Source organism: Castor canadensis, chromosome 6 (assembly GCF_047511655.1).
Source record: "Castor canadensis chromosome 6, mCasCan1.hap1v2, whole genome shotgun sequence".
Classification (NCBI taxonomy): Eukaryota; Metazoa; Chordata; class Mammalia; order Rodentia; family Castoridae; genus Castor; species Castor canadensis.
Genome location: NC_133391.1, coordinates 80445115 through 80512405, shown reverse-complemented (window position 1 = coordinate 80512405; position 67291 = coordinate 80445115). Strand labels below are relative to the sequence as shown.

General features: G+C 41.6%; 1 protein-coding gene and 2 non-coding genes across 3 annotated transcripts; all 3 read right to left on the bottom strand.

Moving 5' to 3' along the window:
- Nucleotides 1-9422: 9422 nt before the first annotated feature.
- Hspa9 (heat shock protein family A (Hsp70) member 9) lies at nt 9423-28835 on the bottom strand. The gene is made up of 17 exons (XM_020156097.2): nt 28637-28835; nt 27003-27061; nt 26696-26783; nt 25004-25185; nt 23734-23858; nt 23059-23132; nt 22864-22970; nt 22095-22257; nt 21355-21447; nt 15859-16068; nt 14487-14714; nt 13537-13641; nt 12837-12954; nt 12194-12288; nt 11713-11805; nt 11397-11537; nt 9423-11065 (listed from the first exon to the last, which is right to left on the bottom strand). Exons 1-17 carry the CDS (start codon nt 28715-28717, stop codon nt 10988-10990), a joined length of 2040 nt encoding a protein of 679 aa, XP_020011686.1. The 5' UTR covers nt 28718-28835; the 3' UTR covers nt 9423-10987.
- On the bottom strand, nt 13956-14020 carry LOC141424481 (small nucleolar RNA SNORD63). The gene has a single exon (XR_012449394.1). It is a non-coding gene; the product is annotated as a small nucleolar RNA SNORD63 (small nucleolar RNA).
- Nucleotides 15403-15477, bottom strand: LOC141424479 (small nucleolar RNA SNORD63). Its single transcript, XR_012449393.1, has one exon. It is a non-coding gene; the product is annotated as a small nucleolar RNA SNORD63 (small nucleolar RNA).
- Nucleotides 28836-67291: the final 38456 nt, after the last annotated feature.

The following is a 67291-nucleotide window of genomic DNA, read 5'->3' as shown; positions in this document are numbered from 1 at the left end:
TAGGCTTTGCTGTTCATCCTCCTTGAATAGACTGCGTGTCTGAAGCTGTGCGACGTAAAGCCTTGGCGTTCGGCCCCAACGCGCGCGTTGAATTGTGCTTGAGATGCCTCAAAGAGACGTCCCGCGCGGAGCGGCTTCATTGCTGACGAAGCTCTGGGCCTGTGTGCGTCACGGCTCCGTGGACGAGTATTCAGAATCCCCGCTAGTGGATCGGAGTTAGTAGCCTTCCAAGGCTGATCCTGATCCTTCACCTGCAGGGGCCCAGGAGAATTTTCTATCGCTGCAGTGCGCGTATGGGTTCACTTTGAACCTTCTGGACTTGAAGGAAGTAGGGGCTGCCTGAGGTTGGAGACCTGCGGTTGTCTGACAATGTGTACTTTGGTCTGAATTGTTGAGGGGGCGGGGGCGTATTTAAGCAAAATGGGCAGCCGCATACATTAGAACTTTTTAGTTGTTTTTGGCCTGCCTTACCTCACTTAGTTGGGTTCAATTATTGACCGTGTGCCAGGTCCCGTGGGTACAGGTGTGAACCAAATACGTAACGTGCCCACCCTAATGGAGCTTATAATGTAATTGGGTTTATAAGCATTTGTCATTTTTATGCCTTTATATGTTAAAAACAATTGCAGAAATATTTATTTTACAATGTTTTGACAGTGTATGATAGAGGACCCATTTCTGAAATGAGGCCTGAAGGATGAGTAGTTTTGTCAGTAAGGGAGTATAATACATTTAAGGAACTACAAAAATTCCGTGTACTGGAGCAGAGCAGAAATGAGGAGAGGTCATGTAGGGCCTTGTAAACCAGGCTTGCCTTTTAAGAACCCCTGCTTGGTTGCAAAAGGCAAAAGTGGAAGCCTAGAGACCATTTTGGCCGCTTCGCTATCATGTGCAAGATGATTGTATCTTAAAGAAGAGGGTGGTGACAGTGCTGCCAGAAGTGGATGGATAATGGTACTGAGTATATGAGGAGTGGCTGGTGGAGTGACTCAAATGATAAGAGTGCCTGCCTAGCAAGTGTGAGGCCCTGAGTTCAAACCCCAGTACCACTAAAAAAAAAAAAAAAAAAAAAAAGTATATGAGGATTACAATGGATAGGACTGGATGACGGTTTGGATGTGGACGCAACACTGCCTTGCGGAGTTGTGACAGTTACTGAAGTGGGAAAGATGAGGAACAAGTTTTGGGATAGTTAAGAATTTCATCTCGGCTCTGTTAAACTTGAGGTACTTGGGGTATAGCTCAGTGGTAGAATGATTGTTTAGCATGTGCAAAGACCCTGGGTCCAAACCCCAGCACTGCAAAACAACAAAACGCCTATTGGTAAGTTTGAGATTGCATAGTGATGTCAATCATAATTGCCTTTCTTTGGGCTTTGAATACGTTTTGCATGTTTTTTCAACTTTGCCTACACTTTGGAGTTGAGAGTATCATACCCATTTCATCCATGAGAAAACTAAGGCAAATAAAGGGGAAAAGGTCTTGCTCAGTTTATGGATTCCTGACTCCATGTTTAGTGCTCAGTGCGTTCTATTATACAGCAGCCCCATAACTATGTCTCCATAGGATGAAAACAGACTTTCCCCGTTTTAAAAATTAGTGTGTAGTAATGTTACAAACATATTTCACTGATATTTATGTACATGCCAGTCAGATTTCTATGGAGCAAGTCTTCTCTTCCCCAGGAAATGAATTTTCAAGTTGGAATCTCTCTAGACGCTATTTTGTCATTTTCAGCATGTGTTCACTTATTATATAATGTATTGCTATGTGCCTATCATTCACTGAGTGTGTGTGTGTGATTTTTTTCTTTTTTAGCATTACTGGAATTTGAACTCAGGGCCTCAGGCTTGCTAAGCACTTGAGCCACACACCCAGCCCAAGGTCTTCTTAGTCCTAATAAACACTACTTACTGACCTATTAGTAGTCTGTGTCCCAAGTTTTCCTCTTATTTCTCCCCCATACCCCACTCCCTACTTTCTGTATTGGATTGCCTGTTCTACCTTTCCCCTTCATCGTTGTGTTCATATTTATATTGTTGCTTCAGGTCTATGCTTTGAAGGCTTTCCAGGCTTTCTAGACCAACTCATGGCTTGCTTTTGTGGGTTTGCTGTTCATTGACCTTTGATTTTTTCTTTTTTTTTTTGATGGAACTGGGGCTTGAACGCAGGACTTTCTGCTTGCTAGGTAGGCACTCTACCACTTGAGCCATGCCCTCTGCAACCTTTAAATTTTTGAAAATTGTTTCTTAGAATATTACACATCCAGGCAATTTAACTGGAACCTAAAAATCTCATTTACCTAGCTGCTGCAAATTCACCATCTCTTCATTAAGAGTTGGACCAGTGCATTAAAGGCAAAGGTAGTGATTTCTAACAGAAAGGATTTGGGAGGAATGGAGCAGAGGCACTAGTTCCTTCAGGTAGACAAAGGCTTATTTATTTGGCTGTACTGGGGTTTGAACTCAGGACCTCAAGTTTGCTATGCAGGTACCCTCCCACTTGAGCCATACCCACAGCCCTTTTGGCTGTAGTTAGTTTTCCAATAGGGTCTTGTGTTTTTGCCTGGAGCTGGCCTAAGACCACAATCCACCTACCTATGGCCTCCCTACTGTGTAGCTGGGATAACAGATGCATACCACCATGCCCAGCTTGTTGGTTGAGATGGGGATCTCACAAATTTTTTGCCTGAGCTGGTCTTGAACTGTAATCTTCCCTGTAACTGAGGCAGGCATGAGTCATCACACCTGACAAAGCCTTTTTAAATGGAACCATGACCATTCAGTGTTGAGGAGGAAACTTCTGTGACAGAAGAGTAATGCAGTATTTTCAAACTGCTGTAGTGTGATAATATATAGCCTTTCTAGCCACTGATTCTTTGAAAAATGAAGGAATTGTTATTGATGCTCTCAGAACTTCCTCCCCAGACATTAGATAATAAATACTGGGATACAGATGGTATTCCTAGCTAATGAGAGGGGACAGGGATAAAGGAAAGGGGTGAAACATTTTGAAGTTGAAAGCACAAATTGCTTGAGAACATAATGTTAGCTACAGAATGAAATAATTGGCTTCTAAAGAAAGTAAAGGTCAGTTTAAGATGAGGAAAGTAGGGAAGGATGATATGGAAAGATTTGTTAAGGACTGTAATTTGATTCTTCTAAAAATTAGTAGGGTTGTTAGAGAACAGATTTCTACTAGCCAGCCTTAGGATCGAACCCTGATTCTACTTGTCCAATTCATTGGACAAGTCATTTCTAAAATCTTCCAGAATCTGTTTTCTATAAAATGGGATACTGTTTTAAAGGATAATAGTTTGATTAATGTACAGTAAGCAACTAGTACTTTTTTTTTTGGTGGTACTGGGTATGAATTCAGGGCCTTGTATTTGCTAGGCAGGCACTCTGCCACTTGTCATAATTCCAGCCTTTTAGTAAATATATGTCACTCACAAATGTGTCACTCGTAAATGTTAGAGTTTACCCCTTTACATTTTTGCAGTGATGGAGATTAATCCAAGGGCTTGTTCATGCTAAGCACACAACTGACCACTGAGCTATATCCCCAGAACCCTTAATTTTTTAGCTTCTCTAATTTCTTTCTTCCTCCACTTTTTTCTATACTTGTCCATTGAAAAATTGTGGTATTACTCTATCATTTTCCAGCAGAAAATAAAGTTGAGACTAATAAATCCAAATATAATTCCTTGGGAACTGTTTCTCCTGGTGGACAGAAGCAGTCAGTAAAATGGGGCTGTGGGTTCTTTTCTCCTGCTGAAGTGGCTGATGTATTAATAGCTGCTAGAAACTTGGAGCTTTTCAGAACTGGAGTTTAAAATACTGGGTATTTATACACCCTAACTGTAGTATAAGGTGTAGTTAACTTGGTTTCTCCCAGGTTCCTGGGACAGCTCCTAAACTCTTGGAATTTCCTGACAAGAGTGCCTTGTTATTCGTAACGAGTCTCTTCGGTTTGCCCGAGTTTATGTTAATGAGATTGGGAGTTTAGGATGGAGGCCCTGAGATGCCTCTGGATTAGAGGATTGGAACTTTTGGCCTATCCAGTGACTGGGAGGAGGGCAAATGCTAGAGATTAAGATATACTGAATACTGTAAAAAACAAAAGCCTCTTGAACAACATGATTTGATGGGCTGGCATTCATGTGCAAGGAGGGTAGAGTACCCCACCTCTACAGGAAAAGATGCTCCAGTGCTTAGTATCCCCCTGGACCTTGCTCCGTTGTACCTCTTCACTTGGCTGTTCATCTGTATCTTTTCTAATATCCTTTATAATGAATAGGTAGACATAAGTAAAGGATTTTCCTGAATTCTTTGTGCTACCCTGACAAATTATCAAATGCAAGGAAGGGAGGCTATCGGTTCTGATTACAATCAGTCAAACACAGGTTACAACCTTGAACTTGGAATATGTAAGTGCAGGAAGTCTTATGAGACTGAGCCCCTAACTTGAGATCTGATGCTAACTCCAGGTAGATAGTGTCAGGACTGAATGATAGAACACTTACCTGGTGTTCAGAGTTGGAGAATTGCCTGGTTTGGAAAAACCCCACATATCTGAACACGAAGTGTTCTGTGTTGAGTGTAGAGAAGTAGGATTAGTTTTTCTTCATTAACTATATTATGATAAATGACTTTCTCCTAGGTGTTTTAGTAGTAATATATATGCTTTCCTTGCCCTGATCAGACTTCCATATAAGATAGGGTTGGGGATACACTTCAGTGATCAAATAGTTGCCTAGAATAGGCAAGACTGGTTTTGACACATCCTCCCTCCCACACCCTCCTGTACTGTTTAAAAACACAATGGAAGGATCAAGGATGGTGATACACATCTGTAGTCCCACAAAGGTGGAGGATCACTTAAGCCTGAGTTTGAGACTAGCCTGGGCAACACAGACCCTGTCTGAAAAACAATTAAGAAAAAAAAAAAAAGGCAGGGGGAGAAGAGAGCCATAGGGAGGAGAAATGACCCAAACATTGTATGCACTCATGAAAACAAACAAAAAACAGAACTCCATTAGAATACCTCCAAGGCACTTACAACTTCATGAAGTACATGGAAATTGATAAAAGGAGTTATCTAGTCTACCCTCAAGTTCCTTGCTGTTCAGCAGTTTCTTCTCTAGAAGACCAAACATCTTTATGTGAACTAGTAATCTTGTTAGATTAAGTAGATATTGGGAGCAGGATGCCAGTGGCTTATGCCTATAATCCTAGCAACTACTTCTTTTGGGTTGGGGTGAGAATTATTGGGCTTGAACTCAGGGCCTCACACTTGTTAAGCAGGCACTCTGCTACTTGAGCCACTCCTCCTGCCCGCCAATCTTAGCTACTTGAAAAGCTGAGACTGAGGCTTGAGGCCAGCCGAAGCAAATAATTGAAAGATCCCATCTCTAAAATAGCCAGAGCAAAATGGACTGGAGGTATGTTTCAAGCAGTAGATTGTCTGCTTTGCAAGCATGAACCCCTTTGTTCAAAGCTCTGTAACACCAAAACAAAAAAAAATTTAAGGCCTACAGACAACTAAAACTTCCTCATTCTTTCAGTAGATAAATAAAAGACTTGAGAATCTTGTTCTAGGGAGAGCTCACTAGCTGGGGTAGGTCTATCCATACGTAAGAATATTTAGCCCGGGCAGTCTGTGGCATGATCTTTAATCATTTGGGAAGGCAAGTACTTAATGCTCCCCACGGTGCCTTAACTCAATAAAGATACTTAATAGCTTAGTTCAGTTCCACATTTTGTGGTACTGGGATTTGATTTGAGCCTTGTACCTGCTAGGCAGGTATCCTACTAAAGCCACACCTCCAGCCCTGTACCATCTGTAAGACCTTGCTTTTATCTTAACTCTTCCTTCTATGGAAGCTGTACTATAAATGTTAAGTCACCTCTACAGTTAGTTTTATAATGAACAAATGTGGAACAAAGAAATGGAACAATCTAGCCTGTATTTCTAGCTACTCAGGAGGCAGAGATTAGGAGGACTGTGTTTCAAAGCCAGCCCAGGCAAATAGTTCATGAAACCCTAGTGGAGTGGCTCAAGGTATTGGCCCTGAGTTCAAGCTCTGGTATCGCAGAAAATAAATGAAATGATCTGATATGTTCTCCTTGAGAACTGATGTGTTGATAAGGACACAACAGCTATGTAGGATTCCTAATACTTATTACAAGATTATTGGATGACCCCAAACTAAGAACAAATGTAAAACGAGCGTCTATGCTCTTCAAAAATGTCAATGTTATGAAAAGACAAAGGCAAAGGAACTGTCCTTAGATAAAAGGAGATATAACCAAGTTCCATGTTGAACTCAAGAGCCTTTGGTTTGATTCTAAATGAAAAATTACTGGATAACTAGGGAAAATTCATTATGTATCACTTGGTAATTATACCAGTGCTAAACTTCATGATTTTGGTTATTTCTGGGAAGAATGTTCTTTCCTATGATGTATGCTGAAATATTTAGGGTAAAGTTATTGTTCTGAAGGCATGTGTAATTGTGTGCATACTTATGAATGTATAAGGTGGCAAAATGTTAATTGGTGAATTTGTGAGATTTATATGTTGTATTTTTTTTTTTGAGACAGGGTCTTGATACATAGGCCAGTTTAGCCTAGAACTCCCTAGGTAGACTAGGCTGAGCCTTGTGAGCTCTGTGATTATAGGCATGCCCCACAATCACAACTTTTATATAGTTTTTCTAATTATGTCTGAAAATGTCAAAAAGTGGAGGGGGGGGAATAATCCACTTGGGCAAGCAGCATAAATGTTTTTAAGATCAGAGGATGTCTGCAATGAAACTATACTCCAATTCTTTATACCTTCCTGGGAAGTATAAAGGATAGTACTATGGTTTGAATTCTCCCTCCAAAAAGCATGTGTTGGAAACAATCCCCAATTCAGATCTTGGGAAGTAGGGCCTAATGGGAAGTGTTAAGTTATAAGGGCTTCACCTTCATCAATCTGTTACTGCCAACTATAAAAGTGCTTGAGGCTTCAAGTTCAATCTCTTGCTCTTTTGCCCACTCTTTTCCCTTCTGCCTAGAGTGATGCCACAAGAGGGCTCTTGCTAGATGTCAGCATCTCAATTCTTGCACTTCCTGGTCTCCAGAGTTGTGAACCAGTAAGTAGTTTACTATATATTAGTCTGCAGTTCAGCAGTGCAAAACAAACTGAAATGGGATTACTATTTATTCTGTTCATCCCAGTTCTTTTTTGTTGCCCAGGGAAACCTCAGGCCAGATTCTTGACTGGTCAGTTTCTCCTTGAATTCTCACTAACTTATCACGTAGAGTGATATGTACCTTTAATCTTAGCCACCTGAAAGACTGAGGTAGGAGAATCACTTGAGCCCATGAGTTCTAGAGCAGGGGCAACATAGTAAGACTGTCCAAAAACAGTAACAACCACCCCAAAACCAACTGGAGGTATAATGCTTGCCTAACATGCATGAGGTAATGTCCTGGGGTCTGATCTTTACCTCAGCACCACAAACCAAAACACTTTCTAGGTTTGATGTAAGTGGACTCTACTACTCTGACAGAAAAGGGTATAATTTATATATCACCTAAAAAGTAATTGTCTGGTGTCACAGTTTATACCTGTAATCCCAGCACTGGAAAGCTGAAGCAGAATTGTGTTCAAGGCCAGCTTGGGCTAAATGGAGACCTTGCCTCAAAACAAAACAAAAAACCCCCCAAGGGCCTTGCTATCTAAATTGCAGGATTCAAGTCACCCAGATTCTTTGAGTTTGTCTTTACCTACCAGGCATTATTCTAGGTGCTGGGAAATAGCAATGAATAAACTTTCTGGTCTCATGGAGCTTACACTAGAGTGGGGAAAACAATAAATGGTTATAAATGCCAAGACAGAGTAGGATAAGAATATGAATTGATAGGGACTTCAAAAAGTTCCTGTTTTTATTTTAACAACATTTCATAACCTATTAAGAAGTGAAGAGTGAGCCAAATAGAAATCTCAAGAACACTTTTCCACCAAGGGCAAAAGTCAAAGATAAAATTAAGAGAAAAAAGTGGTCAGCCAGATTATGTGGAGCCCATAGGCCTTGGGAACATCTTTGAGCACAGAAGTGACATAATCTGAGAGTTAAGTGGGAAGACCAGTTAAAACTTGGAAAATTCCAAGTGGTAACTATTAAGTTACCACTAAAGTATGAGTAGACATGTAATATGTTATGTACTTTGTTAAGATTTGTTGACCAGCATTATTTACTTTAGAACTGTAAAGACCAATGAAAAAAAGAATGAAGAGAAAAATTAGGAGTTACTTTTGGGATCTAATCAAGACCATAAAAGGGAGACTTTAGAGCAAAACAGCATGCCTTGCCCCAGTGCGTGGGCACCATCCAAGTAAGGGCCCAAATAGAAAAGGCAGGTTGGAATGCTTTGCTTGATTCAGCTAAGGCATGATCTTTTAACCTTGGACTAAGACTCACACCATTAATGTTCCTGGGTCTCCAACTTGGAGACAGGAGATTGTGGGATTTATCAGTTTCTCCAATTGTGAGCTAATTCCTTGTGGGAAATCCCAGTCTAGGTATATGTCCTACATCTCTAGGGAATCTTAATTAAACTATCAACGCTATTTGCATTATCAGTTTTAATAGGTAGGTAATGCAATGCATTGTATTCATTCCTACCTACAAGGTAGTTTGACAGTAGTCATAGGTACATACTCCCAAGCAGCAATTCTCCCTCCTTCCTAATGAAACCCAAATTTTGCTCAGAGTATGTTTGGTTCCTTTCCCTGATCCCAAGGATGATCCATGAGTAATACATTCAGGGTGGGGTACTTTTGTAAATCCTGGGAGGCACAGGAGAGGCACTCAAAGGCATCTTCTAATACCAGAAAATAATCCTTCATAATTAAGAATCACTGCATATCCTCACATAAGGTTCCCATTAAGAATTCATGTGGCTGAAAATATGGGTCTAGAATTTTTTTACATGAATTGTAAGATTTTTTTTTTTCACTAAAGATAGGGTCTTGCTATTGTAGCCCACGCTGGCCTCAAACTTGTGATCCTTCTGCCTTACTTTGAGTGCTGGGAATTACAAACACACACCAGCAACTTTTGACAATGTTGGGGTTTGAACTCAAGTTCTTGTGCTTGCTAGACAGGTGTTCCACCTCTTGAACCTACACCTCTAGCTCTTGTTTTGTTATTTTTGAGGGTGTCACTTTATGCCCTGGCCAGCCTCGACCTCAGTTCTATTTACCCATGTAGCTGGATGACAAACACCACTACACCCACCTTTTATTAGTTGAGATGCTCAGGCTGACCTCAAACTGCGATCCCCCGTTCTTCACCTTCCTCATAGCTGGGGTTACTGCCACTGTACTTTCCAGGGATGTAATTAAATCACTTCCTTCACATCAGAGTATTAACTTGATTCTCAAAAGAGAAGTTCATTTTGAAATAGCAACAACATAAAGGAGATACATCAGATAATTTAAGTCCATCCAAACTATCCATGAAACATGAAGAGAACTCTGCTGGCAGGCTTGGGAAATAATTCTGATCACCCTTCTGGTGAAGCTGTCAGCCTGTGATAAAAGCGTTTTACAGCCTGGCCTGTTGGCCCACACCTGTAATCCCAGCCTAGGAGGCTAAAGCCAGCCTGGGCTATATAGTGAAATCCTGTCTCCAAAAAAAAAAAAAAAAAATCCACATCACAAAATTTGGGACAACCCAATACACTGAGGATGGAAAAGTACACAGGGAAAGAACTGTGTTCCTGTTATTTTTCAGTCACTGAAATGTTGGCTTCTTTTTTTTTTTTTTGTGGTACTGGGGTTTGCACTCAAGGCTTTCCACTTGCAAAGTAGGTGCTCTAGTACTTGAGCTACACATCCTGTCCATTTTGCTCTGATTACTTTGGAGATGGATCTTGTGAATTATTTGCCTGGGCTGGTTTTGAACCACCCAATTTCAGTCTCAAAGTAGCTAGGATTATAAGCATGACCCACTGGTGCCCTGCTAGATATGAGTTTCTTCTTAAAGCCATTTCTGACTGGATTTTTTTTTTTTTTTTTGCTAGTTAAAGCTGAAAGCATCCTGAAAATACAGACCTAGTTTTCAGGTAGAAATCTAAAAAAACCTAACATAGGTTTGCCTATGCTGATGTTTATTACTATTTTATGTCAGTCCTTCCAAATCTTAAATGTTTCTATTTTTAGCCAGTTATAAAATCCTGTTTATTTCCCCTCTTGAAAATATAGAAAGTATGGTCCTAAAGCTACCAATCATAAAGAGATCAAAATGCTTTTCATATTTAATTAAAAAAAAAATCCATGATGGATTAAAATAATGATCAAGGATGTAGGTGCGAGACACAGTCCAAGAAAATAGCTAGAAAACTATGCCTTAGAAACATTTAGGACTTCATCACTACCTTATTTTAATAGCTATACCTAACATAAATAGCTAGCTTAATTTTCCATTGACAGCTTCTGCAACCACAAACATGGCACAGTTGGCTGGCCTGCCTTGTGAGGTCTCAGTTGAAGGACATTTGCATGCAAGCTGTTCATTATAGAGAATCTTGGAGAACTAGAAGGAATTTTTCATCTCCAGTCTCATTCCAGATCCACGGCAGACTACCTTCAGTGCATGTGAAATGACTTTACCCCTTAAAAATATGGCCACTTCACCACAAACCAAAGGTACATTTTTATAATGACCAATAAATCCTTCCCCCACCCCTTATATGCCGCTGAAAAATGACAAGCTAGGGACAGAATGTTGTGAACTTTCTACTGTTGGATTCATCGCCCATTATGTGATCATTAGCTAATTGTCACTAAGATTACACATTAAGGAAATTATATATAGAATACTGCAAAAACACAGTAAAAAGGTTGAAGTTTGCCCATTCTGCTCAGAAGTCCCTTTACTCCCAAGCTTCATAGTATGCTGTCCTTTCTGCTCCAAAATATACTCCAGCTATTACTGTTTTTCCTCCTTTTGATCTTCCTTTTGTTCCCCAGTGCTAGAACTTCCAGAACCTTCTCGCTCAGATGCCATCTGTTAAGAAAAAATTTGAATACTAGTCAGTTTTTCTGTTGAGCACCTGATCTGGTGCTTCTATTCCACCCCCTCCATTGTATGTTTTTTTTGTGACTCCTTCCCTTTGATACTACCCCCATCCCAAAAGTAGAATTCTTATTCGATTCCATAATAACTGCAGGAAGCCACAGTGACAGTAATTAAAAGCAGGTACAACTGAAGTCAGGATAAAGTTAGTTAGGACCAAAATATCCTTCAGTTCCTGTGCATCTCCCCCCACCTTCCTCAATGCTAAAGATTGAACCCAGGGTCCTGGCCACTAAGTTACATCCCCAGCCCTTCCTTGTACCTTCTTATATGCCATTTCGAACAGCTTCAATGATGCTTGCTGAAGGGAGGATGCTGCCTGCCTAATGTTTTCTCCTGTTTCATTCTCTTTTCGAGCCAGGAGCTCCCTCATTTTGGAAATCTCTTCTTTTAACTTGTTGCACTTAAAAAAAAAGGAAAAACAAAAATCTTATCGTTTCCAAGTACTCTCGCTGTACCATTACATAGAGTGGTAATATTTAGGAGTTTTTACTGAGATCTATAGAAAAAAGAACTTCAATGCCATTGTGATATTATTGTGAGTTATTTTAAAATAACTCACCTCAAAAATAACTCACCTCATCAGCAGGCAATTGGTCTTTGAATTCTTCCATCTTGGTTTCTGTGTCATGAATAATTCCTTCAGCCATATTAACTGCTTCAACTTGTTCCTTAGAGAAATTACAAGTTTTGAATAACACAGTTAAGTACTTGCTACATACAGTTAAGAGTAAAAATAGAGCTAAGGAGGAGAAATTACTATGCTCTGAGGGAGTCCAGGATGCCCTTGAAAGAGATCTGAACTGGATGCTGTAACATGGGAATTTTGACAGGAAGAGTAATGGACAAAAACATTCCAAGCCAGGTACCCCAGCTAATTCCAAAGCTAGGACAGAAAATCACTAGAGCCCAGGAGTTTGAAGCCAGCTTGGACAATAAAGCAAGCCCCTGTGTCAAATTAAAAAGGGGGAAAGAATGACAGATTTGTGGGAAAAAGGAAAAATAAGAAGTACAGTATCAATGACATTTCCAACCTCCACAAAAGGCAAAAGCAATCACCTTCTTTCGCCGGTCTTCCTCAGCATACTTCTCTGCATTTTTAACCATATTTTCAATATCATCTTTGCTTAACCCACCAGAAGACTGGATTACAACTGTAGTTAATAAGAGGGGATGGGAGAGAGGCATCTCATTAGTTTTTTTCCTCTATGGCATTAAGAAACACTATTGCTTAGGGACATGGCTCAAATGGCAGAACGCCTATCAAGTGCAAGGCTGAGTTCAAATCCCAAGTACCACCAAAGGAAACATTACTCCTCCTAGCACCAATACTGACCATGCAAACCATAAATTTCCTATTGTCTTATAATAAGCAAAAAGAAACCAAGGATCTGAAATAGGTGAAACTTCACCAATCTATATAGGGTTAGTTTTTGCCTGTTTGCCTCCCTTCCCCATAAACGTTACACTTGTAAAACAAACTGAATAACTGAAAAAAGGCAATGACTTTTATTACCCTCCCACTATGGGAGAGAAAAGATAGGCACATAAGAGGGTCTATTTCCTAACAAAGGTTCCCCAACCCCATGGTGCTAGGGATCAAAGCCCTAGCATCATGCATGCTAGGTAAGAATTCTACACCACTGAGCTATAAACCCCAGCCTCTTGCCTCACTTTTATGGTCTGACAAATGAAGACTTACTCTGCTGTTCACGTCCTGTGCCCTTATCTTTGGCAGAAACATGTACAATCCCATTAGCATCAATGTCAAATGTAACTTCAATCTGAGGGACTCCACGAGGAGCTGGAGGAATTCCAATCTAAAATAAATGAATAGCCAGAGTAAGCTGGCCTCTCAGAGAGCAGTCCACTATCATTTCCAAATCTGTATTTTCTTGTGAACGAATGAACTTGCATCCTGGGAAGAAGTACTTAAGGTACAAAAACACAAGTTTATAAGGGAGGGTAGTAGTTTCATTAACTAAGGGTTGTTACTTCATTGCTGCCTGAAATTAACAGGGCATACATCAGTGAAGGTTAGCTATAACAAGTGACCATAATGGCTATATGTAACTGGGGATAGCAAATGAGAGGAAACCTTACTAAAGTTCACACCACCAGGAACCAATAAGCAATGTTAATTGAAAGCCAGTAACTACCAAATGTCTCTTAAATGAACAAGCAAGTAAAGTAAGGAATTTCTGAGTTAGCACTGGTCTTGAACATTTCCCTGGCTTTTATATTTATAAACTTCTTGATGAAGTTCCAAGACATAAGCAAGGCTTTCAGGTAAAACTGAAACAATGGGTTGCAAAATTTATCTGCACAAATACTGGTTAGAATACTGTCTAACTTTACAGTGAAGTTACTGAGGAGTACAACATTCAGATCATAGTACCTACCAAAGTAAACTGTCCAAGAAGTTTGTTGTCTCCAGCCATCTCTCTCTCACCCTGACATACTTTAATCTCTACTTGAGTTTGTCCATCAGCAGCAGTAGAAAACACCTAGTAAGGAAGAAAATTTGGGTTAGCAATCTTGATTAAACTACTCCCCTTACACAGAAGAAAAGGCAAACCAGACAAATACACATTCCAACACTGGATGGATTCTAATGTACACTACACTCAGAACAAAGGCTTATGTCTTTATAGGGAACAGGAGTAGGATTAGCATAGCAAAAGAGCAAACAACAGTTATTGTTTCAACTAAGCAAATGCATTGTACAAAGATGCAGCATTAGCACAAAAAGGAATCAAGGAGCTAAAATGTTGGAAATTTGCATATCGGGGCAAACAAAGATTAGAGACAGGTGATTTCATGTGCTCAGCCACAGGAAGTCACCACATACTTCAGAATGATGTGTTGACAAATATATCACCACATAAATGCAACAATAGCTGCAGTTTTTTGAAAAACTCAAGATAGGAAATATGATTCTCCAGCCTCAGTCTCTGGAGTGCTGGGATTACAGGCCGTGCACCATCCCAGCCTGCTACAGAAATAATTCTTCACCTAAGACCAAGCCATCCCTGTATAGCCCTGCTTGGTACCTCAGTCCCAATCATTCACCCAGAAATTGAGCACTCTCACAGCTCCAAGTCAGGCTTACTCTCTTGCCTTTGAGAACAGAAGACTGACTCTTTAAAAGATGAAGACTATTAATGTCTGTTAGCTGACATTTAAGAACTTTTCCAGGAACAAAAAAACAGAAAGGCTCTCACCACCAAGTCAACTAGTCTGGGTTACAAAATAGAAAGGTTTTAAAGAAAAAGTTCACAAAGTGGTTCTAATTACATCACTCACAGAACCTAATACTTCAGTGAGGAGGCACAAGAAGAATGGTTCTTACCTGGCTCTTCTTGGTTGGAATAGTGGTATTCCTGTTAATAAGTTTGGTAAAGACACCTCCCAGAGTCTCAATACCCAGAGACAGGGGAGTGACATCCAGTAGCAGCACATCTGTAACATCACCAGCCAATACACCTCCCTGAATGGCAGCTCCAATGGCCACAGCCTCATCAGGATTAACAGCTTTACTTGGGGCTCTGCCAAATAGTTCTTGCACAGTCTGCTGAACCTAGTATGAAGAAGAACCTGTTACTCAATATCCAGAATAACTGCCCCAGCGGAGAAGACAGAGAACACATCCTAAGATGCCAGATGTCAAGACAGATCGATTCAGATATAAGAATGTTTACTCAACTTAATCTTATTTATGTTTTGGTAACACAATTTAATCAGAGCATCTCATTGGCCATTCAAATCTGGGAAGAGGACTGGAGGTGCGAATCAAACGACAGAGCACCTGCTTTGCAAGCCCTGAGTCTCACCATAAACAAATAAATAAATCTGGGAAGAATTTGCTTAAAATTTTTATCTGTTTTCTCAAATATTAACTATATCATCTGAAACGGTATAAGGGTCCTTATTAATTGTGTAGACCATGCCCTGTTTTACATTATCACTTGTGCAACAATTTAAAGAAAGCAGCAACAATAACTCAACACTGTTACTAAAATGGGGGTACATTTTTACATTGTTTATTAGTACTAACAAAAAGTGCTATTGGAATAGCAGCTTGGAAAGTTTGTTATCGTTAATTGTGTCCTGATTTGTAGCTTTCCCACCCATGTTTATTCTGGGCTCATTTTCCTAAGCCCGTGTGTTTCAACAACAAAACAAAAAAACTAAGAAAAAACAAGATCATTACTTAAGCCCAAAATTCTGTTCAAACTACCAAGGAAAAACTGCACCTTCAATAAGTCTGTGCTCAGTCATTAGTTTTCTACACATCTGTGTTTTCAGAATGATGTGTTGATGAATAAAATGCATCACTGCACAAATCTTTGAAGAGGTGCAAAAAGTAGTCCCAAGTACTTAATGGTTAATGAACAAAAGACCCTCTAGGGGTGGTTGGCACTAAGTTTTTACATTTGATCTCAAACTGTTCCATTCCTAAAAATTTTTACAAGACTGAATTTAGGATCCTCCCTGCTACTCCAAAGACATTCTACTCCTCCTAAATTCTTTCTTATACCTTTTAAATGAATAAAAAAGCTAAAAATTCTTTAGTGAGGCTAGCTCATCTACCTTTCAAGTCACTGTGGCAGAACAGCCCACATAGTTATTTATGTTTACAACATAAACCACTTTTCCCAAGAATATATTGTGTATATGTGGCCCTCTCTTTTCTCCATGACAAGAATACCATGTTTCCATACCTTGGGCATCCTAGTCATGCCACCAACAAGAATCACTTCTCCTATATCACTCTTGCTGACTTCTGCATCTTGCATAGCTTTCTGGCATGGAGCAATAGTCCTCTTAATAAGATCAGTGACAATCCCCTCAAACTGAGCCCGGGTTAGCTTCATATTCAAATGCTTGGGTCCAGAAGCATCCATTGTAAGATATGGCAAGTTGATGTCAGTCTGCAAAGGCAATTTTTAATTGTGTCAGTGGGAAGACAAATTGGTAGTTTCTTTAACACTTCAATTAAAATACGACCATGCCCTAGGACAAGACTTGCCAAGTCCCAGGTAGAGTGAGACTCACTTTAAATAGCCACCAAAGTCAGTGATGCAATCTCTCATCTTCCCAGAGATAAACAATATAGAATCTATTTTAATAAGCTCTATAGATATTAACAGTGAAGAATGGAGGTGACAGGAAAAATTCCTACGAGAGGGAAAGAACTGTTCTGCCAACAGACATATATTAAGAATTCCACTACACGTTTTCTTTCAACAAGTTTTAAAAATTAACCCATATGCACAAAGATGCTAAAGGCATGTTTCTAACCAAATAATCTGGTTATCAACCCTGGCTTTCTAAGTTTAAGAAATGTTTCTATAAGCACTTCAAGGACCTGCAACATCAGCCAGAATGATGGGACGCAACAGAGGCAGGCCAGAGCCACTGCCGTAGCCATGACCCATGGTAACCAGCGTGAGCTCACCTGCCAGAAGAATATGAAAAAGCAAAGCAACTTGGTTAAGGGAAAGTGCCAAGATGATGGGCTTTCTGCTGCCACCCGCAAGCAGAGGGAATCGGAGATCATGCAGCAGAAGCAGAAAAAGGCAAACAAGAACCCAAGTAGCTTTGTGGCTTCATGTCCAACCCTCTTTCCCTTTGCCTGAGTGCCTGGAGCCAGTCCCACCATGCTCGTTTCCTCCTGTAGTGCTCAACAGGTCCCAGCACTGATGGCGTTCCCTTTGCCCTGAGTCTGCAGCGGGTCTCTCTTGTGCTTCCTTCCCCTCAGATAGCCTCTCTCCCCTTGGGCCACTCCTGGGAGTGAAGTGGTTACCCCTTCCCAGTGTTTTTTATTCCTGTGGGGCATACCCCAAAGTATTAAAGTAGCCTTGTAATAAAAAAAAAAAAGAGAGAAAAAAAGAAGTACAAGGACTGACTTATACTGCCATTACATCCATGGAGAGCAGCTAACAGTCTCACTATAAAACATTCAATTTGGGATTTAATAGATTCCAAATCCTAAGAAGGCATGGAATCATATAAGAATATTTAAACTAACAAAATTCATCACAAAATTTGCTAAGAATAGTGTCTCAGGAGTAGACTCCTTCCCAGGAACAGAATTAGCTTAAATCTCCATCAAAGAAAAGGCAGATAAGATTTACAGACCAATTTAATGAGCTAATGAGTCCTGAAACACTTTTCCTCAGGAGAAAGTACCCTAACTATTTAAACACTGAATAATGAGGATTTTACACACCATCTGCAGAAGTGGTATTAGTTAATAATACTGTTGATGCTGTGTGCTGGTGGCTTACATCCTAGCACCTCTGGAGGCAGAAATCAAGAGGACTGCAATCTGAAGCCAGACCAGGCAAATACTTCATGAGACCCTATTTCAAAAATATCCAACACACACAAAAAAGGGCTGGCAGAGTGGCTCAAGTGGTAGAGTGCTTACCTAGCAAGCATGAGGCTCTGAGTTCAAACCCCAGTACCACCAAAAAAGAAAGAAAAAAAAAAAAACCAAAAAACTGTTGACAGTTTTCTTTGCAAATTGCTAATAAAACAGATTTAAGAAATACAATTATCTACACCAATGCTATCCCTGTAGAACTTTGTGACAATAAATGTTCTTGATATAAGCTGTTCAATTTGTCAACCACTTGCCACACCTGTCTTATGAGCACCTAAATAAGATTAGTGTAATGAGAACAGAATTCACATACCCACATGTGAACACTATTAGCACAGTTCTATACAGTTAGGGGCAATCTGGAAAAACTCCAGATGACCAACTCTCAACAGCCAGTCCACCACAAAGTTCCATCCTGCTTACTCTCCATCTCTCTCAAATCTAACCACTAACTCCCACACTCTAGCCCAAAGTCCTTCCTCTCACCACCCAGTGTCCAGCCTCCCCATGTCTTCCCTTAACCAATCAGGCTGCCCTCTGCCACAGGACACCCTAGAAAACAACCCACCATTCCATCTCAAAAGGTTGTTCACAAATCAAAATCTCGTATTATCACCCCATATGAAAATTCTTCTAGGGTCAATACTCATTCATCTTGGGATAAAGTCTATAAAGCCTCTAGCCTCATTTTTCATGATTGCCAAACCCACTTCCCAGCATTGGCAATTTTGCCATTCTAACCTTCTCAGCTCTTCACCTTGGGAGTCTTATACGTACTAGTTCTGATCAACTTACCTCTCTAAAACCATTCTTGACATGCCACTTCTGCCAAGTTCCTTTTTGTAATTACAAATGTAACTGTCCTTTTTACCACTTGCTGTATTTACAGTAACAATAGTTCTCACTATTCAATACATATTGTTTCAAGCTTTTTACATGTATGTATTGATTTGGTAATTCTCGCAACTCTTAACAGGGAAAATATCACTATTAACCTCATTTTGTAGATAAAAAACAAAAAACAGTATGGAACCCAGGGCTTCATGCAAACCAGGCCAAGTGTTTTATCACTGGACTGTATGCCCCTGCCCTGAGAGTAATCACTCTTAAGCACCTCTGCTTTGTATCACCTCTGGTGTGACATTTGTTAATGTTTTAAAATTAATGTCCATCTTCTTCCCAAACCACACTATATACTCTGAAAGGTTATTATGTGATTCTAGATATTCTACAGATTTACAGTCACCTATGTAAATACAAGGATTCTCAATACTAAATACTAAAGATTCTCAATACTAAATACTAAAGATTCTCAATGGCTGAATGCTGGAAAACAATTCAAATTCACATAAAAACCAACCAACCTCCTCCAACACCTTGTTCCACAAGCATCAGATTTATAGGAAGAATTCTAAGTTATCTTCCGGCAGTGCCATATATTCTGGGGTTCCTTTTTCTTTCTTTCTGACAGTACTGGGGTTTGAATCCAGAGCCTTGAGCTTGCTAGGCAGGTATTCTATCACTTGATTCATACCCCAAGGCCAATGCTACATATTCTAAACCCCAATCCTAAACATCACGTGGCAACGTTCTGCCATACTACATGGTGTCAGGAACAAAACAACATTTCAACACCAAGGATGGCATGCATAACTTTGTCACTACTCAGAGTCCTTTAAAAAAGAAAAAGAAAAAGAAAATCCAGAACTGAGGGCTAGGGAATAGTTCAATAATACAGCATGTGCTCAGCATCTTTGAGGCAGAGTTCAGCACCAGTGAAGAGGGAAGAGAGATGAGAATCTCAGTCTGAATAAAGGTTAATCAGCAGCAACCATTTTAACAACACCATGACAGTTATCATAAATACCTCTTTTCTGTGGGTGATCAAACTAACAACTAAAGCAGTCACAACTCTACTCTTCCTGCTGTCATCCAAGAACCTAGAAATAGATCACTGAAGTTCCATCTTGGTAGGTCTGAAACCCAAATCCAATACTATTTGTACAATTTTGTTCTTACTAGTTAAAATGAAGCTTAGAACTGAAGCCAAACAAGCTAATAACACCTTAAACAGAGGCTAAACAAATCTGATGCTCAGACGGAAACTTGCATGGGTATAAATATTTCAGACATGAGCCAGGTTTCTTTTGCACATTTTCTAGACTGGTGATTCAAGTTATTAAATGAGAGATTTAGAGATAAACACAATTCATAAGAAAATGTACTTGTGAAAATTTTAAGTGAAGGCAGCATTTTTTCAGGCTAGTATTCTAATTTTACATATTGCTAGACAACACTCTAAAGCAAAGCCTTGGGCACTGGTAGCACACTTGCCCTTGCCTAGCCCAAAGCACTGGGTTCTATCACTAACACCAAAAACAAGTAAATACAACCAGTGTCTTTTTTTCGCAATTTGTAGTGCTAGCCCTGTAATCTGTCTTGGTGCTGGAAGTGTGGCTCACACTTGTAATCCTAGCTACCTGAGAAGCAGAGATGGTGGTTCAAGGCCAGCCCAGCTAAATAGTTTAAGATATCCTATCTCTAAAAATTCCCAACACAAAAAGTGTTGGCGGAATGACTTAATAGTGTAGTGCCTGCCTAGCAAGTGTGAGGCCTTGAGTTCGAACTCCAGCACCCCTACATACCCCCCTGCCACAAAAACAGTGCTGCCAGAATAAAAAATAAAAACTGTCCTCAATTTAAAAGGCAAACAAGTATATCCACTTCATTCAAATCTTAGTATTTACTTGGCTCCAATATACACATATCTGTATGTACATAGATCTATATATAAAACTAATTTTGGTATCAGCTTCTCTATGAAAAACAAACTGATGACCACTGTCTTTGCTCATGAACTTTGTCTTTTTTAATCAATCAGAAAACTGTAAAGAGAATACAATGCCATTAGATAAACTAGAATATGCCAGTCAAATAAATGCAGACTAACTGGAGCAATCTTTCTCTTGCTCCTGAAACTACTGAACCTAACTGGGCCTAACTGGGGGAGATGGGAGATACAGAAAGGACAAAGGATAGACTGACAGACATGCAGAAAGCTGGGGTCAGATGCGTTGGGTGCTAGGATGGAGACACACAACAGCCTCGTTGCTTCTTTTCTCTATTCTTTAAGGCCTTACTCCTTTACAATTCTTTAAAACCTTGCTTCTAAAGTCTTTCTTCTTTCTATTCTTTAAAAACCTCACTTCTAAAGTCTTCTTTTCTGTTCCTTAAAGCCTCTTTCCTTAGACCCGATCTGACCCATGTTTTTTCTTAGCTTTTCTTTAGCTTAGCCTTTCTAAGGCCTATGTATAAAGTTCTCAGTGCACACTTGCACTGTCCCATGTTATCTCTTTAGCTTTCTTAAAGTCTCAGCCCTCAGACTTGCAGACAATCAACAGTGGCAGTTCCCTCCCATGCTGCCAACCAATTCTACCAACCCCTTTAGCAACTTCCATTCAGCCAAAACCCCCATCTAAAAACATCACGTCCTCCTTCAATCTTTTATATCCAGTAGTAAATAAGGAGGTGGAGCAACAGTTCTTGGGGAGGGGTGTGATATTGAGGGAAAGCAGCTGAAGTGCTTTCTCGCTCTCTTCTGAGGCTGGGACTGTGCCAAATCTCAGCCTACAGATTATTTGACATAAACATCTTAGGAAAAGCAGCTGCTCTGCATCTTACTCTTGCCCTATTCTGCAGCTGGGGCTGTGCCAAACTCAGCCTGTAGAATATTGAGTACAACTGTGCTTACGTCCTCATAGGCTTCTCCTACTCCACCCCCCACAATTAACCATTCCCATCAAGACCCCGGAGATTTTCCAAGTCTCACCTGCACAGACGAAGAGAGTTCACACTTAGCCTTCTCAGCAGCTTCCCGCACCCTTTGAAGTGCCATGTTATCTTTGGTCAAATCAACCCCTGTCTACAAAGTGAGGACACACATTACTAGCATTAGTGAGATGATGAACACTACTTACATTCAATCTCTTTGTTCCCAATCTAAAGTTACAATAACCAGAATAATTAAATTTACCCATGAACCTAAAGTGCACTTATCTAAGCCGGGTGCCCGTGACTCACACCCATATTCCTAGCTACTTGGGAGGCTAAGATCAGGAAGATCATGGTTCAAAGCCAAACCAGGCAGTTTCTAAGACCCTTCCCCCATCTCTAAAAATAACCAAAGCAAGATGAACTGGAGGTGTGACTCCAGTGGTAGAGCACCTGCTTTGTAAGCATGAAGCCCTGAATTCAAACCCCAATTGCTCCTAGCTACTCAGGAGGCAGAGATAAAGAGGATCATGATTCAAAACCAGCCCAGACAAATAGTTCATGAGACCCTATTTCGCAAAAACCCATCACAAAAAAAAGCCTGGTGAACTGACTCAAGGTGTAGGCCCTGAGTTCAAGCTCCAGTACTACAGCAAAAAATAAAAAATAAAAAATAAATCCACCAAAAAAGGAAAAAAGCCATTATTTCAGCACAAAAACTTGTGAACAAAGGCGAGTAATCACAACAGAAATTATCAACATCCCAGTACCTACGTATTAATCACAACGGTAACTAACCTCTCTCTTGAATTCCTTCACAATGTGTCGTAACAAGGCCTGGTCAAAATCTTCACCACCTAAGAAAGTGTCCCCATTGGTGGATTTCACTTCAAATACTCCTTTCTGAATTTCCAGGATAGAAATATCAAAAGTTCCACCACCTAAATCATATACAGCAATGCTAGAAGGGAGGGGGGAGAAAAAAGATAACTGACCCGTGACTCATCTTTTTTTGGTTTAAGCATCTTCAGAGATCTAGTCTTGGAATTCTGTCCCATGTACTGCCTCCCAGGTACTGCAGAGCCCCATAAAGCCTTATTAGGATGGAAGAAAGGGGAAAGGATAAGGAAAGAAAGATCCTTAAGGAACAAACCGTATGACAAGGGGTATGAATCTCAACCAAAGGAAGATAAACCAAGGTATTCGCCTATAATTATGAAATGTGGCAACTATAGCCCCGATAGGTAACAACAACAAAAAAGCATACACACAAAGCTCAAATGAATTCAGCCTTAAAAAACAATAAAGCTGACAGCATTCAACCATGGTTTTGGAGGAATACTTGTCAGTATTCATGCCAACAGAAAAACCACAAGGCTCTAAGTAAGCAGAGGAATGGTACTGAAATGAATTAAAAACAAGACTATATAAACTTGAAGATGGTAAAGGAAGTACATTTTTATTCTAAGTACAAACCTCTATCACTAAAAAAATCAAGATGATGTAGGGTAAGTTTCATGGCTAACTGACCTTAAGTTTCACACATCTAGATTGAATTTACACTTACACTTTATCTTCAGATTTGTCTAGCCCATAAGCCAGAGCAGCAGCTGTGGGTTCATTAATCACCCGAAGCACATTTAGTCCAGATATTTGGCCAGCATCCTTAGTGGCCTAGAGAAAACAAAGATAAAAGCATTTTTCCACCCTTGTGTGGCAGTTACCATTACTTTTTGTGAATAAGAAAACTAATTGACCTTACCTGTCTCTGTGAGTCATTGAAATAAGCAGGAACTGTGATCACAGCATTTTTTGCTGTGTGTCCCAAGTAATTTTCTGGAAAAGAATCAAAAGAATAAAATTCAATATGGTAATAGGCCAGACAAAACAGGCAACAAATTACTGTTTTCTAGCAAAATAGTGTCATTTTTTTTAAGCCATAGATATCACCCATCAATTTTTTTAGCAAGTAACTTAACATGTAGAGACCTTGAAGATACTGGCTGAAGGCTGGAAGTGTATGTGGCCCAGTGAAAGAATGTGTGCCTAGCATGTGTGAGGCCCTGAGCTTGCTCCCCGCACAAGAGGATGAAAACAAACATTTCAGTGACGGCTCACCAAGGCACAATGACCTTTAAACTTAAAACAGACATTAGTTTCTTCAAATTCTAAGTTTTACTTAATCGAGACAAAAGCTTTCTAGTTCTCAATACAGAACACTAACCTCTACTGGAAAAAAGAAACATGCTAAGCATCATTAGGAAAACTCTAAGTTAAAGTCAATCTACAGGTTAAGTATGAAAAGTAACAAATTTCTGTCATTCCTAGATTTTCTATACAAAAGACACCATAACTCATCTATAGGACGCCAGGGTATAGAAGAGTAATCTCAAGGGAATCACCCAGTTCTTTGAACTTCTCCTAGGTGTGAACTTACCTGCAGTTTCTTTCATCTTCATCAACACAAATGCTCCAATTTGACTTGGAGAATAAAGTTTTCCATGAGCCTCAACCCAGGCATCACCATTGGAGGCACGAACAATTTTAAAGGGAACATTCTTACTGAGAGACACAAAAATTATGTGAGAAAATTGGGCAATGCAACCTACCATCACAAGGTTATCATATATCATTGTCTATTTTCCACCCCACAAGAGAGCTATGGGCAACCAATTATAGTTTCTAGAAATTATTTAATGAAAATCTTTAGAAAATAATCGTTAATATGTAAAAATATCCTGATATGACCTGAATTCACTTCCTACCAAGTAAAAGATTTCTGCAACTGTTTTGTAGTCTGCAAGTTCCATTTGAAAATGAAATATAGTTATCATATGCCACAGCAATTGCACTACTAGGTATCTTACCTAACCAAGAGAAATAAGAACATGTTCACACAAACTATACACAAATGCCTATGGCAACATTATTCTAGCCAAAAAGTAGAAATAACCCAAATGCCCACCAATTGGCAAAAGGATAAACAAAATACATGCTGGGTGCTGGTGGCTCACACCTGTAATCCTAGCTACTCAGAAAGCAGTGATCAGGAGGTTCACAGTTCAAATGCAGCCCAGGCAAATAGTTTGAGAGACCCTATCTCAAAAATACCTAACACACAAAAAAAAAGGGCTGGTGGAGCAGTTTAAGGTGTAGGCCCTGAGTTCAAGCCCCAGTACCACACACACACAAAGTATTCTTACAACAGAGTATTATTTGGTCAAGAAAAAGGAATGAAGTACTGATATAAGCTACAAGATGGATGAACCCTGAATTATCCTAACTGAAAGAAGTTAGTCACACAAGTCCACATATGATACCACTCACATTCCACTGCGAGCTCACCAAAGGGTTTTTTTTTTTTAAAGATTATGTAATGGCAAACTACTAAGCTTCTATATTTTTAACTTGGTTTAAAAAAAAAGCCAGTCAAGTTTTCTCTATGCATATATATGTATCTATTGGACACATGGTGGAACCTATGTCATTATCTGTCTTAAGTGTTCAATTCCATTTACATACTTTAGGAATGCCTCACAAACCTTTATATTTCATGTCAACAGGTCAATACCAGAAAAGACTTTTTTTAAATGAACTACTCTTTCCATAGGGATATAAATAAAGCACTTTTAAAGTAAGGTAAGACGCTCTAGGGATTTGGTTCAAAGCACTTAAGTCTTCTGTGTTTTGCTTCTGCTATTACTTACATGTCTTTCTGTACTTCAGGATCATCATAGCGCCGGCCAATTAGACGCTTGGTAGCATAGAAAGTATTGTTTGGGTTGGTGACAGCCTGTCGCTTTGCTGGCATGCCAACAAGGCGTTCACCATCTGCTGTAAAGGCAACAACGGAAGGCGTGGTTCTGGCACCTTCGGCATTCTCTAGCACCTAAAGTTTCCAAAATAAGACAAGAATAAGCTTCAAGGTATCACTGCCATCTTTGAAGCAATTGCGTACGACAAAACAGCACTATGAGGGAGGTGACTGGTCAAAGGATAGAGGTTCAAGGGTAGGCCAGGCAAAAGTTAGCAAGACCCTATCTCAATAAGCAAGCTGGGGTCAGGCACAATGACTACTCATAACTACACAGAAGGCTGGGATCAAGAGGACAGAGGTTTGAAGCCAGCCTGGGTACAAAGTTAGCGAGACTCCCATCCTGCTAAGTAGGTGTAGTGGCAAGTGGCTGTAATCCTAACTACACAGGGAAGCATAAATAGGAGGATGGCAGTCCGGTCCAGCCCAGCCAGGGCATAAATGTGAGAACTGATCCCCAAAGTAACAAAACCAAAAAAGGGCTAGGGGCACAGCTCAAGTGATAGAATGCATAGCAAGTTAGATTTAGTGGTTCACACCTGTAATCCTAGCTGGGCAGAAGGAGGTAGGAAGATCATGCCTGAGGCTGACCCCAGGCAAAAATGAGAACCTCTTCCCTCTACTCCCTCCAAAATTCAAGACACTATTTGAAAATAGAGTAAAAAGGGCTAAGGATATAGCTTAAGTGGTAGAGCACTTGTCTAGCAAATGTGAGGATCTAAGTTTAAACCCAAGTACTTCCCCTGCCTCAAAAACACAGAACAGGCCCCAAATCACAAAATAAAAGCTTAAGAGTACTACTAATTGGCATGTTTTATACTGTGAATACAGACTCAGTAAATACCTACTATTGAAGATGGATTTAAGATATCCTGCCATTTTTAGTTATTTTGAAACGCGCAAGTAATAAAAAAGAAAGGGATAAAAGATTTCCAAACTGGGAAAAAAATCTCTTTTATATGGAGAATTAAATCTATTTCAAATTTTTATGATGGCTACAAGTTTTAGGCATATAAAAAAATGCCACAAAGTATAAAACAGGGATAAGGAAGGGATTATTTTTTTCCTGGTACAGAACAAGTGGAATAAGACTCAATTCCACTTGAGTCTTATTGGAATAAGCTCAAGCTTATTTCAGAGGGCATGAAAGAAAGGAAGCATGAAAGCGCATGAATGGAATAGGCCAGATGCTAGAATCCCAGATGATGTAAATCTTGTTAGGAACTCGGAATAAAGGTTTCCCGTACAGAATAAGGAGGCTTCAGAATAAGACTTTACAAACTTGCAGGACTGTGATTACAGTCTCACCCCTATGCCAGAAGAACACATTTACATCTTGTCCTAGGAAGTAAAATCTAATTATGAGCATCAAAACTGTTTGCCCCACAAATCCAAACCATGGTGGTACAGAACTTTCCTAGCATGTGTGAGGCTTTGGGTTATCTCTGGCAATGAAAAAATATAAAATAAATAATAAGACCAAGTCCAAAGCAGCTTTTAAAATATAAACCAGGTCTTAGAATCCCTTATCCACAGACTGCTGGGTTAGGTAGTTAGGTAACCCAAAGTTTCCAATCATGCTCACCTTTGCTTGTTTGCCTTCCATAACTGCCACACAGGAGTTGGTAGTACCCAAATCAATACCAACAACTGCACCCTTGATTGCTTCTGATCTGTAAGACATGCCATGGTTATCATCTTAGTGGTGGCTTTCAAAATTACTGGAGGAAATATATTTGATCAGACTTTGATATGACATTTGATAGTGGCACATTACATAATCTAAGAAATATAGATGGGTAATCAGTTGAGAGTAATAGTTACAAATGTAGAGACCACTGCTCTGGGGTTTAATATGTATTCTCTCTCAAAAAAACTGAACTCATACTTACGCATAATCCCTCCTTGAAACAAATCTAAAAGCCTCATGACTAAGTCCATTCCAGCCATCCTGAAAAAGAAGAAAAAAAAAAATTGCATCACCCAACAACTACATAAAGAAACTTGATTCTAGCAATGATGGTTTAAGTGTGAATGATGATTTAATGCCAGGCTGGGAAAATTACTGACTGTTGTTTTGTTTGTTTTCCCAGATCCATGGATTTGGGATTTGAGGGAAACTGAGCCATGTCTTTGCTCAACTCCAGCCAGCAGTTAGAGGTCTAAAGAAACTGCAAGGTGCATATAAATGCAATCAATCATGTTTTGAAGACTGGATAATATCAAAAGGAGAATTTTCAGACCTTACATAACCTAGCTGTTCAAGTTAACATACTGTCATTTTAAATTTTGTAATAAAACTTTTTAATGTGAAAAAAAAAAAAAAAAAAAAAAAAGAAACTTGAACTTGTGCCAATTATTCTTCTGAGAGTCTCAGGAAACTTTTGAGAGTTTCATTCCACTAAGTAGTCTGTATAAAGCATAATAGAATGAAAAAGTGCTTAGCATATAATGAGCATTTAACACATAAATCAAGTAAAAAGTAAATATAAAATTATCTTGAATTACATGCAACAGGGCCTTTCAACCCTGGCACTATTGATCTTGTGACTAATTTTTGTTGTGGGGGCCGTTCAGTGCATTTTAGGATGCTTACAAGCCATCCTGGCTTCTAGGTATTCTTCCTCAAATCATGACAACCTAATTTAGCCCCAAACATTGCCAGACAACCCCTGGGGGCAAAACTGCTTCTGGATGAGAACTGTTGCATTAGGGAGATATTACTCAAATACTTCTCAATTTCTCTTGTAAGCACCTTAACCTGAGTGTGTCTACTTAAGTTTAGATTTAAATTACTCAGAAACATTTCCACTCATCTTGCCAAACAACTACTTTAAATTACAGCTATTAATCTGGAAGCGTTATAAAAAAAAAACGCTGGTCATTAACTTGTTATAATCTAACTTTCAACTACTGTTCCCGTTCTCCAGACGCACGTTTCTTGTTTTAGATAAAGAGCGACCACTCCACGATCTTTTCTTTTAAATTCATATTCTGCTCATTCTAAACGGCGAATGAGTACAATCTTTCACCTAAGATTCTGAAAAGATGTTCCTAAGCACGAAAAATGGAAATAAGAATCTGACTTTCGACTTCCTGTTTCTCCCTTTATATTATCCTAACGACGCGATCCTTGCACACACGGCTCTATAAAAGAGATGCAACCATCCTTCGCCTCTTAGGTGAAAATAGAACCATCTCTTGTAGCCCTCCCTCCCGGTAAACTGTAATTTTCGCCCCAGAGGATAAACGTATCCAACCAGCCACAAATAGGGCTGCCAGGACCACTAACCGCAGAATTAGCGGTACAAAACTTTAGATTGCGAGAGATGTGACTCAGCAGGCCTCGAGACACGGAGGCAGAACTCTGAACGAGGGCTTTAACCTGCAGAATAGAACTACGAAAGATCCGTTATCTTCTTTCTCTCCTGATTTCTCGCGCAGGAGCCTGACCCTGAAGGGCGCGGCCTGTCCTACTGAGGACCTAGACCGTGAACCCCTTCGGGAAGGCCCGAAAGTTCCTTACCTGGTGGCGGGCGGCCGTGGGTCCCCGAGAGGCCGCGGCGCCCACGAGACGGGCTGCTGCGGCTCGGCTGGCGCTTATCATGGCGGCTGGACGGAGGGAGTACGAAGCACTACACAAGCACCCCGCAGGCTCGGAGCTGCGCAGCACGGTGGCGGGACCGCTTCTGGAAACCTCCAACCACGTGGGGTGAAGGGCGGGGGTTGGTCACTGCGGCCCAGAGGCCCGCTTTTCCGCTGAGGCGCCGAACGTTATGCCTGATCACAGACTACCTAACGCTCCCGGAACCTCGGTGTGCGAATAATGTGCTCCGCAGCATAATTGTTTAAAAAAAAACAGTCAGCCTCTCGTTACCAACGCGGCGGCCGTGGAATCAGTGAGAAACGAGAAGGGGAAAAGGCGCAAGCAGGCAGCACCTTAGACAGCCCCGGTCCTCGGCGGCAGGAAAAACTCAAGGTCACACGGGATAAATTGTGAAGCGAATAGTCTTCTTGCGTCAGTTGTGCGAAAGGGGGACCCTGATGCGTATGCGCAGTTGACATCGGTTAAGGGCCTGGAGCGCATGTGCAAAAGGCGTGGCGGAAGATGGGGGTTGAAGCTTTAACTGCAGCGTTCATTGGATGTCCCAGCGTAGCTCGGGAGCGAGCCGAGGCGCGCTCACGTTGCGCGCTCGCGGACGTTCTCCCAGTTCACGTTTCTCGCTGTGGGCGCCATTTTGTCCTGCTGCTTTGTTAAGTAAGGTAGTTAGAACGTTTAATGCTTGCTTGCACCGGTTTTTCACAACTTGAAGTACATCTGGGTAGAGAAACCTTGGACAGATTCTTGCTGCACTTTGTTACAGGAGCCTCTAAAGCAGCGTTTTCTTCACACAGACCTTTGGATTAATTAGCCTTAAGCTAATTACCTTGCAAACCATGGAGGAAAGAAACTACTTGAGCTCGAGCTCTTCCCTCCTGGTTGTGCTGGGCCAAACGCTCCTTCGGGCCATTTTCAAACCTTGTACTGGGCGTCAGTTATCACTCAACCTGTGACCACTGTCAGATTTTAAAGTAAAGGATTTTATTGATTCCGCATTGTCAGGCACTTTCCTGGGTGGCGGGATGCGGTAAAAGGAAAACATAAACTCCCTGCTAGGAAGAGAGGTTGCATTTGATTTTGACCTTTCGAAAGTGAAAATTTTTTTTTTGCGTTTACCTCCTTCAGGTAAATAACCATATTATTATCACCTCGTGGTGACTCGTGAAGGAAATGGGGAAAAATTGGAAGGGTTTACATTCTGAGAAGGGGGTTGGGACTGGGAGTAAGAAAAAGAGCGGGGCGGTGGTGCACGCCTGTAATCCCCAGCTCCACCTGCGGGGGGAGGGGGAAGCAGGGGGATCTGAGTTTTAGGTCGTGATGTACATAGTGAGACCTGGGTTTGATGCTTAGCATCGCAAAAAACAACATTGGTCATAGACTGCATATTCTGAAAGTTTTTTAAAGTCTCCCATGCCCTCTCCATTAAATATTAGCTATTATTGTATTATACTTACTAGTTCACTTCGCTTTCCGTCACAGGTGGGCTTTCCTAAGGCCATCACAGTTACAGGCTCATAGTTCTAAAGATTTATATTTGTTTCTAGAGGTTTGTATTCTGAAAGTTTATTATTGTGAAACAACATAGAACATACTATTAAACATGGAAACAAAATAAAAGTTGAGAACATTACATCTTTTTATTGTACATGACAGGAAGGGAGAAGAGCAGGTTAAAATAATTGAAGTTACTGCATTCTCCTTGTTAGGTTCAGGAGTAGTTAGAAAAGACACTCCTGAACTTAACACTCTGCACTTCCCTCTTAAGAGTATGATTTTCTTGTTCCATCCACTAAATATCAAAAGGAACCTGGACTCAAATGGTGTCCAAATCAAATATAAAGGGTGTCTGAGCTGGGTGTAGTGGTACATGTCTGTAATTCCAGCACTAGGGTGAGTGTCACAAGTTAAAAGGCCAGCCTGGGCTACCCTGTGACTCCCTGGCTCAAAAAACCAAGAGCTAATTGGGTGCCCATAATCCTAGCTACTCAGGAGGCAGAGATAAGAAGGTCGAAGTTTAAGGACAGCCTAGGCAAATAGTTCAGGAGACCCTATGTTGAAAATACTCAACACAAAAAAGGTGAGGGAGAATGCCTGTCTAGCAAGCGAGAGCCCCTGAGTTCAATCCCCAGTACTACCCAAAAAACCTCAAGGGCTGTGAACATGGACCAGTGGCAGAGTGCTTGCTGAGAAAATGAAAGGCCCTGAGTGTGATCCCCAGCCCTACACACACACACACCCACCAAGAAAAGGTGTCTGAGACCACAGTTCTATGGGTTATGTATGTGGTTGATTTTCCTTGTGATTTCTCCCAGTACCTTGCAAATAGTCTCCATGACCACAAGAGGGATTTGGTAGCACTAGTTCAAAACATGAACCTGAGAATGAGGGCTTCTAACATTTGTCAGTGTGAAGGACAGGCTTCTGGACTGCTGTGAAAATTAACATAGTCTACAGTCTAAAGGCTGGAAGAAATGAATCTGAATCTAAGAAAATGTATGGGTTCAACTGAGTAAGAATAGACAGATCCACAGCCAAGTGATATAAACCTTCACTATTCAGCTCTGTAATATGTTTCATTTCTCTGTTGGCATCTCAGTGTCGCTGGGAGTTTGAAAGAGTTGGTGCATAGTTTGTATGAGGGTAAATGTTTACCAAACAGAGCAGGTGACTGTCCAATACCTGTGCATACTATATTTTTAACAATATTCTGGGGCTGGGGAGTGTAGCTCAGTGGTAGAGAGCATTCTTGGCATATACAAGTCCCTGGGCTCAATTTACAGCACCCCCTTCCAAAAGAAATAGATAATATTCTAACAGGTATGATTGTTATTTTAGTATCTTTGGAGGCAGGTAACTGGTTTAATCTTAAGTATTTAACTTCCAGTCATTAATAGGAATTGTCATTAGAATAGTAATGACTAATAGTTGCCACACACTGTCCAAAATGCATTATGTACATTATCTAATGATGGGCTCACTACATGGTCTCGAGTAAATATTGTTGGTATTCCCATTTTGCAGATGTGGAAAGTGAGGCTTAGAGTGGTGAAACGTGAACCTGTGATCACACAGCAATTGACTGGTAAAACCAGAATTCTTTTTTGTTTTGACACAGGGCCTCACTATGTAGTCCAGGTTGTCCTTTAATCTCCTCTCTCAGCCTCCCGAGTGCTGGCATTAGAAGTGTGCACCACCATACCCAGATAAAGCCAGAATTTGAGGTCATCTTGACTCCAGAACTTATAATACTAACTGCTGGCTGTGCTGCCTCATACCAAAACAAGATCTGACTTGACTTCTGTTTTCACATATAGGAAAAAAAGTGAGTTTTGCAATATTGGCCTAATCCATTAAAAACAGCAATTATTTTAGGCAATAGAATAAGAACATTAGAAATACTTTGAAATGCTTAAATACAGTTTAGGTTCCAGGACAACTGTTGCTACAGCTGGGGCTAAAGTAGAGTGCCAGCCTTGAAAATGCAAAGCCCTCAGTTCAATCCCTAGCACTACAGAAAGCAATAACAATAACAAAAGGTTGGAAGAAAATTCATTCTGTAATATAATTCATAGGATCAAGTTTATTTTATTTTTATTTTCATTTTTTTGGCAATACTGGGGTTTGAACTTGTTATGTGCTGTGTGAAAGGTTGTGGGCCGGTGTCGAGGGTCCTTGCCTTCACAGGCCACAGAACTGGCTCGTGAGGCAGCTTGTGAGCCAAAGCTGGTGTATGAGGTAGGATTTATTAGAGAGAAAGGAAAGGCTACAGCTAAGCAGTGCAGCAGAGCCTGGAAACTGGTGGCTCCCTGATCAGGTGAAGGCTGGGGCTTTTATGAATGTTTTAACTCTGGGTTTGGGTAAGGGTTAGGTGGGCTCTTCTCATTGGCCATGGATTCATGGGCTTTCTTAAATGAGTTGGTATGTTTGCCCCTTATTGGGGGTGGGGGAGGCAATCTTGAGAGCATTTTGCTCATCAGCCCTGTGGCAGATCTATGAGACCCTGTATCTCCTCTGTAGGATGCAGGAATGCAGATTTACACCTCCTCAGGATGCAGGAATCATAGTGCTGTCCATGGGGGATGGGATGCTCACTCATCTGCCCTTTAGGTCTCCAGACCCAACAAGTTCCCACCTCTGAGACAAGTACCCAACTGCTGCTGGGGAGAGGAGTGATGACTCATCTAGCTGGTTTGTTCTGGCAATGGGGCAAAGGGGTGGGGGGTTGGTACTTGTCTTAGGGGTTGATCCATGTAGTCTTCAGGGGCCCCCGATAGAACCGGATGGAGGGCTCATGCGTAGGCACAGGTGAGTATTGCTTGACTAAGAGCTGGAGTTTGATCCTTTGAACCTGTTGAGATATGAATCTGGAGAGAGCATTTATTATGCAAGGCCTAAATGGGAGTATTAGAAGGAGCAGATTTGTTAGTATAAAAGCTATATTCCTCATTTAGGAAAAGGCATGTTCCACCCTTTTCAGCACATCTATTTTGGTGCACTACTGATGTGAGTGAATCTACCTCATCGTGTAAAGCCTTTATAGACTGTGTGAACCGTTCTATGTCATTATTAAATTCTGTTGACATCTTTTGATAGGTTTGGGCTGAGGTGCCAGTACCTATTCCAGCCATGATCCCCATAGCTATCAGTAGGGGAATGATTTGGATAGCTCTCTTTGATCGAGTGTAGGCCTCTAGAGGAATAGGAAGGGATTGGTTACCAGAGACAACATCAATTTGTGGGATTAGGAGAGCCGTACTTAGTACAGATTGCCTTCCAGCCAGGAGGTAGGCAAGTGTAAACAGCAGTTCTGCAAACAAAATAAGTTCTGGGGGGGAAACAAACAGAGTGTCATTTGTTGATTGTGTGATATTGATATAAAAGTTTTTGGAGATTTCCCCCAGTGGAATTGACCCTTGTAAACTTTGGAGGCTCTGGAAGCAGGATGGGTTAGTTTTATCTTGGTAATATTAGGTCTTGTTAGGAGAGGGTTTAATTTATTACCTGATGAAGCCTCTAGTGAGCCCATGGGGGTTGCCAATACCCGTGGAAGGCTTGGAGAGAGACAAAGCCAGCAATCCTCAGCCAAAGTGGGGTTTGTAGAGTTTAAAAGATGATGGACAGAGTTGAGTAACCTGTACAGCTAGAGATCTAGATTTATAGGTGGCTGAGGCCATGGGGGTTTTATTGTTCTTTTGGAAGGGGGAGAGGGAAGTGGGAGTCTCTGTCATACATAGTTTACATGACCCTCAGGTGACATGTCAGCCAGTATTTCAACTTTTGTTTTTATAGTTTCCTTTGTTTTTTTAAATTTTCTCCCTCTGTCTCCTCCTGTGGTCAACAGACCACTAGGCTGCTCTCCCAAGGCATTGCGTGGAACCATTTGTGTTGACAAAGCCTGTGCCTAAGGCTTTTCCATACAGTTGTCCATTTCTTAAACAGCGAAAGTTGCTGTTGGAACAACCAGGTGCAGCATTGTAGTAACTGCCATCATGGGGGCAGGGAGGAGGAACCCCAGCCAAGGTACAGATTATAAGAGGGAGGAGAGCACAGTACATAAGATACCCACCACGTAAGGTTATTTGTTGGGGCCATATCCACTCAGGAGAAGTTGCTCACAAACTGACACTCAAAAGGGGACCAGAATATAAATAGCCCACAAAAAGGGAGAAAGTGAAGACATAAGTTACATGTTTGAGGTGTTCCTTTTGAAAAGATATCTGAGGTCTTCCACTGGTTCACAGGAGTAGGCTGGTGGAGTAGGATGTGACTGCAGGGTGGGTGTATCAGGCTCTGGTGTCCAGTGTTTGGCTCAGGAGACGTGAATCCAGGAGTCCAGCCCAACGACCTTAACTCTTGTGGGGGAGATAACAAGACTGGATATGGGCCTTCCTAAGGGGCTTCAGAGAGACCCCGGGAGTTATGCAGAAGTTTGATGAGGACTAGATCTCCAGGACAAAAGGCAGCCAGGGAGAGACCTTGGGGCCCCTCCCTCCCTACTTCAGAGAGAACCTCTTGAAACTTGGCTAGTTGAGTGATATGAGAGACTAGGTTTGTTACGTCTGGGTCTAAAATTAAATCTTTTCGGAGAAAGGGTCTCCCATACAAGGCTTCAAAGAGAGTAAGGCCCATTTTATTCAGGGTATTTGTAAGTCAGATTAAGGCTAGAAGTAGTAATTTTTGCCAGGGAAGGTGAGTTTCTTGAGCCAATTTAGACAGAGGTCTCTTGAGGAGTCCATTGGCTCGCTCAACCTTGCCTGAGGATTGGGGTCTCCAGGCACAGTGGAGATGATATTTGATTCTGAAAGCCTTAGAGATTGCCTTAGTGACTTCAGCTTGGAAGGCCGGCTCATTGTCACTTTGAAGAGTCTGAGGAGTCCAAATCTAGGGATAATCTCGCTAATTAGAACCTTAATTACTTCCTGGGCCTTTTCAGAGGAGCAGGGGGACACTTCAGCCCACCCAGGAAAAGTATCTACCAGAACCAGGAGCAATCTAGAGGCTGGGTTCCCTGGCAGGTGGGTGAAGTCAAGCTGCCAGTCCTCCCCTAGTTATGTCCCCTGCCTCTGAGTTCCAGAAATAGGCAGGGCAGTGTTGCGAGGGTTGTCAGGCTGACAGATTTCACATCCTCTAATAATATCCTGAAGAGTATCTCTGAGTTTTATCCCCTCGAATAGCTTCCCTACCAAGGAGAGTGTCTTATGGACCCTTAGGCGATAGGTCTGATGTAGGGTTTTTAGGACCTTCCATTGGGTACATTGTGGGAGAAATAATTTGCCCTCAGGAGTTATCCACCATCCTCTATGATCTAAGCAATAACCTCTTTCTGAAGCCTGTGAATATTCAGTAGGCAAGTATTGGGGGCATTCAGAAGGAAGGAGGGATTGTTCCCACAAGACAGGGGCCTAAACATAAGGTCTCTTAGCAACCTCCTTTACTGCCATATCAGCTCTCTGGTTTCCCTTAGCAACCTGATCCTCTGACCTTTGATGTCCAGGACAGTGAAATTACTGCTATTCGTTTTGGAAGTAAAACTGCTTTTAAGAAGTTTAAGATTTCCCTGGAATGTTTGATAGGGAATCCTTCAGTAGTTAACAATCCTTGCTCCTTCCAAAGAACTGCATGGGCATATAAGACTGGGAAAACATACTTAAAGTCTATATAGATGTTGGTGGTTTTTTCCTTAGATAGTTGTAATGCCTTAATGAGAGCTATCAGCTCAGTCAATTGGGCACTAGTGGAAGGAGGGAGAGTTTCAGCCCCTAGGGTCTCAGTGAGAGAGACCACAGCTGCCCCTGCTTGTCTAGTTCCTTCACAGATGAATGAACTTCCATCTGTGAAGAGAGTGAGGTCTGGGTCCAGGAGTGACTGGTCAAGGATGTCAGGCCTAGCTGAATAGCATTCGGCTAACACCTCCTCACAGGAATGTATGAGTGGGTCCCCCTCAGTGGGGAGGAGTGATTTAGGATTTAGGGCAGAGCACTCTGAAGGCTCACATCTGGACATTCTAATAATTGGGCCTGATACTTAAGTAGCCTGTTGTCCAATAACCATAGTCTTCCTTTAGCTGTTAGAAGCCCTCCTAGACCATGTGGAGAATATATGGTTAAGAGTCATACAAGAATTAATTTTTGGACCTCTGGAATCAAGAGGCAAGTTGCTGCTAGGGCCCTAGGCACCCAGGCCACCCTTTAGCCACATTGTCTAGTTCTTTGCTCAAATATCCCACTGGCTGTGGAGTTGGCCCTTAGAGCTGGGATAGTACTCCTAGGGCTGCTCCCCTCCCTGCCCCTTTTCATAGACATATAGCTGGAAGTGGTCTTGGGTGGGCAAGCTCAATGCTCAGGTTGTTTGGAGTGACTGTTGAGGGCCTGAAAAGCTTTTGTGTTTTCAGGGTCCCATGCTAAAAGGGATTGAGAGCCTCAATGAGCATCTTTTAGGAGCTCGTATAGGGGCCTGGCAAGGGCTGCTTATCTAGGATCTAGATTCTGCAAAATCCTGTAACTCCCAAGAAATCTCTAAGCTGCTTTATGGTCTGGGGGAGTGGGAACAGAGGATTGGGTCAATCTGCTCATGACTCAGGGAACAAGTCTGTCCCTTGAAGACCATGCCTAAGTAGGTAACCTGAGGGAGGCATAATTGAGCCTTTTCCTTGGAGACTTCATATCCCCAGGTGGCCAGAAAGTTTAAAAGGGACTCAGTTTCCCTGGAGATGAGAGGCTCTGTAGCTACCCACAGAAGTAAGTCATTAACATATTGAAGAAGGGTGGCCTGTGGATAGTGCCAATCTAATAAGTCTCTGGTTAGGTCCTGTCCAAAAAGATGAGGACTGTCTCTAAACACTTGTGGCAAAACTGTTCAAGTCAGTTGCTGTGAAGGGTTTGTGGGATCTTCAAAGGCAAACAGGCTGACTGTCAGGATTCAGAAGAATGCAAAAGTAAGCATCTTTTAAATCTAGTACAGAATAATTTTGGGCTTTTGAGGATATTTGAGCCAATAGAGTATAGGGATTGAGAACAATTGGGTGGAGGGGAATGACTGCTTCATTAATGAGCTTGAGGTCTTGAACCAACCTCTATTTGTTTAGCCCCTTACAGACAGCAAGAATGGGAGTATTGTAGGGACTGGAGCAACTAATTAATAGCCCTTGTTTTTTTAAAGGTATTTATGATAGGTAAGAGGCCTCATCATCTCTCAGGCTTGAGGGGATACCATTTTTGATGTGGAAACTGAGAAGGATCTTTGAATTTTATTTGAATTGGGAGGGCCATTTTAGCTCACCCTACAGTCATTCCATCAGTTCACACTGTGGACTTGTTCCACACTTGTTCCTGAAGAAGGGGCAGCAGAGATAGTCACCTGTGGGGAGTAGAATTTGAGCCTTTAGTTGAGATAGTTAATCCTGTCCCAGCAAGGACAATGGAATCTCAGGGACTATAAGAAAAGAGTGACAGAACTGGAGGTCTCCCCAAGAGCAGGCCAGAGGCCAAGTAAAATAGCTCTGTAAGGGCTGGCCAGATATTCCCCAAACGATAACCTTATTATTAGACCAGGGACCAGGAGAGAATGATAAGACAGAGAAACGAACTCCACTGTCTATGAGGAAAATGACCACTTGCTTCTCTACTATTATGGTTACCTGAGTCTCCTCAACATTGATGTTAAGAAGTGGAGCCTGGACAGGAGGCCCCAGGACCCATCAATCCATAGGAGGTACACCTTGCCTTCCATCTGGAGACAGGGGCACTTAGACCTCTAGTGGTTACTTTTGCAGAGAGGGCAGGGTCCCAATGGGTGCCAGGGCTGTGTCCTGGGTTATCCCCCATTTGGGCATTCTCTGCAGAAGTGCCCCTCCTGTCCACAGTGGTAGCAAGCTCAGGATGTAGGCCTCATTGGGTGGGGCACTCCCTGAGAGCTGTGATTAGGTCATGGTGTTTTTATCTTTTTCTTTCTTTTTAGTGATGTCCAGTTATAGTATACAGACATGGCCAGTTGCATTAGTTGGTCCAATGATTTTTCCCCTTCAGCCACAGACTTTTGGAGTTTTCTATGGATATTTGGGGCTGACTGAGTTAGAAATTTATCTTTGAGGAGAATCTCTCCCACCTGTGACTCTGGATCCACTGTAGTATATTTTTGGATGGTGTCCTTAAGATGCTATAGAAAGGTAAGGGGGTTTTCATCAGGACCTGTGTACTACAGTCACCTGGGAATAGTTTATAGGCTTAACTTGGCCCTTTTTAGCCCTTCCACTATAAGATGGATGAAGTGGGGTCGACACCATTCATCCCCCTCATTATTTTGATCCCAGTGTGGATCTGCCAAGGGGCCTGCCCAGTGGGCATAGGCATATTTATTCCCTCATTTCCAGGTGCCACGGGTATTGAGGCTCATTGTAGATGGAAATCATCTCCAACCTGAGTGGCCTGGGCTAGGACCCGTTGCTTTTCTAATGAGGAAAGAGTCTGGTCCAGTAGAAGCATGATATCCTTCCATGCCAATTCAAAGGTTTGGATCACAGAGATAAAGGCCTGGATGTATTGGTCTGGGGCATCAGTATAACTACCCAGATCTTTTAAAATCTCCCTTACATCTGATAACTGGAAGGGGACATAGAGTTGCCCTCTTCTTACCACTTCTTGTTGAAGGGGTAACATACATTAGGAGGTTCTGAATATTGGGGTGGCTTAGAAGGTAGGGCAGAGGGTGGAGCAGTAAGGATGGGGGCCTTGTCATTGGTAAGGGGCTTTTCTGGTCCTCCCTCCTTCCCTATGTTTATCCTGTGGCTTACAAAGAATGGCCAGTGTTTGAGTATCTAGATAGCAATTATGTGGCCATTATGGGTGGTCCCAAGGACAAAAGAAAAACTGTATATAGGGGATGTCCATCCACTTTTCCTCCCTTTTATAGAAAAGGTTTAATTAGAGTATGGCATTATAATTTAAGAAGCCCTCTGAAGGCCACTTCTCTTGGTCACCCAAGGGATATTGAGGCCAGGCCTCAGTACAAAGAAAGATGAGGGTTTTTTTCTTGAGATTAATAGGGTCAAGGTCCTTCCAATATTTCAGTAGACAGGCCAGAAGACTGTAGGGGGCAGGTCCCATCTAGAAGAACAAGAACAACAAAAAAGCTGGGTCAGTTCCCCTCTTGTCAGCGTCCCAACTGAGGACTGACCTAACGAGAGCAGGCATCCCTTTCTCATCATTTCCTTCCGCCATCCATGGCCAGGACTGATGAAAATGCAGTGACTGGTCAGGCTGGGCCACCTTACTGATGCAGTGAGAAAAAAAACTCTAGGATCCTGCCTTTTAGCCTTGTATTGCCAAAAGCAGGCTGTCTCTTTAACAAAGGCTACCTCTTTAACAAAGGGATGCATCACCTGGAGAAGTGTATGTAAAGTTAGAGAAGAGTACTCAGAGGGAGTCCCGGGGCAATCACAGTGCCACAAAGGGATGACTGGTGTTAATATTTAGAGGAAATTTTTTATGTTGAGGCCAAAAATATAGGAAATTTTAAATGAGAAGTTTAGAGACCATAGTAATGCCTGTTTTTTGTCTGTTCCCGGAAGGTTACATTAGTGCTTTTTGGGAACATAACCTTGAGATAAGAATTGGCTCCAAGGGCTGGGTTGGTGAGGCTCAGGCGGGCATGAGGTGGGGCTGGGAGCAGGGCTTGTACAAGGCACTGCCACCCACCCCCATTCTCAGGATGAGCAACCCTGTCTGCTCCGGCTTGCCCCTGCAGCCTGTTGCCCCTCCTCCGGTGTTTATGGGCCTGTTCGTTTTCCCTACTCCCCTTGTGGGGGTGGAGTTAGAGTGTGTGTGTGTGGCAAGGCCGCAATTTCCTATGGGCGCCTTTGCCTCTGCCAGCACCTGGCAGCCAATTTAAAGTTGGTGTGGACTGAGCAGTATGGGACTAGGTGTGGGAGTAACTTAAGAAAGTCATAAGGGACCACGGTACAAGTTTTCCATGGGAGGTCAGGGTCCCAGTAAGCACAGGGAGGGAAAGGCAGACAAAGGTGACGGACAAGGTGGTGGGGGAGGGAGCATGTGAGTAAAAGTATGTCTGCTGCTGAGGGATTAACACACCTGAAGGATTAGTGATTAGACGTGCTTTCAGGTTGCTCCCACTAAGTGGTACTAGAATACTGTCAGCCACACAAAATCTCCACTCTCAGGTCACTGCCTCTGGCAGAAGGGAGTATTAACAGGTGGGAAAAGAAGAAAAAGATCACCAGGTGCCAAGAACAATCAGGTCTCCTCCAACATAGCATAAAGTGTACCCGAATAAACCCCAGGCTGGGTCTTGGTTCTCAGAGAGGGAGCAAAGGCACTCCCAGAGCCAGAATCACTGTGAGGCCAAAGTTGGCTAGGAGCTGTTGGTGTGATACCATCATAATGGGAAAATCCCTTAGGAAAATAGGAACAGAGAGAAACAGGGGGAGCAGCACGGGGATTTCTGCTTTTGGCTAGTCTCAGCAGGGGGTTTCCCCCAGCAGGCACATCCAGCAGAGTGCCAGAGGCTCACAGCCACACCTTAGGCAAACCCCTGCTGGTTTGGCGCTCAAGTCATACCAACCTTGGTCCAGGAGAGATGTCCCTTCATAGTCACCAAAATGTTATGTAGGCTGATATTGAAGGTCCTTGCCTTCACAGGCCAGAGAACTGGCTTGTGAGGCAGCTGATTGACTTGTGAGCCAAGGCCAGTACACGAAGTAGGATTTATTAGAGAGAAAGGAAAGGCTACAGCTAGAGCAGTGCAGCAGAACCTGGAAACTGGTGGCTCCCTGATCAGGTGAAGGCTGGGGCTTTTATGGACGTTTTAACTCTGGGTTTGGGTAAGAGTTAGGTGGGCTCTTCTCATTGTTCATGGATTCATGGGCTTTCTTAAATGAGTTGGTATGTTTGTCCCTTATTGGGGGTTGCGGGGAACAATCTTGAGAGCATTCTGCTCATCAGCCCTGTGGCAGATCTATGAGACCCTGTATCTGCAGGAATGCAGGTTTACAACTCTTCAGGATGCAGGAATCAGTGCTCTCCATGGGGGATGGGATGCTCACTCATCTGCCCATTAGGTCTCCAGACCCAACGAACTCAGGGCCTCATGCTTGCTAGCCAGGCACTCTACCACTTCAGCCATTCTACCAGCCCTATTTTGTGTTGGATATTTTTGAGATAGGATCTCACCTTTTGCCTGGACTAGCCTTGAACCTCAATCCTTCTGATCTCTGTCTCTGAGTAGCTGTGATTATAGGCATGAGCCTCCAGTGCCCAGATCAAGTTTATGTTTTTAAAACAAAGTCTGTTTAAACCAATGACTCAAGAGACATTTTTTTTTCAGTCTTCCCAAAGATAAACATCATGCTGTGACACTTTTATGGCAAATTTTAGGGATTTGTCACTTTCATTCTCTTAGGAATTTTTTATGTTCCTGCAGCAGATTTCAGGAGTCAGTTCCCACTTCTCTTTTGGCTTTAGCTTCAGTATATTGGAGTTCATTATATAGTGTTGCTTCTCTCAAGCCAGGTTCAACAGAGTTGGCCCCAGTAAAGCATAGGAAGTGTTAGGTTCCTGATGTCTCTGTCTCCAGTGGTAGTGACAATTAGCAGGTTTTGTTCTATGCTGAATGCCTAGTTACCCACTAGCCAGTTCAATTGATAAGAGAAAAAGAGAAATAGATGATGACCCTGAAAGAAAAGTAAGGCAGCAATAAATCAAAATAAAATGTCACTTTGATTAGATAGGACATTTACATTCCAGCGATAATGCAATCAAATTGCATGGGTAGAATGCAGTTAGTCTCACTCTGGATTTTCACTCAGGTATGGAAAACAATTGGCTATAGGACAGATCAAGGACCCATGCAAGAAGCCCCTACTTGGGGAACATGTAGGACTGACAAAACCAGAGATTTGCTCTTAATGAAGATCCATTTGATATTTAATATTTTAGGATATTTCTAAATTTTTTAGTTTAAAGAGCCAGGATTGCTGGGCATGGTATTGAATGCCTATAATCCCAGCCATTGGGAAGCTGAGGTACGAGCATAGCGAGTTCAAGGGAAGTCTGGGATACGTACATAACAAGCTTCTGCCTCCAAAAACAAAACAACAAGCTGGGTGCGAGGCTCCTGTGGCTCACACTTGTAATCCTAGCTACCCAAGAGAAAGCCAGCCTGGACAAATAGTTCCTTGAGACCCTATCTTGAAAAAAACCATCAGAAAAAAAGGTTTGGTGGAGTGGCTCAAAGTGTAGTTCCTGAGTTCAAACCCCAGTACCAAATAAATAAATAAATAAATAAGGAAAATAACCTCAGAGGCCAGGCACTGGTGGCTCACGCCTATAATCCTAGCTACTCAGGAGTCAGAGATCAGGAGGATCACAATAAGAAGCCAGCCCAGGCAAATAGTTCGCAAGACCCTATCTTGAAAAAAAAATAGGACTGGTTAAGTGGCTCAAGGTGAAGGCCCTGAGTTCAAGCATTTGTTCTTGACTGGTACAATACAGTGAAAGAAATCCTGAAGTAGGAGTTGAGCCAAAACTTGAATTCTAGAAACATATGAAGGACTTCAGATATCACTTAAAGAAGACACAGAAGGTTTCAGTGGCAGGACTCACACATGCTAGGCAAGCCCTCTACTGCTGAGTTATACTCTCCCTGCCCCCAGCCCTCCAGGCCTAGCTCATTTCTTTATGTTTGCTTCTCTGATTCTACAGCAGTGGTCTCCCAATTTCAGTAGAAGGTCAGAATTACTAGGAAGCTCATTAAACATGGCAAATCTCAGACACATTTCAGAAATCAAGTGACTAAATAAATAGCAAAAGAACAATCTCTGTAAATGGTCTATTTAGTTATTAAATTTGGAAGTAGTTTTCTTACCTTCTTTTTTTTTGGGTGGGGGGTTTGCTGGGGATTGAACCTAGGGCCTCATAAATGCTGAGCATGAGCTCTACCACTGAGCTACCTTCCTTTTTTTCAAGTAATTTTGTGACCCCTACTTGTAGACTTTTTTCAGTGTTTTTTTTCCTGTGTACTTAGGTATTTAAGTACTGGTGGTTCTATATTCTTGAAGGCCAGAGGGGAAGAATATTTTTAGAAAACTCTATAAGGGAGGAAGGAACAGGGAGATTCTTTGTTCAGGATAGTTAGCAGCCATGTATATGTGTCTATTTCCTGATTGATAGGGAACTTTGAAAATAAATTATTAGAGTTTCATTGTTTTCACTTAGCTTTATACTATTGAAAAATCTCTGAGCTAAAAACATCATTTTCTTTTTCTGTCACTCTGTGTTCTCCTTTCTTTGCTTAACATTTTCTTGTCTAAAGATTGTTGCATGACAGCCTGGTCCCATACACTTGTCACTTAATGCTGCCTGTATATTCTTATTCTTTTTTTGAGATACATGAGTTTATTCTGCTGAATCACCTGTGTTTCCACTTTTTTTTTTTTTTTGCAGGATATAGGGGAAGGATATATATTTGCTGCATTTCTAAAATATTGCTGAAAACAATCTGCATTTTAGAACCCAGATCAGCATTTGATTTTCTTCACGTCAAGGGGGTACACAGGAAGCCACTGGATACAACAAGGCATTGATTGTCTTCTCTGAAGTCTGTGTCTGTGGGTCTCGCTGGGTGACTTGATGAGAAATCTCAGCAAGAGACCTCAGACACCATACTGGGAAAAATTAAACTGACAGAGTACTTGATATTTTCAAGAAGTCACTTAGGGTCTGTCTATTACTGCAGTGTTCAAAATGTAGACATAGTTCAGTGCTGTGATTAAAGTGACCTTCGCTGTTAGCCTCTTTCTTTGTAAGATGTAGTGGTGGACTATAGCCATTTCATCATTTGAGGGTATAACGGTTAGCTAAAGCTATTTTTCTCCAAAGGGTCAGTTATTTCTTTAGTTTTTCTCCAAAAGTTCAGCTTTAGCAGGCAGGAAGAATAAATTCTGTGACATAGCTGCCTTCTTATCTGTCTTGGGAGTTATAGACTATACATATAAGACAATTCATGTACCTCTGCATAATGAGGTGACTTTTATAAATCACAAATCTTCACTTAATATGCAGGTGGTGTTAGGTGCCAAGTTTAGAAAAACTGGTGTAGTTGCCAAGTTCATGAATATCATAAATTATGAATGCTAAGGTAGCCCAGAATCATGCTGTCCTCTGAGGCAGACCAATTTCAAGGTGGTTGTTAAACACAAAAATGTGAGCCTCCATGATTGTTTTTCATAATCAAATGCACTTTGTATTTGAAGAGATTAAAACCAAATTATCTTTCTTTTTTTAGTTGAAGCCAGTTTTCTGAGACCCTTCTTTCACCCTCAAAGCACCTATCAGTAATAATGTCTTTTCTTCTCTGATTCCTGAATGTCTTCAGAAATATATCACAAAATACATTACTTGTACATTTGCAATCCAGATCTTTAATGTGCTGAAAATGAGGTTTAGACATTTCAATAAATCTTGAGGAACATTATTAGGAAAAATCCCTCTGGAGTTTTGGGGGGTTATTTTCTTCTTGCTCAATATTTTACACAAAGTTGCTATGGATTAAAGGTATACTATCCTTAGGAAGCAAATATAGCCCTCTTCCACACCACCTGTCCCTTCCGGGCAAAGGCAGGGTAGAAGCAGAGCCTAAAAAGAAGGGATTCAAGGATGGCATATTTGAAGTTGTGGAGTTCTGATGTACCCCTCTAAGTTTCAGGCTTTATTCAGACTTCTAGAGCATGGACATTAAACCAAAGTGTTTTTCCCTGAAAATTCCTCACTTGGTAGATGAAGAAAGCTATGAGGTTGACTATTATTGAGGAAGGAAAGCCTCGTGCTTTTGGTGAGACACCCTCAATGAGAAAAACAGAGAGAAAAAATGGTTTGGCCTGAAGCTATTAGGTTTTCTCAGTGTGCATAAATTATTTCTTTGTGTGGTTTCCAGCACAGGGCCAAAGAGCAGACGACATGTCTTCCCTTTGGTATAACTCACAAGTCCTTTTGTGGAAACTGTGTGAATAGTTACCCCTCCCATGCTAATCATGGGGGAAGCCTGGATTACAGGAACCAGTTTTAAGCAAGGCATCTTTTTCACTGAGTGCAATCAAATTTTCATCTGTGCTATGGTTTGGAGGTAGTTTATCTTCTAAAGTTTCATGTGCTGGAAACTTGGTCCTCAGTGTTTTGGTGTTGAGGTGATGGAACCTTTTTCTTTTTTCTTTTTTTATTTTCTTGATGGTACTGAGGTTTGAACTCAGGGATTCACTGCTTGAGCCACTCAACCAACCCTTTCTTATATTGAGTATGTTTGAAATAGGGTCTCTCAAACTATGTACCTGGGCTGGCTTGGAACAATGATCCTCCTGATCTCTGCCTCCCAAGTAGCTTGGATTATAGATGTGAGCCACTGGCACCCACCTGCCACCTGAGGTGGTGGAACCTATAAAAGGTGAAGTCTAGTGGGAGGTTATTGACACTGCCCTTAGAAGGAATTAATGATAGTCTTGAAAAGTTGAGGTTGGTGGTGGCAGGGAGGGAGGGGGAGTTGAATTAGTTCTTACAAGAATGGATTATTATAGAGTGAGGACAGCTCACATGTTTGGCCTCTTCTGAATGTGGCCAGTTACCTTTGGACGTGTTTATCATACTGTTATATAGGAAGGGGGTCCTCATCAGTGTCAAGCAGATGTTGGTGTCATGCTCCTGAACCTCCAAAACTATAAGCCAAATAACCTTATTTTTCTTTATAAAGGACCTAGTCTCAGGCATTTTGTTATAGAAACACAAAACAGATTAATACAATCTGTTGCAGTAGTTCCATTGCTTTGTGAATTCCAACTCTGAGACTTGGAAATAGTTCTTTACCTGCTTACAAATTTGCAAAATCATACATGTGATCTTTGTGATTGAATTAATCTTATGAATATACTGGGAAGCTCATTTACTGCCAACTTCTTCACCCCTCCAATCTTTTCCTCCCCACTGAAAGCTCACCATTTCTTCATGCCTCTATGCTTTATCTACTCTCTGGAATACTCTTTTCTTTCTTATCTAAATGTTGAATTTCTATTCATTCTGTAAACCCCGTTTAAAATCTCACTTTCACCAGGCTCTGAAGGCTACTCAGGAGGTGGAGATCAGGAAGGTCACAGTTCAAAAACCAGTCTGGGCAAATAGTTCAGGAGATCTTATCTCAAAAATACCCAATACAAAACAGGGTTGCTGGAGCGCTCAAGTAGTAGAGTGCCTGCTTAACAAGTGCAAGGTCCTGAATTCAAACCCTAGTACCACCAAAAAAATCCAAAAAACAAAACAAGAAAACCCCTCACTTTCTCTATAAAACCTTCTCTGACTCTCTGACTTCCTGAGGCAGAGCTTGTCACTCGATTCTCTATGCTTCTAGAACATTTATCTATGGTTCTGTCATGACATATTACAAGGGATTTATGAATTTTTTTTTATGGTGGCACTGGGGCTTGAACTAAGGGCATCATGTTTGCTAGGCAGGCACTCTACCACTTGAACCACTCCACCAGCTACAAGGATTTAATTATTTGTTGGCATGTCCATCCCTCCTATTAGATGGTTAACATCTCAAAGACAGAAACAAAGTTTTAGTAATTTCAGTGTCGCCAGTACCCACTATTTCTCACACAAAGCAAAACCTCAGTGACTAAATCTCCTTTTTTTATAGTACCCTGTCCACCTGGGTATTAACATATAGCCTCAGGAGAGAACAAAACTTTTTAAAATTGCACTTCATCATAACTTATGGATGCTAAGACTAACTCATAAAGCATTTATTTGAGTCCCTATAGGAATGCCTGTGGGTAGAGGTTAGAGAGCAACAGAGGCAAGGAGAAACTTCCTGGATTCTCAATGTGTCCTGTAATTTCCTGTAGATTCTGAATATATCAAATCCTGATTTTTGTTTTTACATAATTTCACTAGAACTGTTATGTCTTTGTTTTCTCATCACAATCTTTCTAATTGAGGTCTCATTCTTTCACACATGAACTGTAGTAATTATAGCAGGTCTGATTCTCAGTTTGTGAATTCGTGTGTGTAGGAAGTATCACATTTATTTATATTTTTCAATAAAGGTAAACTCTAATTATATGCTCTGATCCCCTCTGACTGATGGAAATTTAGCCTCACTTATTTCTCATCTTCAAGCTTGAATTGTGGTTCCAAGTTATTATGCTTTGCATGAGATTGGAGGGGACTTTGAGTTGCTGGTTAATGTTGAGACAGCTGCTGTCATCATTGCATCATCCCATCAGGTGCAAGTATTGACCACCTGCTTTTTATTCTTGTCTTATAGAAATGTTGTGTGAGGCTGGGAATCTTGTCTTCTAGATGTACCATGTGGCCGGGCCTCTCTGGGATCTTATCTTCAGGGACTGCCAAGAAGCAAGGCCTGGACCACCCTGTTCTAGGTCCTATGAACCATCCTCATTCCCAGCCCAGGGAATCTTTTGTTTGTTTTTGTTTTTTGAGACAAGGTCAAGATATGTAGCCCAAGATGGCCTTGAATTTGTGATCCTCCTGCCTCTGTTTCTCAAGTGTTGAGATTATAGGCATGTACCACCACACCCAAGAATGGGAATCATTTTCTAATCTGTGTGGAGTACCTTCCTGCCTCATGCTGCTCTGAGCACAATTCCTTAAGCTGTAATTTTTCTTTTATTTTTATTTTTATTTTTTTTGCGGTACTGGGGTTTGAACTCAGAGCCTCACACTTGCTAGGCAGGTGCTCTACCACTTGAGTCACTCTACTAACCCTTTTTTATGTTGGGTATTTTTGTGATTGAGTGTGTTGAACTATTTACCTGGGCTGGCTTCAACTCATGATCTTCCTGATTTCTGTCTCCTGAGTAGCTAGGATTTCAGGCATGAGCCACTGGCGCTCACTCTCTTACTCTTTTTTTTTTCTTTTCTTTCTTTTTTGATGGTACAAGGGATTGAACTCAGCTTCATGTTTGCTAAGTAGGCACTCTACCACTTGAGCCACGCTCCCAGCCCTCTCTTACTCTTTTGTAATAGTCTTTGGTGGTTTTGTTTTTTTTTTTTTTCTTTTTGGTGGAACTGGGGTTTGAACTCAGGACTTCATGCTTGCAAAGCAGTCACTCTATCACTTGAGCCACACCTCCAGCCCATCTTTGGTGGTCTTTTAAATTCCAAACCCCTATCACTACAACTAAGTAGCTAATATTCACTAATATTACTAATATTACTAATATTCACTAATATTCACCTTCTGGTGAATATTTCTACCTTCCTTGTCTAGATTTGTGAGCCTCTCAAGTGCAGAGTCCTCCATGTTATTCTCTCATGAGCACCACAGGGCTCTTCGTAGTGTGAGGCACTATAAAATGCTGATAAATGATGTTGATGACATGGGCAGAGGAGTCTCCTGAGCACACCAGCTCTGCCATATGGTGAGAATCAGGAATGAAGAGAGGAAGAGGCCAGGTTTCATTTCTGCCTTGCACTCACAAGTGTTTCACTGGTTTATATCACCAAAGAGTAGCTTCCCTGTCCTGTTGCCAGCACAGGAAGAAATATTTGATCTAAAGTGATGTACAGTGAGTGGTAAGGGAGGGGGTGGGGGCAGGGGGGAGAAATGACCCAAGCCTTGTATGCACATATGAATAATAAAATAAAATAAGATAAAAATAAATAAAGTGATGTACAAATTCCATTTGTCAGAGTATATGGTCGATACAAATAGCCAAGGCAATACTCAGCAAAAAGAGCAATGCTGAAGGTATCACACTACCTGACTTCAAACTACATTACAAAGCAATAGCAATAAAAACAGCATGGTACTGGCACAAAAACAGACATGAAGACCAGTGGGACAGAATAGAGGACCCAGATATGAATCCACACAACTATACCCAGCTCATTTTTGACAAAGGTGCCAAAAATATACGATGGAGAAAAGACAGCCTCTTCAATAAATGTTGCTGGGAAAAGTGGTTACCCGTCTGCAAGAAATTGAAAATAGTATCAACTCAAAATGGATCAAGGACCTAAATATCAGATCTGAAACTCTGAAGTTACTATAGGAAGTAGCAGGAAACACTCTGGAACAAATAGGTAGAGGCAAAGACTTCCTCAATAGAACCCCAGCAGCCCAGCAACTAAGAGAAAGGATGAATAAATGGGACTTCATAAAATTAAAAAGCTTCTGCACAACAAAAGAAATGGTCTCTAAACTGAAAAGACTACCCACAGAGTGGGAGAAAATATTTGCCAGCTACACATCAGACAAGGGACTGATAACCAGAATATACAGAGAACTTAAGAAACTAAACTCTCCTAAAATCAATGAACCAATTAAGAAATGGGCAACTGAACTAAACAGAACTTTTTCAAAAGAAAAAATTCAAATGGCCAAAAAACACATGAAAAATGCTCACCATCTCTGGCCATAAAGGAAATGCAAATCAAAATCACACTAAGATTCTTACCCCCGTTAGAATAACCATCATCCAAAACACCACCAACAACAAGTGTTAGCGAGAATGTGGGAAAAAAGGAACCCTGATCCACTGCTGGTGGGAATGCAAGCTGGTGCAACCACTCTGGAAAAAAATTTGGAGACTTCTTAAAAATCTAAACATAGAACTGCCATATGATCCAGCAATCCCACTCCTGGGGATATACCCAAAGGAATGCAACACAGGTTACTCCAGAGGCACTGCACACTCATGTTTATTGCAGCACTATTCACAATACCCAAGTTGTGGAAACAACCAAGATGCCTCACTACTGATGAATGAATTTAGAAAATGTGGTACTTGTACACAATGGAATTTTACTCAGCCACAAAGAAAAATGAAATCTTATCATTTGCAGGTAAATGGATGGAACTGGAGAACATCATTCTGGGTGAGGTCAGCCAAGCTCAGAAGACCAAAAATTGTATGTTCTCCCTCATATGCAGACTTTAGATATAGGGCAAATGCAGCAATGTGGTTGGACTTGGATCACAAGAAAAGGGGAGAGCACATACAGGAGATATAGGAATAGGTAGAAAACCCAAAACATGAAAGGGTTTGATGTCCCCACTCCAGAGGAGCTAATACAGAAACCTTAAAATGACAGGTTATCATAAGCAGGGGATTAGGAACCAATGTACAGATCAGTTAGAGTTGAATCAACATGGGTCGTAACACATGGGTACATGAAAGCAGTAGTAGGAATCTCTCTGTATAGCTATCCTTAACTAGCAAAAAACTTTGTGTTTCTTATTATGCATATGTCTTTTCTTCAACAAAAGGGCAGAATGGGACCTGCTTGAAACTGAGAGGGGGCGAGGGGGTATGTGGGGTGGGGGTCAGGGTGGAGAAATGACCCAAACAATGTATGCACATGTGAAAAAAAAAAAGTAGAAAAAAAGAGTATATGGTCCAGAGGTCCTCTGAGTAGTGGTTACTCTGACTTTGGTGTCCTTTGGTTTCTTTGCAGGCTGCCTTTCCCTGCCCTCTGCAGTAGGTTTCTCTGTTCCAAATGCAAACTAGCCCTCTTGAACAAATCAACGTCCCTGTCACCTGCTCAAAGTAATTCTCCTTCAATGAGCTGTGGTTAATAAACATGAATGATTGTTATTCACTTCCAGGCAATCTTGTGAGTATGTTTTCACGCAGACAGTCAGGCCGACCAAAAGGCCAGCTCCAACTCACCCTCTGGGATGAGAGAAATGGACCAAAAACTCTCTTGCCTAGGCTTAATGGCACTTAATGGATACTTCACTTATTCCCTTACATCAGCTTCCTGTGACTTCATGGTAACCCTTTCAGACCTTCATTTGAATTGATCCAGTGGTAGGGAACAGGCAGAGAAGATTCCAGCATTTTCTAGGTTGGAGGAACTATGTAACATTTAAAGTTCTTTCTGTTCCTGTAAATCTTTGGTCCTGTAATTTTCACTTATGCTGTTTTGCTTTGTTGTTTGTTTGTTTGGGTTTTTTTGTTTATTTTATTTTGTTTTGCAGAACTGGGTTTGAACTCAAGTGCTCTACCACTTGAGCCACACCCGTAGCCCTTTATACTTTAGTTAGTTGTTTTTCAGATAAGGTCTTGCTCTTTTTTTTTTTTTTTTTTTGCAGAACTGGAGAATTGGGGCTTGAACTCAGGGCCTCACCTTGAGCCACTCCACCAGCCCTATTTTTGTGAAGGGTTTTTTGAGATAGGATTTTGAGGACTGTTTGTTTGGGCTGGCTTTGAACTGTCACCCTCCTGATCTCTGCCTCCCAAGTAGCTAGAATAACAGGCGGGAGCCACTAGCATCCAGCAGGCCTTTTTTTAGTTCCTTGAATGTGTTGCTTCTGCATTGCCATAAGCCATCACTATTCTCACCAGAGAGTTGTCTACCCTACTTAGCCTTCAGGTATATCTTTATTTACTTTATTTATTTTTTTTATTAAATTTAATTTTTAAATTATTTATTTTTTGGGGGGGAGACTGGAGTTTGAACTCAGGGTTCCATGCTTGCAAAGTGGGCCTTCTATGGCTTGAGGTATACCTCCAGTCCATTTTGCTCTATTTATTTTGAAGGTAGGGGGTAGGGTCTCATGAACTATTTGCCCAAGCTGGCCTTGAGCCAAGATCCTTCCAGTCTCAGCCTCAAATAACCAGTATTACAGGTGTGAGCCATTAGCACCCAGCTTACTTTTTATTTTGTTGAAAAAGGGTCTCACTCTGTAGCCCAGCTGGCCTCAAACTTTGCTCCTCCTGCCTCAGCCTCCTGAGTGCTGAGATTATAAGCATGTACCACCACACTTGCAGGTCCCAATTTATTATATATATACAATTTATTATATATATATGTATGTGTAATTTTTTTTTTGTAGTTCTAGGGATTGAACACAGGGCCTCATATCATGCATGCTAGGCAAATACTCTACCACTGAGCTAAACCTTCAGCCCCCTTAGCTTCCAGTTTAAATGTCATTGTGTAGGAAAGCTTTTCTAGCTCCCAGAATAGGTTTCTAATGTCTAGACTAGTCCAGCATATTATCTTCCATAGCACTTTCTACACTTACATTAATTAAACTACTTTTTAATTAAAAAATTGTTTAGTATTTATATTCTTGGTATTTTGAAATCTTTACATGTGCAGGGACTATGAATATTCTGTGCACAAATTTATTGTCAGATGCTAGCCCAACACCTAATGCCTATTAGCTGTTCAGTAAACATTACTGAGCAACACTGGCCAACTCTGCTTCCCATTTCAATCATGCATTTATCCTGTTCATTCGTGAAGTGATTTAATGCTGCTTTTCTGCTATTTATGTTTATGCTCATCTGTTTAATGTTAGCTGTCTTAAGATGTTCATTCCTAGGGGGCAGAGAATTCATGTATATAATTTTCTTTGTATAGTGGTTTGTGTGTGGGCGTATGTGTGTCTGATCCTGTGACTGTAGGCAAGGAATTAGGAGGTAAAACTGAGAAAATGGCAGTGGTATTTACTGAAATATAGAGGAGATCCTGAAACTCTGTGAAGATGAATTCCAAGTGGCTGTATCATCCCTGAAGATGTGCAGGATAAAGGGGACAGGACTATGACAGCACACAAGGTTCTAGGAACAAAAGGAGCTGCACTCAGAAATTGGGGTTTTACTGCAGGGTGACAGAGAAGGGAAGAGAGAATGTTTCCAGATTTAAGAAGGAAAGGAAGCAGGGTATCGGTGGCTCATGTCTATAATCCTAGCTACTTGGGAGGCTGAGATTGGGAAGATCATGGTTGGAGGCCACCCCTGGCAAATAGTTCAAGATACCCCATCTCCAAAATAATCAAAGCAAAATGGACTTGGAGGTATGGCTCAAGTGGTATTGCACCTACTTTGTGAGTGCCTGCCTGCTTTGCAAGCACAAAGCCCTGAATTCAAATCCCAGTCCCACAAAAAAAAAAAAAAAGAAAGAAAGAAAAAAGGGAGACGTGGAAGTGGAAGCTTTTGGCTCTCTCTCTATATTTGTTTATTTTTGCAGTGTTAGGGATTGAGCCTGTGGCCTTGTACATGCTAGGCAAGCACTCTACCACTGAGCTTATGCCCAGCCCACTATTTCTTTAAATCTGGTTGGTAGTGATGTTCCTAACTCTGCTCCAGGACAAAAACGTTTCTTGATCCCTTATAGGTGTTAGTTCTATGGTCCCTTTTTGAAATCATAGCATGATTTCAGTTAGGCACTTAAAGTGTAGCCTGGAAATGTTAATGTTTCCCATTTTTTTCTATATTAAGCTACTTGTAGCCCCCATCTGCAGCCTGCTGAAACTGAAAAGAGGCAGTGTATTCTTTCTTTCCTGAAGTTTCTGACTCAGAAAAAGTTTCTAAGGCAAGAAATATTTATTTGTCTTATGTTGTCAAAACTGGCTTTACCTGAACATGATGGAGCATACCTGTAATCCTAGCTACTTGGGAGGCTGCCTGGGCAAAAAGTGTGAAACTCTATCTGAAAAATAAGGCAAAAGGAGCTGTGGGTGCTGCCTATTCCAGTACCACAAACAAACAAACCAAAAAGCTGACTTTACACTTTCCAGTCATGGCTAGTATTTAAATCTAGCTTTCTCTTGAGGAACTTTTGTGGGTTCTTCAGAGAACTGCACTGCCTATACTATACATACCATGCACACCCCTCCCCCCAACACTCTCTCTCTCTCTCTCTCTCTCTCTCTCTCTCTCTCTCTCTTTCTCTCTCTCTCACACACACACACACATGACCTTGGCAGGTATACTCTCTTTTGTTAGCTTTTCTTTCTTCTAATAATCCCCCAAGGCCGCTAATAATTCCACAGTCCATCTCCCATTTCTCTTCTGCTGAGCTCTGTTCACAGACTGACAGACCTATTGGACAAGATCTAAGAGAATCCTCCAGCCCCCAAGCGTGTGGCCCACCTCAGCTCTGTTAGTAACAGGTTCTTTGCCCACACAAGTTCTGAGTACATATCCTGGCCCTGACACTTCTTGGGCTACAGTCAGACAGCAGTTCACTCTTCCCTTTTAACTGCAGGCGACACAAATCAAGCTCTCCAAGGAGTCCCCTTTAAGTCTTCACATTAGGCTTGTGGTGAAAAAGAGACACGTCTCTTCCTTTGGCGGAAGGGGTTGCCCATAGCACACCTATACTTCTCATTAATAAATTATTTATAAAAACCATTATCTTGGGATTAGAGATTTAGCTTTCCAGGTAAAGCACTGGTATAGAAAGCTGGAGGTCTTGAGGTTCAGTTCCGGCACCCAAAAATAATTTTTTTTCTTGGACAAGGGTATAACCCAGTGGTAGACCAGTTGTGAAGCTCTGTGTTACATCCCCAGCACTGAAACAAACATTCTCTTACTATCCAACAGCTTCTTTTTACCCTTAATGTGGGTGAAGGTTTTAGAGTTCCATTGCTGATTTTCAAGTGTTTTCTATGAAAATTACATTTTTGCTGGCACTTCACTTTGGTATGACGTGGATGCAGCATATTGGAATTTCTGTTGAAACTTTCAAATAACATAGTTACTGTAGTCAAACAAGGGATTCCAGGAATCAAGTAATTAATTTCTGAGTAAAGGTAGGTAATAATGTTCTCTCTTCTGTCAAGGAAGTATAATTGTCCTCATCTGTAAAACATAACCCCCATCCTTTCTTTGCCTCAGTCAGAATAGATAAATAAGTTGTTAGCTGAAAAATGACTCGATGGATCATAGGCCCTACAGAACAGTTAATCTACAGAGAAGCCTTCTTTTATAAAGAACAGTAGAGATGAAGGACACAATGGAAAGAAGAAAATGCTGATTTTTGTCAGTGTTTTTTCTAAATTTCACCTTAAGCCTTTCCATCCCTACCTTGTTGGAGTTGTCTTCTTCTTATATGAAAGTCTCTGTTAGAGCCATAGAACAACACTTGTCCAGAACAGATCCTTTACCAGACCCTGTCAGGGAAACACAGCTGTGTTTTCTAGCTGTATCTCTAGATTCAAAGGGGGGTAGAGGTCATCAGCTTTGACAAAATAGCTAAATATCTTTTTTTCTTTTATTTTCTCATTTTTACATTTACTTACATGTGTATATATTGTTTGGGCTACCTCTCCCCTCTTCCTGCCACCCACCATCCCAATATCTTTATTCTATCATGATAAAAAGACATCTTGGTCTCCTGGTTCAGAGCCAAAGGTTGCCTTGCAAGGAATTAAAGGCTCTAACCTGGAGCTGCTGTCAATCCAGCAGATGGAGCAGTAGTCCTTCGTGTGCCTCTGGGCCCACCTGGGTTGGTACATTGGGCAATGTTGGGTTCAGCTCTGTGGCCAGAGGGGACAGGGAAATGAATAAAAATGATTGCTCCACATTGCCATAACTGTTGTTCTGTCTGCAGAGGTGTTTGCTAAAATATGATCCTGGAAACGCTTTCATGTACGTCTCTGGAATTATTGGAGAAGCAATTGTAAGGAGTAAGTACTTGTATGCATGACTGAGGTAACTGTAGAGCATAAAAGAGGGGAAGATGTAGAGATGACAGAACCAAGTCCTGGGCAATAGAGGAATAGTCTGATTCCCCCACACCTGGAAAACCTTGGGAAGAACTCAGGGATAAAACCAGTGGCTCTTGGTAGAAAAAGGTAACTTTTTAATCTCTGAATTGTAGGCACTGGAAGTCCTCTTATTAAAATCTGTAGGCCTACCAAGAAATTGTCTTTGGGGCTAGTAGAATTTAAATTTCCCTGAGAGTCTTTCTTTCTTTCTTTTTCTTTTTTTTTTTTTTTTGATACTGGAGTTTGAACTCAGAGCCTTGCACTTGCTAGGTAGGTGCTCTACCACTTGAGTCACACTCCCAGGCTTTTTGCTTTTGTTATTCTTCAAATAAGATCTCACATTTATGCCCAGGCCAGTCTGGACTGTGATCCCCCAACAATCCGCCTATTTATGCTTTCCATGTAGCTAGGATTACATGTATGTGCCACCATGCCCAGCTTTTTATTGGTTGAAATGAGGTCTTAATAACTTTTTGCCCCAGCTGGCCTTGAACCAAGATCCCCTCACACATGTCTGTCTCTCAAGTAGCTAGGATTGTAGGCATAAGCCACAGTGCCCTGCTAGAGTCTTCCTATTTGCTAAGCACTCACCACACAGCTGAATAGATGGCAGCTCTAACTAACTAGTAAAGGTTTGAATAACACTCTCACTGAAAACTCTCTACCCCTCTCCAGAGTACAGGACATCTTCTGTGAAATAGAGTCCTTTCCCATCTTCTCATAGCCTCAGAATGGAGAGGGAACAGTGAATGGGTTCCTACTCTCTGAGAGCAGGGCCTATGACACTCCCATAATCCAGAAGTAGGAGTGGACTGGAGGACTCAGCAGGATCACCTCTGAAGGCCTAACCACCGCAGATTGCCCAGGAAGCAGAGAGGATGCCAGTCTCTTGGTTGGTCCTTGCTTAATCCTAAAGTTGTCTGTGAGAAATAAGGATCCTTGGAGTCTTAGCTGCAGAGCAGGTGGTGCAGTCACCTTCATTGGGAATCCAGAGGTGTCTGGCAAGTCTCTTAGCCACAGACCTCCCTGGAGCCCAGAGTTCTTTGAAGAGAAGAAAAGGTTCTAGGAATAAGGAAGCTGCTGCTCTTGATGAAAAACTCAGAAGGGAAGAAAATGAGACTAACAAGGTCTGAAGAGAACTGTCTGTGGGATGAAGAGAATGTTAATGGCTCCGCTCCCAAGCTTTAAAGTCTGAGCTGGGTAGGAGTACACACAGATGCTTCAGCTGTCACCTACAGAATAATTTCCAAAGACTGAGCTTGGAAATAATCATAGCCTGATTTTCCTGGATCAAGAAGTAGGACCTGCTGAGATAGAGGAAAGACAAACTATTGAGAGATCCTAGGCCTTCCCAACTAGTTGGGGTCTATCTCCTCTCTTCTGTATCAGTCAACAAATGGAATTCTGGCAGGGAAATGGATCTCATTGGCAAATCTGGCTAATACTTAACTGTTTTCCCTGTTTATAATATGGTAGCTTCTATAGACTGAACTGTGTTTCCCAAAAATCATATGTTAAAGCCCTAACACCTAATGTAATGACATTGAGAGATTGGGCCTTTGGAAAGTAATTTGGTTTAAATGAAGTGGGAATGAGGCCATTATGATGAAATTAGTGGCCCTTATATCATAGGAAGAAATACCAGAGGGCCCATTCTCTCTCTCATCTCCCTCTTATCTCCTTTTCCTACCCTTCAACTCAGACTTTCAGCCCCTGAACTGTGAGAAAATAAATTTCTGTTGTTTAAGCTACCCACTCTGTGGCATTACATTATAATAGCTGTAGTGGATGATGTTGGTGTGTTGTTCCAATCCCCTTTACCATATGAATTTAACCCCAGCTGCTGTATTAAGTCCCAATGGTTCACAGATGTCTCCTTCTCCAGAATATGGCTCCCAGTGGATGGGCGACCCCTCCTGCAACTTCTAGCTAAGGGAATACAAAGAGTAGCCCTTCTTCTTCAAGGAAGGACCAATTCTTTGGTGTCATTCATACTCCTGAGATCCCCCATGGGATCAGACTAGGGCCAGGCACAAAGTTGCAAATATCCTTTTTTTCTATTCTTTCCTGCCTCTTTCATTCTCTTTTTTTTTCTTAGACCATACCTTAAATCATGTGACCTGAATCCCTACTCAGGCTCTGCTTTAAGACAGTCACTCTCCCAAGTGTTAGAGTATTGGGCAACCCAAATGAATGTAGAGACTTTGTGAGGATAGTGGTAATGATTAATGCCCAATGTAAACAAGCATTTGTATCTAATGACTCCTATCCCTATGTCCAAAAAGCATAGAAGAATGCTGAGAAAAAAGATGGGGAAGGAGTGTTTTCTAGCAATAGATGGCTCTTTCCACAGGCATCTGGCACACAGCTGTGTGAGCAAGGATGTAAATAGCCTACTCAGAGTAGAGCCACAGGGTGAGGCTTCGTGGTTTTAATCAATAATGGAAACATCTTGACTACAAGAATCCTTGAGCCATGACAAGGCAGCAGTCAATCGGGTAGCTCTCTGCTCTAATTGGGAGCCAGCTGTCATAGACTCCACCACTCCCCTGGGCAGGATCCAGAGTTCTTTGAAAGGAAAAGCCAAGCACCTGCCCAGGGAACCACCTGTTCTGATGAGGGGATTCAGGAACCTAGGTCCTGTCACTACTTTTCTGTTTTGTTCAGTCAGTTGGCTTCTTTATTATGTTATTTTGTTCTTGGATTCATTTTCACTCTTTTTTTTTTTTTTATAATTCTTTCTTTTGGCTTCCCTCCCTTTTCCCATCTAGCCCCTTTATTTTCTTTCTGACTCTTCATCATTAGGGTCTGTGAGATCTGTGTCTGGCTCTATCTTGAAAGGATGAGGGTGGATTCTTTTTTTTGGGGGTGGGGTGGGACACAGTACTGGTGTTTGAACTCAGGGTTTCATGCTCTCTAGAGAGGTGCTCTATTGCTTGAGCCATTCTTCCAGCCCAGTGGATTCTTTTTTATTTTCTTTCTTTTTTTTTTTTTTTTCCGGTACTGGGGTTTGAACTCAGGGCCTTCACCTTGAGCCACTCCACCGGCCCTTTTATGTGATGGGTTTTTTCAAGATAGATTCTCTCAAACTATTCAATACCCAGATTGGAATCAAACCTCGATCCTCCTGATCTCTGCCTCCTGAGTAGCTAGGATTACAGATGTGAGCCACCAGCACCTGGCCCAGTGGATTTTTATTTTTCTAAGAAAGCCTCTACAAGCCAATCTCTTATTGCTTCTGATCACCTGTTAGAATTTAACTTCAGTCTAGTACTGGTGGTTGACACCTATAATCCTAGCTACTTGGGATGCTGAGATCAGGAGGATCTTGGTTCGAGGCCAGCCTGGGGAAATACTTTGTGAGACTCACATTTCCAAAATAACCAGAGCACAAAATGGACTGAGGTAGAGCACCTACTTTGCAAGTGTGAAGCCCTAAGTTCAACCTCTAGTCTCACACACAAAAAAATTAACGTCAGTGCACTATTATGTTGAAAGATGTCCCCACTAGCAGTGAGGATGGGGAGGAATGGAGTGGGTAAAGAGACAGAGAACCTTTTCTTCCCATGCTACTTAGGGATGGACCAAGATCTATTTTCATAGTGGCCCCCGAAGAATCTATGAGAGAACACAGTAGATACCAACATGCACCTAAAGATCTAGAAACACACCTCAAATATCCCTAACCTTACTAAACTCTTTAGCAAGTAGTTTAGTTTACTATTTCTAGAATGAGAGTGGCTCCTGATCCTGGTTCTCAAGAGATGTGGAATCTTTTCTTTAGATCTAGAGGTTCAAGTGGTAATGCACTTGCTGAGCAAGTGCAAGGCCTTCAGTTCAAACCCCAGTACTGAGAAGAAAAAAAAGAACTAGAGGCAAAAAAGAGAATTTGGGACAATTCTTCTCTATTTCCTTAACATTTCTCCCAACCTATTTTGTGGGAAAGACAACTAAAAGGCAGCTGTCTGTTTTCTTCCAAAACCTTTCCAGCAAAGGGTAGACTTGCTTTGGGAAGACTGGCTTCATCAGTTCAATTGATGCATCAGGGTATAGACTGTCTCTGCTACCTGACTTTGCTTGCTGCTGCTTTGCTTCTTTCTCAGACAAGATCTTTACATATGGCAACCAGAATGCCACCAGCAATGCCAAACCAGCGTTACCCTTAGAACTCACCATTCCAGAGGGAAAGAATATATATTTTTTCCCATAGCTCTTATAAAAGCCCAGAGAGGACCGTGATTGGTCCAGTTTGAGTTGTATGTCCTTCTCTGAACCAGTAGCTGTGCTGGAGGTGTTGAGTAATCTGATGTGCTAGGCCTGGGTCACGTCCTTACCCCTGATGTTGCAGAGAGGATCTTCCTGCTCCAAAACCATGTAGTCTTGGGATAGTTAGAGACTGATCCCTTAAGGAAATGATTGCTGGGGAGGAATATTTGTCCATTACAGCGTGCGTTGTTTATGCACCTTTTATTTATTTTATTTTTATTTTTATTTTTTTATTCATACATGCATATAATGTTTGGGTCATTTCTCCCCCCTTCCCCCACCCCCTCCCTTACCCCTCCACCCCTTCCCTCTCCCCACTACCCCCTCGATACCCAGAAAAAACTATTTTGTCCTTATCTCCAATTTTGTTGAAGAGAGAGTATAAGCAATAATAGGAAGGAACAAGGGTTTTTGCTAGCTGAGATAAGGATAGCTATACAGGGAGTTGACTCGCATTGATTTCCTATGCATGTATGTTACCTTCTAGGTTAATTCTTCTTGATCTAACCTTTTCTCTAGTTCCTGGTCCCCTTGTCCTATTGGTCTCAGTTGCTTGCTTTAAAGTATCTGCTTTAGTTTCTCTGCGTTGAGGGCAACAAATGCTAGCTAGTTTTTTAGGTGTCTTACTTATCCTCATACCTCCCTTGTGTGCTCTCGATTTTATCGTGTGATCAAAGTCCAATCCCCTTGTTGTGTTTGCCCTTGATTTAATGTCCGCATATGAGGGAGAATATACGATTTTTGGTCTTTTGGGCCAGGCTAACCTCATTCAGAATGATGTTCTCCAATTCCATCCATTTACCAGCAAATGATAACATTTCGTTCTTCTTCGTGGCTGCATAAAATTCCATTGTGTATAGATACCACATTTTCTTAATCCATTCGTCAGTGGTGGGGCATCTTGGCTGTTTCCATAACTTGGCTATTGTGAATAGTGCTGCAATAAACATGGGTATGCATGTGCCTCTGGAGTAACCTGTGTCACAGTCTTTTGGGTATATCCCCAAGAGTGGTATTGCTGGATCATATGGTAGATCAATGTTTAGCTTTTTAAGTAGCCTCCAAATTTTTTTCCAGAGTGGTTGTACTAGTTTACATTCCCACCAACAGTGTAAGAAGGTTCCTTTTTCCCCCGAATCCTCGCCAACACCTGTTGTTAGTGGTGTTGCTAAAGATGGCTATTCTGACAGGGGTGAGGTGGAATCTTAGTGTGGTTTTAATTTGCATTTCCTTTATTGCTAGAGATGGGTTTGTGCACCTTTTTAAATGTAACTCATTCAAATTAATTGCTTAAGAAACACAAATTATAAACTCTGCAATCATTGAGAATAATAGACTTTTTATAGACTCAGATATGAAGAAAGGCAAGCTCACTCTAGAAAGTATTACATTAGCCCAGCCAGTTTGAGGTGACTTCTTCTGGCCATAGTGCCCACGAAATCACCTGGGAGTGTTGGAGAACCACAAGAAGGACTCCAGGAAGAAAAGCCTGACACATACTGGTTCTCTGTTAATGTTTGTAGGATGGTTTCTTGTAGAATCATAAACCAAAGAGGAAGCTAGGAAAAGCAGAAAGAACCAAGAATTGATAGTAGACTTCCATGGTAACTCAAGAGTTCATTCTTTGACAGAACCATGTTCCCACAATTTGCCAGGTTGTACAGAGCTGATACACTAGGATTTTCCCATACTATAATAAAAAGTTGTTGTTTTGTTTAATTCTAAACAGCTAGTAAAGATATAACTTCCTAATAACTCTCAATGAAAGACAGGGGAAACACAGGACAGATGGGTGCTGGTCTCAGGGCCAGAATCTTCAGAAACAGGCAATCTTCCTCCTGAAGTAAATTGTTATAGACTGTTGTCATAGAGAAAATTCCACAATCAGGGACTATGAGTATAGTTCAGGCCTAGCAAGTTCAATGCCCTGAGTTTAAATCCCAGTATCACCAAAGGGTAGGGTAAAGGTTCTATAATAAGGCATTTTTTATTTTTCAGTGCTGGGGATTGAAACATGCTAGACCTCACACATGCTAGACAAGTGCTCTACCACTGAGCAGTGCTCTACCCCCAGCCCAATCAGGGCTATTTATTTATTTAAGATAGGATCTTGCTATATAACCCAGGCTGGCCTCTAAGTCCCTATCCTCTTGCCTCAGCCTCCCAAATACGAGGACTATAGGCATGCACCACCATGTCCGATTTGAATCAGGGCTTTTTAAGTAACTTTTTTTTTTTTTTTGGCATGGGTGGGATTTTGGAGATGTGGGCTGATTTACCATTCTCACAGTTCTCCTTCCCATCTTTCCATGCATGGTCTTTGTGGATAGCATACAGATATCATCAGTGTGTACTCCAGGGAAGTATGTAAGTTCTCAAACAGGGTCTTGGCATTCAGTGACCTGGCCAAAGCACAATATGGAAATGAAAAAGATAAAAACCTGAGATATGTAAAGGGGACTGAAGTTTGGAATAAATGGGTTCATGCCCTCTGCCCAGCCAGCCTAATGCTCTAGCAATTGCTTCATTTAATGGCCACCTCCATTAACTTCTCCCAGGACAACTCCATTAGCATCTCCCTTAAGAGGGTTAAGGTGAGGGTGGGGAGATTGTGTGTTGGGAGAAATTAAAAAGAGTTGGGGCTTTCTTCCACATCCTATCAAGTCTCTATTTATGGTTCTATATCTGTTGAGTTGGCTCTTTCAGTTCCCTTAATCTGTGTGCCATCACAAATTTTGGCAGCTGAGGTAGAGCTGGGAAGGACAGCAATTTGGATAAGGTAGAAGTGGTGTTCAGACCACCTGACTTCTCAGCCCCACAGCTAAGGAAAATGAGAAGGGATATATCCTTTCCCCTTATAATGAAGAAATTGTAAGTCCTAAAACTCAGAAGATAAAAGTACTGTGATGGACTAGCATGTGAGGCCTTGAGTTCCATCCCCAACTCCACAAAAAAACAGGGGAACTTTGAAGTGTCCTAAGAGCAATTCTGTGCAGATGATGGTAGTAGCTGGGGAGAGGGCAAGAGAGAGGAGAGAAGTGGTGAATCCTAGGATTCGTGAGTGAGAGGAAACTGGTTGCCACTGCAGGAGAAAAGGAGGGACAGGTCTAAAGAGAGAAACAAACAAACAAAAAAAAAAAGCAGACAGATTCAGCATCTGCCAGAGAGTACTTAGGTTATACCTTCTCTGGAAGCAAGGGAAAAAAATGAAATGCCTCTTACCATAGCTAATGCATGAGTCTCAAAACTTATCAGATAATTGTGGTGTTAAGACTTCCTGAGTCCCTGGTACATAAAGAACATACAAGGTAGTAACAAGAAACCACAGAGGGCCTTTCAGTCTTAGTATCTTCCCACTCTAGCCTTTTAGCTGCTGTCAAACCACATTAAGGCAGAATATTGAACCAGACCATATCACAACTCCTGGGGATTCCCTACAGGCAAGTGTATGACAAAAGCTGGCAGAGAAGCTCTGATCCAAGATTTTGCTCCTGGCATACCTGAATGCCCTCACCTGTTTACCTCCAATCAAAAATCACTTCCAGTCGGGCACTGGTGGTTCATGCCTATAATGCTAGCTATAGGAGGCAGAGACCAGGAAGATCGCAGTTTAAAGCCAGCCTGGGCAATAGTTCGAGAGACCCTATCTTGAAAAAACCCATCACAAAAAAAGACTGGTGAAGTGGCTCAAGGTGTAGGCCCTGAGTTCAAGGCCCCAGTGCCGTGCACACACACACACACACACACACACACATACACAAAATTGCTTCCAGAGTCTAAGTCAAAAATACTGCCTACCCATAAGTCCACGGAACTGCATATGACCTAGACAGGTGAAGGCTGTGATTCTGACCAGAAGTCATGGGTTGAGGGGAAGGCCATGATGGAAGATATAGTGGCTAGGCCCTTGGTTTACAGATTAAAAGTGTTGGGTTTTTGTCCCTTGTAGCTGTGTGACCTTGAGTTATTGATAAATTCCCTAAGCTTTAGGATGTTCTCTAAAATGGGAATCTTCATCATCATCATCATCATCATCATCATACCTTCCTCAGAATGTTTTTCCAAAATCAGATGAAGTACTAAACATAAAAGTACTTGGCAAAATGCTGTACAGGTGGAAGGAATTATTTCTTTCACTCCGTCTTCTAAATCCAAAGGCCTGTTATGAAAACTGTTGGGTTCAGAGTAAGAATCTGGAAAGGAGCTGGAGGCATGGCTCAAGTGGTAGAGCACCTGCATAGCAAGTTCAAGGCCGAGTTCAAACCCCATTACCAAAAACAAAAAAGCTTCTGGAAAGGTATGTATGTGGGGAGGGCAAGGAGAGAGGAAGGTGGAATAAAAGATGTGGGGGAGTAGTGTCCCCTGAAGACATGGAGGCCATGGCATGGCTCAAGTGGTAAAGCCAGCTTAGACAAATAGCTCGAGAGACCCTATCTTGAAATAGGGTCTCTACCCTACCACTCACGTGGTAAAGCCGCTTGAGCCATGCCATCCACATACATTAAGGGTCTATAGATATCTATTGAATTGTCACCTCTGAACAAGGAAGCCACTAGCTTGATCTGTCTGAGGGTCTTATGCTGTTCTGATAAAGGGAGGACAAACAGGGTGCTATACTTTGAATGTATCCACCCAAAAAGGGTGTGTCAAAACTTAATCCCCGATGTAACAATGTTGGGAGGTGAGGCCTAATGGCAGGTGTTTAGATTACAGCATCTACAGCCTTATGATTGGATTACTACAATCCATTATGAAAAGGTTTGAGGCTGCAAATTCAATCTCTTGCTCTCATACATATGCTGTCTTGCCTTTCTGCCTTCTGCCATGGCATGACCCAGCAAGAAGGCCCTTACCAGAGTTCGGTATAGTGGTACAAGCCTGTAATTCCAGTAGTTGTGAGTCTGAGGCAAGAGTTTGAGGCTAGCCTGAGCTACATGAGACTCTGGCCAGTCACCGGTGGCTCACACCTGTAATCTTAGCTATTCAGGAGGCAGATATCAGAAGGATCATGGTTCAAAGCAAATAGTTTTCGAGACCCTATCTCAAAAACACCCAGCACAAATCAGGGTTGGCAGAGTAGCTCAAGTGGTAGGGCATCTGCCTAGCAAGCATGAGGCCCTAGTTCAAACCCCAGTGCTGCCAAAAAGAAGAAGAAGAAAAAAAAAAGCCCTCAGTATGAACTTCCCATCCTCCAGAACTATAAAGAAATAAATCTGTATTTTTTTAAATTATAAATTCTCAGTATAGGGTATTCTGTTATACCAGCCCAAAATGAACTAAGACACAGAGACACCCAGAAATGGGTCTCTGGGTATGGAGAATAAGAGGAAAATTCTGGATTTTCCATGCCTGATTCTTCTTTCTATGCATCTTTTTAGCTTTTACTACTACCACTAGTCATTTGACCCTAGGTTCTATTCTTAATTTTCCAAAGAGAATCTGATTTCCCTCACCTTTTCATACCGGATCTTACCATGTTGCCCGGGTTCCTAGCTATGCTTGTCACAGAACACGTGGTTACATAAAATCAAAATAGTAGCTCCCATTTATTGAGGGATCTCTGTGATCAGGTATGTGCTAAGTGTTTTTCATGGCTTAATTCACTAATGTAACCCTCCAAACAAACCTGCTGAAATAGAACTAATATTTTCCCCATTGTGTAGATAAGCAAACTGAAGTGCAGAGAGGCTGGATAAGTACAAAGTGGTAGAACTAGGGTTTGAATCCAGATAGACTGGCTTCAGGGCCAGAACTCATAAACAGTATCTCTACTGCTTCTGAGAGTGTTGTGGGTGAATCTATTGCTCTAAGCAAGGGCAGTAGGCATGCAGGCAGTGTGCCTGACATATGTAGTCCAGATGCATCCTGCAGGAGGCAAAGCAAATAAACTTGATTCCAGAGTCTTCCAGATGTTTTGTGCATGCTCTTTTAGGAGCTGCAAATGGGTGTGGCACAGAGAGTACTCCATTGCCATTTTTTTTTTTTTGTCTTTCTTAAGCCTTGGTTCCAGATCTTTTTTCCGTTGCCATTTAAAGCTGATAAACACTGAAGGAAAGGGCATATGGTCCCCTTGACATATTCTAGTAAAGAAGCTCTTTTTCTCTTTGTTTAATGTGGAGTTTCCCAAAATTATCAGAGCAGAGAACTCATCCTTTTCTTTGCAACATGCCTACTAATAAACAGTGAGCCACAGGTCTATGGATTTGAGAAATGCTCTCCTAGACATCCCTCTACCTCACACCACTCAACCCCTAGAAGTAGCAGCAGCTAAGATTTCTGCAGAGCAGAAAAAGCTTGGTGGCCAGTCAGCTCTGATGACAATCACAGAATGCTAAGTAACCAAGGTTAGGCAGCAGCTGATGTTGCATACAGAAGCCATCCAACAGAGTTGGGTGGTTTATTTTTTGCTTGCATTTCCCCCATCACTGCTCTTGTCTAGACCCTTTACATGTTAAATCTGTGCTGTCAAAACAGTCTCCTGACTAATCTCCCTGCCTGCTGGTTTTTCCCTAGTCCATCCTCCACACCTGGCCAGCTCTGTCTTCTTAAAGTGCTACTTTGAGCCTGCTGCTAACCTGCCTAAATGTATTAATTCAGCTTCTGACACTGTCCTAGACAGCCTCGAGCTACCCTCTCTACTCCCTCTCCTCACCCTACACTGTAGATGAAGCTGAATCATTCCAGAGCCCCTTTGTGCTCTGCACATGCTGCTTCCTTTAGCCAGTGTTTGAAAAGCTCCCTACTGCTTTCCCTGTTTCTTCTGTCAGAATCTTGTATTCTCATTCATTATCTTACTCATTCAACAAGAATTTAGTTTGTGCCTGTGTGTCAGGTCCTGTGCTAGAATAAGGAGCAGTCCTTAACCTCAAGAAGCAAATACATACAGAATATACAACTGAGGTGACAGGTATTATGATAGTGACTTAGGTTTTACAGCAGGGGCACTTATTCCCTGCCCGGGGTGAATAAGGCATGTCAGGTTAGTTTTCTTGGAGAAAAAGATGTTAATCTTATAGGATGAAATAGTATTAGTCATTTGAGGGCCTTTAATTTGCCAGGAACTAGCCAAGGATATGCTGAGTGCATGAATCTTTTCTTTAGGCTAAACAGGTCAGATTCTTCCCAATTCCCTGCCTTCAGAGAGACTCTCAAGCTGGTCCAATTGAGCTAGAGAAAACTGGTGAGAGGACAGCACTCATACATATCAGGAGAATGCAGTCTGGGCTGGGAAGAGGAAAGGTGGACAATGATGGTCCTGCTCCCTGCATCCTGTAGTTCAGGGACTAC

What these genes read in the sequence shown, in the direction of transcription:
- Hspa9 (XM_020156097.2), bottom strand. Translation starts at nt 28,717, where the DNA reads ATGATAAGCGCCAGCCGAGCCGCAGCAGCCCGTCTCGTGGGCGCCGCG. An exon ending in CCTGAAGTACAGAAAGACAT is followed by an intron (nt 23,859 to 25,003) that starts GTAAGTAATAGC and finishes TGTGTCTCTCAG; the next exon opens with TAAGAATGTTCCCTTTAAAA. An exon ending in TTCTTGGACAGTTTACTTTG is followed by an intron (nt 12,955 to 13,536) that starts GTAGGTACTATG and finishes CATTTATTTTAG; the next exon opens with ATTGGAATTCCTCCAGCTCC.